Raw genomic sequence first — 67,955 nt, 5'->3', positions numbered from 1 at the left:
TATTTGCAGATGTAACAAGTATGCTGAAAGGACACGTGCCCAAGGAATGCCTGCCCTGGTTTCAAACCACGCGGCATCGCCTCGCGATGCTGGTCCACGCACGGGGTCACATGAGCACAGTGAAGTGTTTGGGGATTCCCAGTCTTCTCAGTGTTATCCAAAGTTTGTTATGATCCACACAGCAGAACGCCGTTGCATAGTCCATGAAAAACAAGTAGAGCTCTTTCTGGGACTCTGCTTTCAGTCAACAGCCACCTGGCGTCAGCAATGATATCCCTAGGTCTGTGGCCTCTTCGGAATCTTGCTTGGATGCCTGGCTGCTCCCTGTTGATATACTGTTGCAACCATTCACATTGTCTTCGGCAAAATATGACTTGCATGTGGTATTCATGACATTGTCCACAGTCTGCTGGGCCGCTTCTCTTGAGCAGGCACAAATAAGGATCTCCTCCAAATGTCCCGACAGGTGAGTGAGCGCTTCCAGGGCTTCAGCAGCTTTTTGATACATTCTGACTGGTCTTCTCTTCTGTTAGTTCCCGGAGTCTTGTTTTTCACCACTGCCTCCCGTGCAGTTTAGACTGTTTCCGTTAGTACCATCGGCTCTCGATCCTGGGCTGCCTCTTGAAGTGGTTGCATCTCAACCAGTTCTTTGTGGTAGACTGACCCTTGTATCCTTTCCATTTTCTTTTGAAGCTTTCCTGAATAAGTTAATATCATTAGCTTTCGTGGTTGGTTCACACAGTTGAATGACTGGCAGAGGAAACCAGCCTCTAACAACCGAAGGGTCTAACAATTGTATACTAATACAAAGCTCATAGTAAAGCCATAGAAGGTAGGAGAGAGAATAAAATAAAGGAGCCAGACACATTTTACCGTAGCATGCTCACCTCAGCCCCTCTCGGTGGTCCTTGTGGAGGTGAGAGGAGAGAGTGTCTTTACTATCTTGGGATATTTATAGGTAACCATAAGACATATTCAGTAGTTACATACATCCCAAGGTGGGTGCTAACTACAGTAAGGGCCTGAGCTCACAGGTGAGGAAATACCTGCATTGGGGGAAGGTATGGGGGGGCTGGGTGGCACAGCGGGAAGATATAGCAACAGGATGGCTGCTTCTATAGGGAGATAAAGTCAACCACGTGCTCACTCTAAAGCAGCATCACTGTTGGGGAGAATCTGTGGGAATGCTATTTAAAGCGGGATAAGGTCCCTGGACTTTAACTTAACCAAGTGGTGGCTTTCCTACCATGGAACACTGGCTTTCTGGAGTCCCTCTGCTATAAGTTAGGGGATATAGTCCTAGTCATATTTCCCTCAGTGTTAACTTCCCACAAATGATAGTTGTATTGGCTGGATTGTCTTATATGGGTCTATATATCATCGCAGACAGCATTGTGTGCCAAGATAGATCTGGAAATGTTCTTTTGGATGATGAATGTAATGCCATCCCTCTTGAATGCGTCATGACTCGTATAAGAGGCCATCTGATTGTCTGATTTGATGGAGCCCAAACCAGTCCATTCCAGCTCACTTCACGCATCCCCAGTTCATTGTTGATGGCTTCCAACTTTCCTAGATTCATACTCCATACATTCCACACTCCAATTATTCATTGGTGTTTGCAGCTCTTTCTTCTTGTTTTGGGTCATGCCCCCCCCGCCCTGAAAGCCTTACGCAGGACCCATCAGGGTGTCACTGCTCTCCACGAGGTTTTCAGCTACGAATCTCTCAGAAGTGGACAGCCTAGTCTTGCTCTAGAGTCTGTTCTCGGTGTGGACGCTCCACTGAAACCTGTTCACCGTGGAAGACCATGTGGTATTTGACGATTGGTGACAGAGCTTACAGCACAACCACATCCAAGCTACCCCAGGAAAGCTGGCAGACAAGGGGTGGCTTCATTTATATAGAACACTTTTTTTTCTAACTATTTTCTTAATCCACAAATGAAGTCAGGGTGTCTGCTTTTTAAAAAGGCAATAAACTATGAATGTCTGCATCCCCTTTAGGGATGGAACAACCCTTTCACAGGTGTCGCCTGATTCATCACAGTAGCAAAATGACAGTGATGAAGTAGCAATGAAAATAATTTTATGGTTGGGGGGTCACTACAACCATCACAGCAGCAAAAAATCATGTTATGGTGGGGGGGGTCACCCCCACATGAGGAACTACATGAAAGGGTGGCAGCATGAGGAAGGTTGAGGACCGCTGCTCTCAGTGATGAAGAGCCTGATTCCCATGTCTCCACAGGGGCGTTTGCATGCTTAACTAAAATGGAGAGGATGCCTTCAGGCAGGTTTTAACCGGCTGCTTAAAGGATGTCACCAAGAGCCTGGTATCTTTTTGCTGCCTCTCTCTGCCTTCGGCTGCCAACCTCTTCCTCCGCATGGTGACCACTAGAGCATGCTACCTGTCTTCCATTCAAGAAGAGAACACTCATCCCTGCTGGCTGCTCGAAGTATTGGCTGGCATTGTCCAGGACCAAAGCGCATGGTCTCCCAGGACTGGCTAGTGCAGGCATACAAAGGCCTAGCTCCCTCTGTTAACTATGCACTGACGCTGGAGGGTGGTGCCAGCTCCAGGGCTCCCAATGGTACCATCTGGGGGGATCCTCTTCTTCACTGCGGCTTCACTGACTTCCTTATAGGCATTGTCTCCTGGGGGCAACCTAGATAGGCAGCCCTAAAGGGCCTTGGCTAACTTTAAAAAGCAAAATAAAACTCTGTTAACTGTTAGTTGTGTGGAGGCTTATGGAACAAATCCATTTTCCATCCACCAATGCCAACCTTCCGTCTCATGTCAAGGACTGCAGGACCCACATGCAGCGCCACACATCCCACCCCGCCTTGACATTCCCATGTCCATTCCTGCTCCTTTCCTAGCCCTCTTGCCTCCAGCACTTTGGCCTTTGGCAAAGGTTAACCCAGGTTGGGGGTGGCTGGCTACTCTATGGAGTATGTGTTTTCTAGTGTTGCTGTTGGCCTTACAGACCTGTCTGTTGTTGGGGTGAAACACACAAGCCTCCCCTGATGGATGGAGGTAGCTGCATGAGGGACACTGGTCAAAACCAAACTCGGTCTCTCCCATGGAAAACAAGAATTCTACCACTGACCCACCAACACCCTCATCTTTAGCTGAAACCAGGCCTGATTATTTCTGAAGATAACTCATCTGTCTCTTAGTGGCCAGCATGGTCATTGCTGAGATGTGCCCTTGGAATTCATCAGAAACTGTGTCAGTGACCTCAGGTCTCCACGTGTGACTTCTTACTATAAATTCAAAAGCCTAACTCACTGCCACTGAGTCAATTCCGACTCATAGTGAGCTTATAAGCAAGATATAAATGACCCCTACTTCTGCCAGGGTGTGCAATGGTCCTTAGGAGGACATCTAAAACTGTACCTCACTGACTTTATGTTATTATATTATCATCTTCATCACCATCATCATCATTTCATAATATTGTTGTTGAGGCTAAACACAGCAGATCATACACAATTCAACAACGTTCACACAAACAATTCAGCAACATGGATAAAATACTTCCTTTTTTAAACTTTTTAAAGAGCTTCTTATTGTGAATTCGGTGAAGGCGGATACAACCATTTCTGTTGAATATTTTCCCCACCATCCAAACCTCATGATGCAACCATGGGCCACGGCACATCAGCCTGAGGACCAGCTGCCAATTTGGAAATGGGTCCCTGAAGTTGGCAGCTGCCGTCAGTTGAAATTACGAAACTAAATCATGCAAAGGGGAATACTGCTTACCCAGAAGCGGAGATTTATTTTACTGTCTCGTATTTAAACAGAGTAACCGGCCTCCCAATGAATTGTCTGTTTCACAAAAGAGAATGTAACAAACACAGTCTAGAAATCCCTCGTTTTTAACCAAAAGGACTAGACATACTGTTTGGATTCTCAGGACATCTGTTTCTCCCACCTCCTCTTCATGGGCATTCTAGAAGGCTGCTCTGAATGGACACAGAGGTCTGTCAGCCCCTGACCTCGCTCTCAGTAACACCTGTGGGTACACTGGGGTCACTTGATCACCAATGCCCAGACCATAAGAGCTCTTGTACTGGCCTGCACCACATCCAGGTGTTCACCCATCCCATCACTGCAGGGCCTCCCTGTGCCCACGGCCCAGCCTCCCAGCGTCAGCCATGCCCCCTGTGGGGGAATGGACTGTGTCTGATCCTGGTGCTATGCAGGGATTGAGATGTCTCCCTATGTCACATGGTCACACGGCCTCTGCTCATGACCCTGTGCCCTCAGGTCATGACAGCTGACTGTCTGGGGGGACTAACAGATGGGAAATCGAGGGAGGCTCCCAGAGCTCCACGCCACCCTTTACCAGCTGACTACATTCCAAGGGGCACGGGGCCACCTCAAGCCTCCTATCACCCTCTGGTTTCTGGCCCTGCATCCCTCCCCACCGGGTGCGACACCAGCTCCTTGGCTGGGCCAGGCAACACTCTCTGTTCTCCTTTCTCACCTCCTCCTCCTCCCAGACTTGCCTTCCTTCTTAGCATCGCGACACCAGAACGTCATTTTCATTCACCCTTGTAACCTTGTGTTAGTCTGGGAACTTGAGAGAAACAAATCCACAGAAACTCATGTATGAGAGAGTTTTATATAAAGGGTACGTGCACATCAAGAAAACACCCCAACCCACTGATGCCCAAGCCCACAAGTTCAACATCAACCCATATATCTGACACTAATCCACAAAGTCCTCTTCCATCTCAACACACACACACACACACACACACACACATACACTATGATGCCAACTGCAGGAGGAAAGCCAAGTCAGTGAATATATAAGCATCTCAGAGCTTGTCTGTCAATTCTGACTCCAGGCGACCCCGTGTGGGTCGGAGCAGAATTGCGCTCCAGGGGGTCTGCAGTGGTGGGCTTCCCAGGAGACTAGGGTCCAGTGGAGGGCTTGGATTGTGCTGCAAGTGGCTGAACACTTAGCTGCAAGGTGCGAGGGTGGAGGTTCTAGCTGCCCAGGGTCCCTCTGAAGACAGGGCCAGAGAACAGCTGTCGCAAAACAGCCCTGGAAAACCCTGCAGACCCCAGTCCCACTCCAACCCACCAGGTCACCAAGAGGTGGGCCCGGCTTGATGGTCACTGGTGAGGTTCTGTGGCAGTCACATAATCTGACGTCAACTTGCGAAGGGGGTGGAGTCGAGCTGGCCAATCAGGTTGCAGCTTGATGACCTCATTTGGAGGCACCACGGAGATAAATAGCTCGCTGGAGGCCAGCTACACACAGACTCTCTGTTTCCTCTTCCTGCTGACAGGACACCTGGAGAAACATAGAGCCCTGGGGCTAGAGGAGCCACATGGAGACCGCTGTGAGAGCCGAGATGTTTCCACCGCCGCCACTGGATCCACAAGACTTTCCATCACTGGCTTGTGATCTTCCTGCCTTTGGCGTCACTGCATGTGTTGTGTGAGTCTGAAGAGGAATTTATAGATTGGTGTTGGACATATGGGCTAGTAACGGCCTTATGGACTTGTCTGGACTGGGCTGGGATGCTTTCTCAATAGACAATTGCTCTTTGATATAAAGCTCTCTCTTGCACACGAGTCTCCTTGGATTCGTTTCTCTGGTCTACCTGGACTAACACAGGTTCCAATTACCAAAGCCCTTCGGGAAATCTGACAGAGAAAGAATGCTTCCGGCTCTGGATAACTCGGGACCCACCCACCAGGGCCTCGGAGAGTATGACCCCTTGGCCACCTGCTGCGGGGAGAGGACAGTGCTTCCCTCCTTGGGATGCCCTCAGGATGAGCTTTGGTCACTGTCATGGTCACCTCATTTCCGCCCTCCCCCACCTCTACCCTCACTTGTTGGTAGGTCAAACACGTGCCCCGCCCACTCTGCACCCGAGTCCTGGGACTGACAGTCCAGCATCTGAGCCTGGAGACTCTCCTCTTCTGGTCTCTCAGCTCCATGGCCACCAAGCCACCTCTGACCCACGGCACACCTGTGGGGGTCAGGGTGTAATTAATTGCTCTCCGAGGCTGCCGGTGGCTGCCTCTGTGGAGTGGGCAGGCCTTTATCCCCCCCGAGGAGCTCTGGGACGGATTCTCTGGCCTTTAGTTCCTATCTAACGTCACTGCAGAAAGTCTAGCCACCCAGGCTCTCTGTTACCTCAGCCGTTTTGTGATCCCCATGCTCCGGTCAGGATGGGAATCAGGTTGGTGGTTCATTTGTGCTAGCTAGCGGCTGTCCCCGAGGTCGACTGTAAACCCTGGGAGAGTAGAACTTTGTCTCACTCAGCTTAGAATGGGGCCTGGCGTGTCGTCCGAGTTCAGGGAGAACCACTGGCTGTGGGCTGTGCAGTATCCTCCCGGCTTGAGACAGGGCAGCAAGCCCTCTCTGAGCCTTCCAGGCTCTGTCCTATTTGGTTTACATGGAAAAGGGTAATCCGAATCCTAAAATTCAAGCGTGTTATATTCAGGAAACAAACAAGCTCTTGGTTCTAATGTTGGGAAACTTCTTTCTGTTGATACCAAAAGTTAGCCGAGCAGACCAACACTCCTTTCTGAAAGAGAAAGCCTTCCCTCTGTGCCGGTTCAATACGATGAGAAGGAACTTGACCGAGGTCCGGCTACGCACAGCACGCACCCATTAGCGTTTGGAGCAGGCCACGTGGTCTCCTGGCACAAGGTAAGCGTAACTCAAGGGTCCTCGCCAGGAAGGACAGGTGGGAACTTGCTGGTCATCTGTGTGATTCATGTCCCTTCCTGGCATTAGGCCAGAAACAGACAGAGCCTTGGTGCAAATGGTAATCCAAGTGTCCACCATCACAATGACTGCCAGGACACGGTGACCTTCCCACCCCCCGACACTGCGCAGCCTTCCAGCAAGCCCAGCCTCCTCCCCCCAAATAACCACACACACCACACACCCCCGCCTTACCTCTTTGGCCTGCACAGAAGCCTGGGAGCCTCTACAAGCTAGGAATGGCTTTCTAACTATTTCGGCCTCCCTATGATAACTTTTTTAATATGGAAAGCAAACAAAAGATGACTCAAAGTAGTCCTAGAACACGGAGAGGAGCTTTGAAAATCAGACTGGGATAAGGAAACGCCCAAGCTTAACCCATCTGTGAGCGGGTGTGGGGGGAGGTGGGCCAACAGTGAAGGTGAGGAGCACCACCTGCCGAGGGTGGGCGAGGACCAAGGAAAGATTCAGGTGGGGAAGGAAGGAGGGCACAGGGGGCAGGGCGGGGTTGGGGGGGGGGCTTGTTGTGCTGCTAGTTGTCATGGTGACTCTGCTGTGTGGAGTAGAACTGCTCCGCAGAGTTCTAAGGCTGAGACTTTTCAGAAGCAGGTGGCCTGGCACCCTGGGTGGCTTCGAACCCCCGACCTTTTGACTGGTAATCAGATGCTTCACTTTTGGGCCCACCAAGGACTCCTAAGAGGACCCTAACCTTGTTTCCAAGAAGAAATCCCATTGGTTGGACAGAGGCTGGGGGAGAATGGCAGGGACCGTTTTATAGGTGACCCAGGCCTTTGTCCCCTTGACCTGACACAGTTTCCTGCAGAAACTTCTGTCTGCAGGGCCCTGAACCACAGAAACATGTGTTACAGCAATTAGGAGAAGAAGAAGAAATCCTCACTGTCATGGAGTTGATTCCGACTCACAGTGACCCTACAGGACAGGGTAGAACTGCCCCTGTGGGTGTCAGAGACTGTCACTCTTTCAGGGAGTAGAAAGCCTCATCTCTCTCCCAAGGAGCAGCTGGTGGTTTTAAACTGCTGACCTTTTGGTTCGCAGATTTTCAGCCCAATGTGTTACACTACAATGTGTAACCAGGCTGGAGACGGCTTTGACTAGAAAACTCTGGAGCAATGTGGGATCGTTTTCAAATTCCCGGGTGGACGTAACCATAAGACTGGGGTGGGAGTTCTCAGACGCTGGTCCAGGATATTGCGATCCCAGCGGGACCCAGGGGGATAGGGATGGTGAGAGGACAATACCCCCTAAACTTTCCTCCTACCTCTGCAAACCTGCCACTGCCTGAATACCCCCATTGCCCTCTGGCTGGGCATACCTGGCACACCGGAGCACAGCCGCGAGCCGCCCTGAGATTTACCTGGTCCAGCCAGTGGGGCCATGAAGCAGAAGCGTGACACCTTCCTGCCAGCAAGCCCTCCAAACTCCCTGATAAGTACCTTGCCATTGTGGGGTCTCCTGGAGGCATGGAAAATAGTAACACTCCAGTTTGGATTTTGTCTCCCCCCGCACCCCCACCCCGTTCTCAAAGTTCATCGGAGGAAGTGGCACCGAAACTCTCAGCCCCACTGGGGCTTAGTCCCCTGCCCAGGACGGCATGGGGTCTGAAATGACCTCTTCCCTCTAAGCCTGAATGACCCCAAGGCTCCAACTGCTGCTTCCATGGGCTGAGCCGGGCATCAGGGGCAGCGGCGCGCACGGGCTGAGGGAGCGCTCTGCCTTGGGGGAGCCTGCCGGGCCCCAGGCCGGCCCCTAAGTCGTTCTCGGGTGGGCACCCGAGTGCCGGGCCTCCACTGGAGAGGTGGCCTTGGCTCCGCGGACAAGGGGGCGCCCCTCTGGCCATCAGGGCCCAGCTCTGCGGGACCCAAAGGGCAGGCCTGGCACGTCCCTGGACCCCGCCACCTGGAGTCGCACCAAGGGCACACGGGCGGGGCCCACTCAGCCGGAAGGTCCACCCTGGACGACAGGGCACCCAGAGGGGCCGCTCGGGAACCAGCCCCGACGACAGGCCGGCCTCGGTGGGAGGAGCCGCCTTGAACCCCCGACGCCGCCGTCCGACGCTGGCCGCCAGGGGGCGCCGCGGGGCGAAACCGACGAGAACCGGAAGGAAGTGGCGCGCGTCCCTCCCACGGCGGGATCCGAACCGGCAGACTTCCGGCGGCCGGGCGGCGCGCGGGTCTCGGAGGAAGGGCGGCGCTGGCTCCGCAGTCGCGCTGAATGCCAGCTCAGATTCTGAGCACCCGCGGGTGACAGAGCCCGCACAACCCTCCGTGGAATGCCGTCTGATTCCAGGGATGAGAGGTGCCTTGGGCTGCGGGTCGGGACTCGTTTCCGCCCCCCCCCCCCCAGCGCAGGGAGGGCCAGGCTGCCTGCGGGGCTGGCCGGGGGTCCTGGATGGCGCGCAAAGCCCAGCTCCCTGCCGCCCAGTTCCTTCTGACTCGTGGCGACCCTGCAAGACCGAGCCGACTGCCCCGTGGGTTTGCGGGGCTCTAGCTGGAACCGCGCGGCTCCAGGACCCCCGGCGGTCTCTCCCCATGCCCCCTCCCCAGTCATAGTATGGGAATCGCGAGTGCAAGCCCTCCCAGGATTGCAGGGGGCTGGCTCTGAAAGCGAAAGTGCTCATTAAAAAGAATGAGACAGGTGAGAAGCAGAGAGTAGCCCAGGGACAGGAAGCCACAATAGCTAAACTTTAAAAGAGTAGCATGAGAAGAAAGAGCCTCAGGAGCGCAGGGGCTGTAACCTGGGAATGCTAAGAAGTCTGGAGCAAAGAGCAGCCAAGGTAGGCATCAAAGAAAGGAGAGAACTGTTTTTCTCTGCTGTAAAGAGAATTGTTGGAAACTGAGGGGATATTCAGAGTTCCAAGTAAAAATGAATACAGAGAGCACCACATTTAGTCTATGCTTAGACTTAATATAACAATATAATATATATAATATTGCTTTAAATCTAAGCATATAAAATTATATAATTTTTCCCTGGAAATAATCTCTCCACAACCTTTGAGGACGTGGAAGGGTGCTGAAAGTCTGAAAAGTATCTTTTATTGTTGTTATTCTTACATCCTTCGTTTGACTGTCTTGTATTTATTTTCTTTTAATTGAAACTGTCTTAGAGACATGCGAGAGAAAAGTAGCAAAGAGCCTAAATTTTGAGATGCTCTGAGATTCCTCACGACATCCAGAGCATTTTATTTTTTTACTTCACCCCACTGTTAAAACTACACTTTGAGACCCACTTAGAATATTTTTAAAATAACAATAACCGACAGCATAAAGGCTATAGAAAGAAAACAAGTCTCTCTCTACTTCAGATCGTCGAACATTTATGATGTAATCATTAACATTCTTATGTTTCCCATTCTTGCCTCTACTGTCCTGCGGATTTGAAAGTGCAGGCACAGGCCAGTACATCGAATACGTGGTGGCCTGCAGTTTGGAAAAACACTGATCTAGAAAAATCTAAGGAAAAGCTATGTTGGTGTTTATGCATGAAGGCATCCAAAAGAGCTTCTCGGATGTGGAAGTTATTTTAAGACCATTCCTCTGTAGCACTCGTCTGGAATAAATCCCTGGAAGACATGCGCTAGGACACTGGAGCAGAGGGAAGGGCATCTGAAGCAGAAACTCAAGAGTGAGAAGAATCCCAGCTTGAAGCACCCTCTTAGACGTTCAAGGGCAGGAGAACCTTCATGTTTCTCCCTGCTACTACCTTTTGGCAATCTCCTGGAAGTAGCTATTAAAATAAATATGTGCAGACCCACTACACTTTTAGAAGCCTGTCTTACAAAAATGCACACCGGCATATAATGATGCATTGTATAAACCAAGATGATTTTGCAGCCGTATTTGTTGTGGCAGAATAACACTAATTATTTCCTTAATGTCTAATAATCAGTAGATGACTTTGGTACATTTATACTAATACACATCATACACGTATTCTTAACACTTTAGTGATCAAAGTAACTCAGACCCACTGCCATTGAGTTGATGCTGACTCGTGGTGACCCACTAGGATAGGGTAGCACTCTCTAGCTCTTTCAAGGAGTAGAAAGCCTCATATGTTTCCTGAGGAGTGGCTGGTGGTTTTGAACTGCTGATCTTGCAGTTAACAGCCCAGTGTATAACCAACTAAGCCACCAGGGATACACACACACACACATTATTGTTAGGTGGCACTAGTTGATCCTATGTACAAAAGAATGAAACATTGCTTCATAACATGTTCAAAGTATGCAAGATGGAAGTTTTTGGTTTTACTTTTTTAAAAATCATTTGATTAGAGGCTCGTACAACTCATCACAATCCATACATACATCCATTGTGTCAAGCACATTTGTACCTTTGTTGCCATTATCCTTCTCAAAACATTTGCTTTCTGCTTGAGCCCTTAGTATCAGCTCCTCATTTTCCCCCTCCCTCTCCACCCCCCCATGAACCCTTGATCATTTATAAATTATTATTTTGTTATGTTTTACACTGACACCTCCCTTCACCCACTTTTCTGTTGTCCGTCCCCCAGAGAGGAGATTATATGTAGATCCTTGTAATCGGTTTCCCCTTTCTACCCCACCTTCCTTCTACCCTCCTGGTATTGCCACTCTTACCACTGGTCCTGAGGGGTTCATCTGTCTTGGATTCCCTGTGTTCCCAGTTCCTATCTGTACCAGTGTACATCCTCTGGTCTAGCCAAATTTGTATGGTAGAATTGGGATCATGATAGTTGGGGTGCGGGTGGGGAGGAAGCATTAAAGAACTAGAAGAAAGTTGTATGTTTCATCGTTGCTACACTGCACACTCACTGGTTCATCTCTTCTGTAAGGGGATGTCCAGTTGCCTACAGATGGGCTTTCGGTACCCATTCCGCACTCCCCCTCATTCACAATGACATGATTTTTTGTTCTTTGATACCTGATCCCTTTGACACCTCATGATCACACAGGCTGGTGTGCTTCTTCCATGTGGGCTTTGTTGCTTCCCTGCTAGATGGCCACTTGTTTATCTTCAAGTCTTTAAGACCACAAATGTTACATCTTTTGATAGCCGGACACCATCAGCTTTCTTCACCACATTTGCTTATGCACCACTTTGTCTTCAGTGATCATGTCGGGAAGGTGAGACTCATGGAAAGCCAGTTGAATAGAACAAAGTATTCTTGCATTGAGGGAGCACTTGAGTGAAGGCCCAATGTCCAAGATGAAACCTTACCATCCTATTTCTTAAGGAGCATTCTGGCTGTACTTCTTCCAAGACAGGTATGTTTTTCACCTGGATGTACATGGTATATACAATATTCTTCATCAAAACTAAAAGGTAAATGAATTGGTCCTTCTTAGTCTATGTAATTCGTTGTTTAGCTTTTTCATGCATATGAGATGATTGAAAACAATAAGGCTTGGATCCGGCTGCTTTATGGGAGCAGACAGCTTCATCTTTCTCCTGAGGAGCAGCTGGTGGGTTTGAACTGTGATGCTTACCCAACAGCACCACTAGGGCCTGTGTAGGGTGAGTGGGTGGGGGTGTCGTGGGTAACCAGCTGGCTCAATGGTTTCAAGCCATCTCTTGCTCTCAGAGAGAAGAATGAGGCTGTCTGCTCCCGTAAAGTTTAACAGCTTCAGAAATCCACAGGGCCGGTTCTACTCAGTCCTATGAGTCAATGAGTCAGAATCGTCTCCATGGCAACGAATCTATCTATCTTGAAGAAAGTCCATGACAAAACAGTGGTTTACCAAAGCAAGTCGCTGATTCATTCCTGCACGATCCTGTGTCTGCAGAAGAGAGGGCGGTCCCTTGTAAGGGTTTCCACCTGCATGTATCTGTGTGGACAGGACTGTGGGAGGAAGCTGCACACTGTCCAGGCTGCCCAACTTAAAGGGCAGGAACAGCAGAGAAAGGGGGGATCGAATTGTTTTACGTGTTACATCTGTCTAACTTTGGAACTCTTCTATTAAAAATGATGTTGTCGGTTGGTAATGGGAGTAGTGCTATCATGTGGGTAGGGGAATGGTCAGGGAAGGGGAATGGTGAGAAAAGGGGAACCCATCACAAGATTGGATATATAGCCTCCCTCCCCTGCTCCCCTCAGCCCCATGAAGGGGACGAATAACAGAAATGTGAGTGAAGGGACACAATGGACAGTGTAAGATACAAAATAGCAATAACTATATAATTGATCAAGGATACAGGAGGGGGGAAGGGTGGGGGAGGGAGGGAGAAAAGAGCTTATATCAAGGGCTCAAGCAGAAAATGTCTTGGAAATGATGAAGGCAACATATATACAAATATACTTAATATAACTGATGTATGGGATGTTATCAGAGCTGTAAGAGCCCCCAATAAAAATGATGGGGGAGAAAAAAACCTAATACAGCAGAGTAAGCCGAGGTTGGAACTAAAAAAACAAATGCTGTTGTGAGAAAATATCTACAACTAGGAGCAGGGAGGGCGGGGGGAACTGAGGAGCTGATAGCAAGGGCTCAAGTAGAAAGCAGATGTTTTGAGAATGATGATGGCAACAAATGCACAAATGTGCTTGACACAATGGATGGACGGATGGATTGTGATAAGAATTGTACGAGTATTAAATCATTCAATAAAATGATTTTTTAATATCTACAACAAAAATTGTCATTTTAACGATTTTTCCACGGACAATTCAGTGACATGAATTGCATTCACCTTGTTGCGTACACATCAGTACTGTACTTTTCCAAAAGTTCATCCTCACCCCAAGTAGAAACCCAGGACCCCATAAGCAGTAACTCCCCATTCTCCAGAACTCCCAGTCCACGGTGACCACAAACAAACACGTTAGTCTCCGTGCACCGACTAGTCTAAGGAGCTTGGGGGCACAGTGCTTACTCGTCGGGCTGCGAACCTCAAGGTCGACAGTTTGAAGGCTCTGGAGGGAGAAAGCCGTGGCTCTCCGCTCCCGTAAAGAGTTGCAGAATGGGAAACCCACAGGGGCAGCTCTCCCTCTGAAGTGACTCAAGGGTCTTCCACAGACATGCAGCCGTACAATAGCTGTCCTTTGTGTCTGCCTAGTTTGACTCACTGGAACGCAGTGAACAGGCTGACCTGACGGGCTGGAACATAGCAACAAGCACGAAGGCGGTGCAGGGTCGGCGACACTTCATACGTGAGACCACCGTGAGGCAGCGCTGGCTTGGTAGCGACCACCACCAACAAACACAGCCCACGTTCTCCAGGTTCATATCCGGGGGAGCGTGCATCAGAGCCGTGTTTCTCTTTGTGGCTCAATACTGGTCCACCGCACACAGCCGCCGCCGTAGCTAGCCATCCTCCTGTGGACGGACACGTGTGCCATCGTGCTAGTCTTCCTGCTGATGGGCACAGGCGTCGTTCCCACTGTTGGGCCGTTGTGGAGAAGGCTGCAATCAGCCCCCTGATGTCCCAGGATCTGTGTGGGTCCTGATCTTCTATTCTTTGGGGCACAGACGTGGGAGTGCCAGTGCTGGGTTACTTGGTAGCTCTAAGCTTAACTTTCTGAGGTGCCCCTGCGCAGGGCTCCACAGCCTTTGCTGGAGAGGTGTTGAACTCAGAACGTGGCATGCCGTGGTGTCGCCTCCCTCTCTCTGTTGCATTGTTCCTTCCCTTCTTCCAGCCCTCCTCTCCCTCCTCTTTGTGCAGTAAGCTTTCTGAAGATTTCTGAAGGCACTCTTGGTGGTGCCGTGGTTTAAGTGTTTGGCTGCTGTCCAAAAAGGCTGGCTGTCTCCTCAGCCATTCCACAAGAGGAAGATACGTCAGGTGACACCTGTAGACATCTACAGGCTTAGAAATCTCCCTGGACATGAAAGAGAAGTCCCCTCTGTCCTGTAGGGTTGCCATGCCTTGGAATCAACGAATGGTGACTTTGGTTTGGTCTGGGGGGCGGGGAGGGGCTGCCTATCCACAATAGTCCACTGTAACCTTTCTATTGGCTCTGGTTGGTTGCCCCCCCATCCCCTTTCCTTCCCCTCAGTCTCATTTCATGAGCAAGGTGGCCTGACTCCAGTCCCAGAGCCTCCCTTCCACAAGGAACAGTTTTGTTCCCATCAGTCACCCTATGGGCCTTTAGCGTTGACTTTACTCATCACCTGCTTTTCCGTTCATTCTCTCTCTTGTCCAACGAGACGTTTACCCTTTTATTTAATTTATGGATAACATAACATAGCAAAGATGGGAATTCCAGAACACCGAGTTGTGCTCAGCCAGAACCTGTACACAGAACAAGACGCAATTCAAAGAGGGCAAGGGGAGAGAGAGTGCATGGGTTCAATCAGAAAAGGTGGGGGTCAGGGCTGTATCCTTATTCAACCAATATGTTGAGCAAACCATCAGAAAAGATGAATTATCTGAAGAAGAATGTGGCATCAGGATTGGAAGAAGCGTCTGTCGCAAACTGTGATGTGCAGCTGACCCAGTCCTGCTGGCTGGAGATGAAGAGGACAGACCCACTTACTGCTGAAGATCAAAGGCGGCAGCCGAGAGGATGGATTCCCACCCAAGGTAAAGAAGGCCCAAATTCTCCCAGCTGGGCTGATCAGCAGCATCAAGAGAAGCAGGAAAAGGTTGCCACTGCCAGGGGTTTCGGGGTACTCAGAGCCCCAGCCCACACCCATGGCAGCAGCAGGCAAACAACATCTTGTATTGAGCCAATATGCTGCAAGAGACCAGCCTAACTGCTAATCAGCAGTGATGTCACCGGAGGACTAAGGTGTGTCCGATCCAAGCCATAAAAGATGGACAATGAATAAGGAAGACCGAAGAGGAATCGATGCCTTTGACCTGTGGTGGTAGAGAAGGATATTGGATCAGTAAGGGACTTCCAGAAGGACAGACAAATCTGTACTGGAAACAGTACAGCCACAGTGGTCCCCGAAAGAGAGATGGTGAGACTGTTTCTTACATACTCTGAAGAGGAACATCATGCTCGGTAGAGCAGAGCCAGCAGCAGAGAGATGGGTCGTCCACACCTGGTTGCAACAAGGGTGCCAACATGGCAGCGATTGTTGCGATGGTGCAGGGCCAGGGCGGGTGCTATTTGTTGTGCGAGGGGTTCGTATGGGTGGAAACAGACGTGATGACACCTGAGGAGCCATGCTGGTCTAGGGGTTACATGTTGGGTTGCCGTCCCAATGGTTGGCGGTTTGAAGCCACCACGAGCAGCTCCAAGGGAGAGAGACTGGGCTTCCTACTCCGGTAAACAGTTACCTACTCAGGTAAACAGTTACCATCTCAGAAACCTGCAGGAGGTTACGATGAGTCAGCGTTGGCTCCATGACAGTGAGTTTGTTTTTTGTTTTAACACCACCAACAACATAATGCCTTAGCAGTGTCTTTTAACAATGTTCTCTCTCATACTGTGTCTTGGAACACGTCTGAATTATAAATCAAAATCCACTCTGTGGCAACGGGGCTGGGCTTTTTAGTGACCCATATGAGGAACATGCATTTGTTCCAGCTGAAGGACCCATCGGCAGCATTTCCCTGCTGGGGGTAGTAGCAGCTCGCTCACTCACTCACACTCGCTCGCTCACTCACACTCACTTGCTCACTCACACTCGCTCGCTCACTCAAAGTGCAGTCGAGTTGATTCCTACTCTTAGCAGCCATATAGGATCGAGTACAATGGCCCCTGGGGGTGTCCAAGACCGTAAATCTTTACAGGAGTAGAAAGCCGTATCTTTCTCCTGCGGAGAGCTGATGGTTTTGAACTGCTGGCCATCGCGGAGTATCAGGCAGCCATTGACAAGAATGAATGAGATCTACATCGGCTTGGGAATTTCTTATTCGTTTTTTATATTTTGAGAAATATCTGTTTTATTAGAGAAGTCGGATCACACACGGTCCAAGACCATTCCCTTAGTAAACCAAATATCACCAGATATGAAAGACTGGTCTTCAAACATCACAGCCAATGATGCCTCGCCTGCCTATGATCTCGCCATTATAAAATCACAGCCACACTTCAGTGACCACTAAACCACTGAGCAGAGCTTCCCTGCTGGATTGCGTAGCCCCTTCCCCCCGCCTCTCAAGAACAGAGCTGGACAGTGCAGTCCCTGCCTCCAGCATTCCAAGTTTATCTCTCTGGGCCAGATCTGTACAGCCCCTTCCCTCAGTGTCCCAGGATGATTGACTCACAGACCACATCCTGACTCAGACCCTGCGACTGCAGCACCAGAAGGCTTCCTTCCCCTCATCAGCACATATGTCCTTGGCTCAAGCCCTATAGATGTCCCACTGCCTCACTGTCAGTCTCGACTTCCCTGACCTAACTCGTTGGGTCTCGGAACCCGTCCAGGGTCTCGAGATGCCCCTGTCCCTTTCTCTGCTCTCCCTTCCCTCCTGGAAATTCTTTCCCTGCCTCAATACACTCTTTCTCAACTTCACATTCCCGTCTCCATCCCCAACCTCTCATCTTGGTGCCGAAACCCGGAAGGAGTAAGAGGTGTCTTAAAGCAGCCCTGCCCACCCTTGAGTGAGTGTGGCTCCCCTCTCTCCTCATCCCCCCTTCTCTTGAATCATGACCTCTCAGCTGCCATCTGCCACGTCTACAAGCGAGTACCTAGCAGTCATTGCACCTTCAGACTGGACTAGAGTGCAGGGTGTGTCTGAGCTTTTTCTACCTGTTTGTGTGTTTCGTGCTGGCAGTTCTATGGGGCCTGCTCTCAGACCTTATCTAAAATCTGCTCCCTCCTGAACGAAGGCCTCCAACTGGACCACCCTTCATTCAGCTGGCCACAAAGCCAGGCCCCCACCCCTCCCTAGCCTACTGCGGTGTCTTTCACTGTCACTGACCCAAGGTCCCTGTCTGCTGGTTAAAGCCACAGGCCTGCACAAGGGAACCTTCCTGTTCCGGGGAATCTAGGACTCTCCCACTGGCCCCTAGCTCTGACTGGGATGCCTCTCAGGGTTACCGGGCCACCTCCTGACTGATGGGTGTGGACAGGGACCAGGAGACATCCTTCTCTGACCGTACCCCTTGCAGTTTAAGACAACATGGAAAGCTCGCTCTCTAGGCCTCCCAGGGACAGTCCTTTGGGATGCCTCCTGACCGATCTCACTGAACTGGGCCTGGCTCTGGATAGTCTCCCTAAGCATCCGGTCTTTTTTCTGTAACCAAGTGTGGCCACAATCCCAATTGGACAATGTGTCGCACTGGCCAGGACTTTGATTCCAACATTCTCTGCGACCTCGACAATTTTTGTCACCGGACTCAAGGATGGTCTGAGGTCCCGTATGCTCAGGCCCTTTTCTCTCTTCGCTCCCGTCCCTCTCTCCTGCCTGTCACCCTGCTCAAGTGCTCTCAACCAAACACTCTCTGAATCAGGCCCCTGACAGTGCTCCCCTCGTCTTTCTCTGAGCCCCCTGACTCCTTGTCTGCACCTCCCGTAAGGCCTCCTCCATATCTGGGTGCCCCTCATCACCACCTCCATCTGCTCTCAGAGGCAGCACCCGCAGCCTCCCAAACCCCACAGTCACCTGTTACCTTACTCAGGCTTACGACCTCACTTAACATGATATTTAAACTCAAAAGCTGAGGGTGGCCCTCAATCCCCCATCCGTGACCTGGTAAATATGGCATTTAAAGTTTCTAACGCCCGAGAAGAACACACTGAAGCAGCTTACGAATCCCGGGCCCGCCAGAAGGCGGCGAGCTGGCAAGCGCAAGCATTGGTTGCTGCCCTGGGGCTGGCTGGAGAGAGGGTCTCAGAAGACTTCAGGAAGCAGCAACTTCAACAGTGACTGACCACCCACCCCCAGGACCTTGCTTCAAAGGCAACCAGGAAGCACACTGGGCTAAGCATTGCCCACATCCTGGCCCACTAAGCCTTGCCCATCGTGAAGTCAGCAGGGCCACTGGAGAAGTGACTGCCGTCGGTTCCTAGCCACCCTCCAGACCTTGAACCACCACTAACACTGCTTGACCTGGCCACCGACGAAGAAGCCCCTCACTCAGCAACCTCAGTGACACTCCCCACACATACACACCATGCCCAGGGTAGCGGTTGGTGCTGTGGGTAAGCCGGTTTCCTTTTGGTGAGCGCGGTATAGCTGTCTTTTCAGTCCTCCCCTCCTTCTCGGACCCAATTTCCCCTTCCCTGGGCTCATTTATGGGAATTGATGGTCGTCCCTTCAAGCCTTTAGTCACCCCACCTTTAATGACGCCTTGTTTTACCATCCCCCTTAACCCAGCTTGTCAGCATTCTTTTGACCTGCAGCCTCTCCTAAAACAGCTCTAAACCAGACACAACGGACTCCTTTAACTTCTCTTGCCCCCAAGACACACTTATCTCATTCCGCTGCTATCTGTTTAAGCCTGTGCCCCACCCCACCACTCAGAGTTTAACTCTAAGTAAACACTAAATCATAAAGAACCTCCAATCCCTGGCTTTGACTCACACTGAGTCCTGTCTTTACCCTTTCCCAACCGTCTACGAAAAATCCACCTTATGTTTATTGAAAACCCTAACATAACACCACACCAGACTCCCTCTCTAACCCTAGCAACTCTCTGGCCTCAGCTCTTGGACTCGCCAGAACTAGCAGTCACTCCTGCCCGCAAATGATTGAAGACCTAACACTACCTCGACCTAAACTTTTCAATCAGCCCTATCCTGATCCAGATCTACCTTTGCTTGTTGGTAACAGTTCTGTCGTAGACACCCAGGGACAGCGACGGGCCGCCTATGCTGTAGTTTCACTTGATCAGGTCTGGGAAGCTGCACGTCTCCCAGACGGAACCAGAAAGCAGAACTCATTGTTCTCACTCGAGCACCCCACTTCACTAAAGAGGATTCCTAACAACCAAAGTGTCCCCCATCAAAAACAATAAGTAAATAGCCGTCCCCGCCAACCAAGCCGAAGATCTGATCCATCAAGTCCATCATTCCCCGCATACAGGGCCCCGCGGTCTTCTTCAGCTCCTACAGCCTATGCTTTGGTCTCAGTTCACACAAGTGTCATTCGCACTGGACATTAAGTGGCCCTTACGTAGCCCGTACAGGCCTCGGGCCTCTAGACAAGTTACAAAGATGAATGGAATTATAAAAGATCATCTGTGTAAACTAAGTCTAAAACTATACCAGTCATAAATAGACCTGCTACCATCAGTGGCAAACTACTTACCCTCTATCTCTCTCTTAAGAACTTTTCTCCGGACCACTGGGAGAGTAGGTCGATGACCAGCAGGCACCCAGACCAGAGGCTCCAGGGACTGTGACTTGGAGGCTCAGAGAAGCAGCACCAGGACTATGGGGTGCCCTCTCCTCATATGGCCCGAGACTACAGGACTGTGAGACCAAGCGACAAGACAAGTGAGCTGGCTTCCTGGTTCACAGGGGCAGAAGCCAGGGGACCCAGTGGCTGAGAGCCTGCGGTCCAGAGACTTGGTGGCTGGTTGAGGAGCGTGTTGCTGTGGGCCAATGCCTGTATCCTTGCTGTTTCGTGATCCTGACTTGTGCTGGCTTATGGACTCCCTAAACGGTGAGTGCTGTCTGTGAGTTCTGGGTGGCCATTGCAATGACTGATCGAGCCCAGCAGAGATGCAGAGTGGCGTGGCAGGAAGGGATGGAGCGTGAAGGCCTGTCTGACCCCTGCCTTGTGGTGATGGGGAAGTCTGAGGCGGTCTGCTGTGGCCACTTGCACACCATGAGCTGCAAAGATAGAGATGCGAATGTAACAAGTCGATGTTTTAGATCTGATGACCTCCCCAACCCCAGCAAAACCTGTGTGTGGGAACTTTTCATATGGGACCAAACTGACACGAGCCACTTGAAAGATGAGCTGGGATCTTGAGGAGGTGTGAGTTAATGCTAATAGGGGAGGGGCCCTGGGGTGGGAGTGGGGGTGGTGGTGAGATCTCTCTTAATACTCTTTCTGATAGCAGCAGAGGGGAACCGCCTTTTCGGATTTCTGAGGTTGAATATCTTTAAGGGAGCAGAGAGCCTCATCTTTCTCGGAGCGACACGTGGGCTTGAATAACTGATCTTGTGGTAGCAGCCCCACGTGAACCGCCTGGCAGCACTGGGGATGGAGAGCAGTGGGATTTTGGTAACCTTCCTCGATTCACACCACCGCAAGGGATTCCCACTGTGTCCTCTGCAAGACTCTGCAAGCTTTGGGACCAAAACGACGTCTGAGCTGGCAAGACCTACAGGGCGGATGCGGAAAGGTTCTCCAAGATTCTTATAGGACACGGGACAGCCCTGTTGCCCTTGAAGGATGTGTAGGTGCCTGGGGTGAACAAATAACTCCGTATTAACTTTCCTGCCCTTTTTCGCATCAGTGCCATTTGTTTTGCTTTATGACTTCTTTATAATAGCACCCCATGTCTTTGGAGAAAAGCTATCAAGGTTAGCTCCTGAGAATTCACACCTCCCCCCCCCCCCCACCTCTGGTGGCATAGTGGATACAGGTTGGGCTACTAACCTCAAGGTCGGCAGTTCAAGCCATCAGCCACTCCTTGGGAGAGAGATGGGGCTTTCTAACCCCCACAAACCATTGCGGTAGTGGAAACTCACCGGGGCAGCTCTGCCCACTCCTACAGACTCGCTATGAGTCGGCATGGACTTGCGGGCAGGGAGAGAGAGTCTCTGAAAAACAGACGCAGTCACCTTAACCTTCTGAGCTGACCTTTCAGCCTGGACTTGAACTCACCCAGCAGAGCCCCTCAGAAGCCACAGTTTGGACTGCACTTTTTTTTTTTAAGTCCCCCTAAGGAGACTGAAGTCAGTGTATGGCTGAGAGAACTTGCTTGCAGCCTCTCCCTGATCACAGAGACGTGTTTAAACACGTTTTGTTTGGGGGATAAGCCTGTGCATGTATGCATATATGAACTGGAATCTGAGTAGCAGTACTTTTTGGTTTATCGCTGTAGTCACAGCAGTAAGATCAAATGAATTAACAGAAGCTGTGTGCGTGTGCGTTCATTGTGGAGAGGGAAGAGAGAAAGGCGGACAGGTTCCTAAGAGTGGTGGGGAGGGGGGATTCGTTTTACTTTTTAAAAATCATTTTATTGAGGGCTCACACAGCTCTTTTCAAAATACAGCCCTCCATCCATTGTGTCAAGCACATTTGTATATTTGTTGCCATCATCATTTTCAAAACATTTTATTTCTACTTGAGCCCTTGGTATCAGCTCATTTTTTTCTCCTCCCTCCCTCCTGAACCCTTGATAATTGGTTATTATTTTTTCATGTCTTACACTGACCAATGTCTCCCTTCACCCACTTTTCTGTTGTCCGTCCCCCAGGGAGGGGGTTATAGGTAAATCATTGGGATTGGTTTCCCCTTTCTCCCCCTACCTTCCCCTTACCCTCCTGGTATCACTCCTCCCATTATTGGTCCTGAGGGGTTTATCTGTCTTGGATTCCCTGTGTTTCCAGCTCTTATCTGTACCCATGTACATGCTCTGGTCTAGCTGGATTTATAAGGTAGAATTGGGGGTCATGATAGTGTGTGTGTGTATTGGGGGTGGGGGGAACATTAAAGAACTAGAGGAAAATTGTATGTTTCATCAGTGCTATACTGCACCCTGACTGGCTCATCTCTTCCTTGTGAGCCTTCTGTAAGGGGATGTCCAACTGTCTACAGATGGGCTTTGGGTCTCCTCTCTGCACTCCTCCTCATTCACATTGATAATGACTTTTTGTTCTGGGTCTTTGATGCCTGATCCCTGATGGAAGGGGGATCCTCAAACCTAGGATTCTGTATTTCATAGGCATGTGCAGATGTGGTAGCATGCATGCAACATCACTCAACGTGCACACAAAAAGAAGAGGCAGAGAGGCCACCCCTCTGTTCCCCCGAACATTAGGGAGGATCATCTCAGGGGGATGGGGTTGCAGGAAACTTTGGCTTCCTTATATTTTTTCTATGCCTTAAATGTTATATATTCAGCATGCATTATTTATATAGTCAATGAAAAATAAAGCTATTTTCATTGAGGGGTGGGGGAAGAGTCTTGGCAAGTAGAGGTCTCTAGGGGACCTGAATTAATGAGCAGGCAAGATCGATATTAATTAACATATCAATTGCTGGCATGTCAGCTGATGTTTTCCCAAATCCTTGAAGTGTAGGTTCTCTTCAGTAGCCAGACTGTCCTAGGACATTGTTTATCATCCTCCCATTTAACAAACTCAGAGTGATCACAAATGCCTGCGGACGACGATTTAATGAGGTTTCATCCAAGTGCCAGCTAATGACCGGCTCTCCCACACTTGATCACAGCTTAAAATCTCAGCACCCTGAGAATCACAGCAACGTCTACAGCCCAGCAGACGTCTCCAACTTTTTTGGTTTCTTTTTACCATTTTTCTTTGAGCTTTCATCGGAAATCCTCTGTCTTGGTTTTACTGTTTTGAGTTCTTCTTTCTCGTGGGTGTTTGTTTCACCCACTGCGCATGCTCCAGGTGTTCAGACTTGTCTAAAGCCGGCCTGAGCCAGGGGGTGGATTTAACTCATAGGGAGAACTCACATAACACACTGCCCCATGGGGTTCTACGTCTGGTGGCGAAGTGGTTATGGGTTGGGCTGTGGTCTGCAAGGTCAAGGTCGGCAGTTTGAAACCACCAGCCGCCCTGCGCGAGAAAGACTGGGCTTTCTCCTCCCACCCAGAGTTACGGTCTGGGAAGCTCACAGCGGCAGCTCTTTCTACCCCTGTCCCATAGGGCCACTGTGGGTCGGCATCGACTGCAGGCCAGTGAGCTTGGCGTGGTGTTTTCATCTCTGTGGAGGGAGATTGCCAGGTCTTTCCATCGCGGGGCCCCTGGGTGGGTTTGAACCACCAAGCTCCCAGTTGGCAGAGTGGTCCCCGGGCCAGCAAGAGCAGCATCAGGATCGTCAATACCTGGGAACTCGTGGACCATTCTAACTCTCAGACCTCCTTTCCCGGTTATCCGAGCATCAGCCCTGGGGCCAGGTAAGCCCGGACCCGGAGGGTGTTCGGGAGGGAGAGGGGAGGAGCGAATGCTCCGGAGGCGCAGACGCCCGCCTCGGGGGTTAAACTTTGCCCGTGGGTGGGGGTCCCCCCACCCGGCACGAGGGCAGGCTCCGGCGCGCCGGGGCGCTCGCATTCCCAGTGCGCGCTGGGCCAGCGCTGAGCTGCGCGGGCCGGGTCAGCGCGACCCTGGGCGGCGAGCGAGAGGTCGGGCGGCAGCCGTGTCCGCGCGCTGGGACTAAGGGTCTGTGGTCCCCGAGGAGGTGGAAGCGGGGCGCCGACAGAGGCCCGCAGGACTCGGCCCCGCACCCTGCCTGCGCCGGGCGCCTGCAGACAGCGCCCAGGCCCCGCCCAGGCCCGGCCCCGCCCACCCGCCCGGCCCCGCCTCCAGCCCCGCCCCCGCCCCGCCCTGGCGCGCGCCCCGCCCGCCTGCCCCGGCCGAGAGGCGAGGGCGCCGGCTCGGCCCCGCGCCCGTGCGCGCGCACGCGGCCGGGTTGCAGGGCTGGGCGCGCGCCCGGCGTCCCGGGCAGGAAGATGGTGGCGAGCGCGCGGGTGCAGAAGCTGGTGCGGCGCTACAAGCTGGCGATCGCCACGGCGTTGGCCATCCTGCTGCTGCAGGGCCTGGTGGTGTGGAGCTTCAGCGGCCTGGAGGAGGACGAGCCGGGCGAGGTGCGCCGCCGGCCGGCCGGGCGGGCGGGCAGGCCGGGCGCGGGGGCGCGCGGGGTCCTGGGGGTGCTGCGGGCGGTCGGGGCCGCGGAAGTGGGGCAGGGGCCGCGTGCGTGCGGGGCGCGGGCTGCCGCCCACCCTGGGCCTCCGGGCCCTGGCGCCCCCGCTTCGGGCGGGCCCGGGGCTTGTCCGCAGGAGCCGTGCATGACCTGGAGGCCCGGGCCGCGGGCGGGCGGGAGCAGCGGGTCGCAGGGGGGTCTCCGGCCCCGGGGGCGCTGAAGGTCAGGAGCGGGCCGGGAGTCCGCGCTGCGCCCGAGTCTGCTCAGGGTGGGGAGCCCCGGGCCAAACTTTGCGAAGTTGGGAGGGGGCGGGGGTGTGCGCCGTGGGCGGAGGAGCAGCGGCCGGGGGGAAAGTGGAGCCCTGGGGGAGGTGGAACTCGGGCCGGGGCAAAGTTCTACGTGTCGGGACCCGAGGGAGCAAGTGGTGCCTCTGAGGGAGAGGGCTGGGGCGCCCGCGAAGCGTGACTTCCTCCCTCCCCTGCAGGGGTCCGAGAGAGTCGGTGGTTCTAGAGATTTGCTGAGCAGGGTGGCTGGCCTCGGGACATTAGAGAATTGGGGTGGGGGGGTGCTCTGGCTCCTAGAGACGGGAACAGAGGCGGCTGGCTTAGCAGGGTCCCAGACCCAGCATCCTGGGTTGAAGGGGGCACCCCCATTTGGCTCTGCCCCGCAAACCCAGGGAGGGTCTCCCTCACTCTGGCCTGGGTGGTTTCAGCTGGAGGCCCAGACTGCCCTGGGCCGTGTGTGATCAGGAAGGGCCTTGGGCCATGCAAAAACCACACCATGCATTCCACAGGGCCTTGGGACGGTCAGGATCTGCCCAGAGGCCGTCTTGCCTGTCCTCTGAGCTTCTCTGCCTGGCAGGGTGAAGGCAGAACTCCCGAAAGCTCAACTCCCCTCCCCGCGCCTGTCTGGGGCAGGGGGAAGCTGGGATGGGGAGACAGCTTGGCTTTTGGTGGGGCAGGCTAGGGTGTGGAGGGGAGGCTGGCCCTGACATCAGAGGGGTGGGCTGCTTCTGTGAGAACCGGGCTCAGGGGAAGAAGATTGTTTGGGCAGATGAGATAGAGTGGCTTGGTGGGCACTCGGGAGCCTTCTGGCCCTGGACTTGCTGGGAGCAGAGGCCGGGCCGCTCTGGGAGGGCATGCCACTACCAGGTTTCTCAGACACAATTGAACCTCTAGCTTCGTCAGGTTGAGTGACTGTCCAGCCTCCGGTGGAGAACTCAGGCTGAAGGTGGCAGGGGAGCCCCCGGACTGCAGTGAGGGAGAGCCCTGGTTAGCAGGACTTGGAGTGGCCAGGCAGCTTAAGGCCCATGCTCAGGAAAGTGGGTGCAAATGTTGCCCTGCCCTCTTCCCCCAGCCCATCCCAGTTGCTGCTCCTAATAGCGGGGAGACCACTGGCGAATGGCTTGGCCTCTCTGTTCCCAGGGCCCCCTTACATAGATGAGGAAAAGACTCGCCCTTCTCCCTGGGCGCCTATGCAGACGCCTCTGAAGCGCATGCCTACCGTGTGTGGGTCTTGGCACCTTCTAGGCCCTCGGAAGTGGCATCTGTCACTCTCGTTTACTGCCATCATGGCCCAGTGGGGCTGGGCAGTGCTTCACTCATTGAACAAACATTTATTAAATCCTGCTCCGAATGAAGCCCGGTGCTAATACTGGGGAGACCAACAAACAGAATGGATCTGTCCCCTGCTTTCCTGGGGGTGAGTCTACAGGGAGAGGCTAGTCATGAAAAACACAAACTCACTGCCATCAAGTTGATTCTGACTCAACTGCCCCTGTGGGTATCGGAGATGCAAGTCTTTATGTAAGCAGAAAGCCTCCTCTTTCTCCTGCAGAGCAGCTGGCGGGCTCAAACTGCTGACCTGGCGGTTAGCAGCCCAGTCTCTCACCCACTATGTTTCCAGGGCATCCTGATAATGAAAAGGAAACAGGAATATGTGATTACACATTGAGGTGGGGGCTGCCCTGCTGGAAGGACAGGGTAAGGGGATGTCCATCAAGTGGCCAGGGCAGGCTTCTTGAAGGGCATGGCCGGTGAGCCGGTGGAGCCAGCCAGCCTGGGGAAGAGGCGGGCCTAGAGTCCCAGCAAAAGGCACTGAGCACGGGCTTAGCTGAGCCCTTTGAGGAGGGGGCAGGAAAGTGTGATGGACATGGTTAGCTGGGTAGTGCAGGGCCCATCCCATACTGGCGCTCAAGGAGCCTTGGTAATGGGCTCTGCTACTCTAGGGAAGGCAGTGGAGGGTTTATCAGCGGCCCAGTCAGCTGTGCAGGGCTGAAGTGCACGCCCAGGGCAACCATTGGCATCCAGTTGGCAAAGCTTCCCTGAGCATCGTCTCACCGCTTGCTTTAATTGCCGTCTGAGGAGGCCAGAGAAGGGGAGCTGTAGGAAGCATGTCTGGGTTCCGTCTTGTCTTCGTGGCTCCAAGGATGCCCTGGAGGAGCTGGAGAGCCAGGACTTGTCATGTGTCCTCGTTGGTCCTCAGAGGCAAGTTCCCCCCCTCAGGAAGCAGAGGGAACCCTGACCTTACAGACTGCTGGGCAGCAAACAGCCTACTGTTCTCTGGGCAGGGTGGGGTTGGCTGCCCGTCGTGGCCTCCCCACTGCTGCCTCCTGGTCCCCCAGCCTCCTCTGGGATTGTCCTTCTCAGGGTCAGCCAGCTCCCTGCTGCAGTGCAGGGCCCCAACACGCCGCCTCCTCCCACATCCTGTCCCCCACCGTGGCCGGCCTGGCTCTGTGCCCTGTGCCCTGCCCTCCTGACCAGCTTTCTGGCCTCCATCCCAGAAAGCCCACAGCCCCTCTCTCATCTCTGTTCTTCTGACGTGGGACTGTCTTTCTCTGCCTGCTGTCTGGCTGGCTCAGACGTCGCCAGGGGGTAGAAATGCAGCCCAGTGGGGACTCTATTGACTTTCCCGGGGGAGGGGTACCTAGCGCAGGGTACCCTTCCCAGTGGGAATAGAATGGGGTCTGCTTTCCATGCAGACCCTCTCTCTTAATGAGGTCTCTTCTCAGATGAGAGTGGAGACCCCAGCTCTTTTGGGTTCCTTTTGAGAAGTCTGTCTGGGTGCTTACCAGTGTTTAGAGGAGAGGCCTGGGGTCCAAAGTGGCTGTGGGCCTGACAGTGTGAGGTTCATGACATGCTTGGAGAGGGAAGGGGGGCGCTTGGACGCCAGGGGAAAGCTGAACCCAGTCTAATGGCGCCTGTGATGTCTGAGGGCCCTGACCCCCTTTCCTGACTTCTCATTGGACTCCTTCCTACTCCTCATTCCATGGGCACAAGGAGATCACATTCACCGAGTGATGAGCTTATGCCAGGAGCTTCAGCCATCCATTCATTCATCCTTCCCATGAATGCTTACTGTCTGCGTCTCCAGGTACACTTCCAGGCTCGGGGAATGCATCCTCATGGAGCTCACATTCTCACAGCGAGAGACATACTGCCACACCAGTAGTCATGCTAGGATGTTGCTATGGGAAATGAAGCTGGAGACGAGGGAGGGTGGGCTGTGATTCCGAATTTAGGGGTCAGAGGGGGCTTTCCAGAGAAGAGACCATTTGAACAGAGGATTGAAGGCGCTGTGGGAGGAAGGGCCTTCCAGGCACAGGGACAGGAAGTGCAGAGGCCCAAGTCTGGAGCGGGCCAGGGGGGATGTGGGACACTGGGAAAGCCACTGAGAGTGGGGTAAGGTGAGCAGGAGTGAGTTAGGAGGGCAGGGGAGGGGTGTGCTGGGGTGGGGAGAGGGGGCAGCTGGACACAGCTTTGCATGCCAGGACATGGACTTTGCGCTCAGGTGGGAAGCCATGGGTGATTTGGAGCAGGGGCGTGGGGAGATGGGGAGGGGAGTGTTCACGGGAAGGGAGATGACAGCGGAAGGACCAGGGCTGTGCTGGTGGAGCAGGTAGTGCATTCTGAGGGTGCATCTGCAGGACTTCCTGATTGAGGTTGTTAGTTTATTGTGCCAACCTGGCCGATAAACACGTGAGGTTAATTGAAGGGCAGAGGGTCTCTTGCTTTGTGATGGTCGGGCCAGGGTGCAGCTGCCTTAGCAGTTCCCTGCTTCAGCTGGCAAGGCTGACTTCCTGGGAGACATCCCTGAGGAGACGCCACATGGACCTGCCCCGATGCAGCCCTGGGTGCTGGAGCAGCCCTGTGGAGACCTCTGCCAGCACTGAGATGTTTACACATTCACTGACTCGGCTTTCCTCCTGCAGTCGGTGTCATTGTGTGTGTTTTGTGAGATGGAGGAGGACTTTGTGGATTGGTGTCGGACACGTGGGTTAATGTTGGACTTGTGGGCTTGGGCAGCACTGGTTTGGGATGTTTTCTTGATGTGCACTTAACCCTTATCTAAAACTCTTATCTAAAACTCTTATACATGAGTTTCTGCGGATTTGTTTCTCTAGAGTACCAGCCTAGCACACTGATGGATGTGGAGCGCGAGGGCAAGAAGTGAGCCAAAGATAACACCCAGAGGTTTCCAGGGTGGAGGGGGCCTTGACTGAGAGGGGAAGGAGCTGGTTTGAGGACGAGCAGGTTCCTTTGGGGGTTATTTCCGGGTGATCCCACTCCCAAAGGAGCGAGATGAGCCAGTCAAGGAAGCAGACCTGGGACCCAAGTTTGGCACTGAAAGGCAGGGAGCAAACCCAAGCTCACTTGCCACCCTGTCCAACGCCACTCCTCCGAAAGGCCAGTGGGGGGAGCTCGAAGCCACGGAAATGCATGAGATTCCCTACAGCCCCAAGAAGAGCAGGGCTGTGAAGGGCCCAAGGGTGGACCTCGCTTAGACCCAGCCTGAGTTTGTTCTGGGTGCCAGGGTCTCTTGCTTGACCCTGGCTTTTCCAGTATTGATGGAGGTCTCTTCTTGCCTGCTCGTTGTGGCATGTTTGTCTTTGTCACGGTTGCTTTAGTCTTACCACTTCATGTTTGCTTATTGTTTCTGTTGGATTTCAGTTTATGAAGCACAGAGGTGGCGATGCGTCGAGATAATAAAGTGATGCAAAGATTTGTGGGGGGGATGGGATGGGATGGGGGGACTTTCAGGAGGAAACGGTGAAGGCGGGACGGGGAGCACTAGAACTGAATGTGATTACACAGCTCGTTTTAAAGGTGATCCCGTCATGGGGAAATGTATTGTGGTAATGATTGTACAGTTTTTCTTGACATGATTTAATTGTATGGATGTGGATTATGTGCCATTAAAACAGGGGGGGGGGAACACCGGGGGGGGCTGGTGTTGGACCACATTAGGCTGGCAAAGTTCAGTCTTGTTAAGATCCCATCTCCCAGGGGTGCTTATCAGGTAGGAACCCTCTAGGCTCCAGAAAGTGTCTCAGTAGCGGCCTCTTGAGGCATGACCAAATTGTCCTGTTCCATACAGCGGGAGAGGTTGTATCCCTGCAGAAGAGGGATGGCATTCCTTAATACGCAGTGGATGACTTACTGCCTTTCTAGCTATTGATAAGATAGGCTGGCTTACTGAACTGTATCCCAAGTTTGTCTTGATCCTGAATTGTAACTTCACTTATAGCTTAATAAACCCCATAGTCATGAGGAGGGGGAAATCTTCCAAGGACTGATGAGAGAGGTTCTTGAGACGGGAGAAAGCCAAGGGGGTGTGGTTTCCAGACAGCCAAGTGCAGAAGTGCCACAGCCTGCCGCGCCGCTGAACAGCTACACCGGAGAGGACGGTGGGCAGAGAAGTGCAGTGGGAGGCTCAGACAGCTCTTTCTAGCGGCCTTATCTCCTTCTCCGTAATGCTCATCCTTCCCTACTGCGTGTTGCAGCATGTTGCTCTGATAGGGAAAGCCGTTGGTAGTCACTGGTCAGGGACCCTGGTGACTCCACATTCTGTGGCCTGCTGCATTCACAGAGAGCCCCATGTCCTCCTTGTGTGGCAGGTCTGCTGTGGGGCACAGAGCAGACGGAGCTGTCTCTGCCTGCCCTTGAATGCAAGTGGACCTGATGGGGCCACCACTCCTCCCGGGGACCCACGGTCCGTACACACGAGGGGGCCTTGGGGCTGGCGCTGTCTTGGTCTCGTTTCCTGTTGCCGGCTGTATCCCACAGCGCAGCACCACCTCTCCCGGTTCTCCCCGGTGTTTCCTCCTCCCCCGACCCTTCTAAGCTCTGCCCCTGGGTGAGTAATGCTCTGTTGGCCTCCTGAGTGCAGGCCTCCCCAGGGTCTGGCTGGAAGCTGACTTGTGGGCTGAGAGTTGGACCTTGTGTTCCCATTTGGTCTGCGAATGATCAGGTCAGCAGTTCGAAAACACCAGCCACTCTGTGGAAGAAGGGCGGGCTTTTGACTCCCACAAAGAGCTGCTGTCTCAGGAAACGCAGGTGGTTCTGCCCAGCCCCGGAGGGTGGCCAAGAGTCGGCACCCACTGGATGGCAGTGAGTGAGCCACAGGCGTTAGAGCGGGACCTCAAAGGATGGGTGCCCCTATGTCAGGGAGGGGAGGGGTGGGGGTGGGACTAACTTTTATATCTGCTGAAAAAGAAAGCGGTATCTGAGCCAAAGCAAGAAAAGACACGTCTTGTGACCTGAGCAGTTAGGGGGACGTGGAGATGGGGTGGCACCTTGCAGGGCTGGCTCCTTGGGTCAGAGGCTTCCCAGCAGAAGCACTATCCGTGTGTGCAGGTCCTGGGGAGCAGCTTCTCAGTGTGAGGACCAGGATGGAGCTCCCGAAGAGGAGGAGGGGCAGTGACTACCCAGTGACCTTCTGTCTGTCTGTCTGTTCCAGAAAGGCAGGCAGAGGAAGCCACGGCCACTCGACCCCGGCGAGGGCTCCAAGGACACAGACAGCTCGGCGGGGCGGCGGGGCAGTGCAGGCCGCAGGCATGGACGCTGGCGGGGCCGTGCCGAGAACCCGGGCGTCCCAGTGGCCAAGGTGGTGCGGGCAGTAACCAGCCGGCACAGGGCCAGCCGGCGGGTACCCCCTGCCCCACCCCCAGAGGCCCCGGGCCGTCAAAACCTGAGCGGGGCGGCAGCCGGGGAGGCGCTGGTGGGCGCGGCTGGCTTCCCACCCCACGGAGACACGGGGAGCGTGGAGGGCGCACCCCAGCCCACAGATAACAGCTTCACCCCCAAGTGTGAGATTGTGGGCAAGGACGCGCTGTCTGCCCTGGCCCGGGCCAGCACCAAACAGTGCCAGCAGGAGATCGCCAACGTAGTGTGCCTGCACCAGGCCGGGAGCCTCATGCCCAAGGCTGTGCCCCGGCACTGCCCGCTGGCCGGTGAGGGAAGGGGCGCCCTGGGCCTTGGGTGGGGGTACGTGGTAGGGGTTCCCATCCCCATTCTCACCAGAGAATGCCGGCTCTCCCTGCAATGGGAAGCAGGCACTCCGTCCACTGAGCACCCCGTGACCGGCTCTCCTCCCAGGGAAGCTGAGCCCCGGCATCCAGTGGGACGAGATCCGGGCCCAGCAGCCTGTGGAAGGCCCCCCGGTGCGCATCGCCTACGTGCTGGTGGTCCACGGGCGAGCTGTCCGCCAGCTGAAACGGCTCCTCAAGGCCGTGTACCACGAGCAGCACTTCTTTTACATCCACGTGGACAAGGTACCGCCCGAGGGAGGCTGGGCACTGGTCTGGGAGCCCGGAGTGGGGGAGCAGCCGGCACCAGGTCTCCAGCTGGGGCCCAGGCCCCGCTGCTGAGAGGCCCCTCCCCTCCAGCGCTCCAACTACCTGCACCGGGAGGTGGTGGAGCTGGCGCGGCAGTATGGCAACGTGCGGGTGACGCCCTGGCGCATGGTCACCATTTGGGGCGGGGCCAGCCTGCTGAGGATGTACCTGCGGAGCATGCGGGACCTGCTGGAGGAGCCTGGCTGGGCCTGGGACTTCTTCATCAACCTCAGTGCCACCGACTACCCGACCAGGTCAGGGCCCTGATGGACACCTGTGGTCCGCCCGGGCCATGCTGGCCTCACGGCCGGTGCCACATTGTACGGGAAGGCCGGTGTGTGCTGCTGGGTGCCACTGCTCCAGTTCCCGCTCCTCCACCCCTCGGACAGAGTAGGACAGCCTTCAGGGTGTCCTCGGCTGCAACCCTTCCAGAAGCATCCCTTCCTCAGGCCACCTTCCCAGTCATCAGCCGAGCACAGCAAGGGGAGGAGGACAAATAGGGTGATCTTCCTTGGGGCCTCAGGTGCCCAGATCCTCCTGCCCCCCAGAGCATCCCCTGGATGCGGGGCGTGTGGCCAGAAGGGGTGGGGCAAAGGGAAAGAGACTAATGAAGGGCGTCTGTTGTGGACGTGGCCGGGTCCTTCCTGCTCACACTGCCCCACCGGTCCCTCTGCAGGACCAATGAGGAGCTGGTGGCCTTCCTGTCCAAGAACAGGGACAAGAATTTCCTCAAGTCGCATGGTCGGGACAACTCTAGGTGAGGGAAGATGGGAGCGGGAGAGGCCTTGGGCGTAGGGTTCTGTCTGACCCTGCCTGTCTGGGAGAACTCGGCTGCCCCCAGCCTGGGGCTCTAGACCCTCCACGCTGATGTGGGGTGCAGGAGAGAGGGTTCCTGGCAGGTGAGAAAACTTGGACCTCCCGTGGCGGGACATCATCCGGGGCTTGCGTGCCACGCGCAGGTTCATCAAGAAGCAGGGCCTGGACCGGCTCTTCCACGAGTGTGACTCCCACATGTGGCGCCTGGGTGAGCGGCAGATCCCAGAGGGCATCGTGGTGGATGGCGGTTCCGACTGGTTCGTGTTGACACGCAGCTTCGTGGAGTACGTGGTGTACACGGACGATCCGCTGGTGGCCCAGCTCCGCCAGTTCTACACGTACACCCTGCTCCCCGCAGAGGTGGGGGAGCCCGGTTGGCCCCCAGGCCAGGGACAGGGGAAGGGCCGTGTGCCGAGGAGCCCCTGCTTACCTTTGCCCTCCCCGCCAGTCCTTCTTCCACACGGTGCTGGAGAACAGCCCTGCCTGCGAAAGCCTCGTGGACAATAACCTGCGCGTCACCAACTGGAACCGCAAGCTGGGCTGTAAGTGCCAGTACAAGCACATCGTGGACTGGTGCGGCTGCTCGCCCAACGACTTCAAGCCCTCCGACTTCCTGCGGCTACAGGTGCCTGCCCGGCCAGCTCCTCCCGACTTCCCTGGGAGCTCCCCGACAGGTGTTCCTGGGCTGGGCCGGCAGAGCCCAAGGGGCTTCAACAGAGCAGCCCATAGCCCTGGGTGACGGAAAAGTCCCGGTGGGCTGCCCAGCCCTGGGAGGGAAGCCTGGGAGCTGGACCGCCCTGCTGACCAGGCCATCTGACCTCCAGGCCCCGTCACTCTTCTTGCTTTTGCTTTGTCCACTCCAGCAAGTCGCCAGGCCCACGTTCTTCGCCCGGAAGTTTGAGTCGACCGTGAACCAGGAGGTCCTGGAGATCCTGGATTCTCACCTGTACGGCAACTACCCACCAGGCACCCCAGCCATCAAGGCCTACTGGGAGAATACCTACGATGAGGCAGAGGGCCCCGGAGGTCTCAGCGACGTCCTGCTCACCGCCTACACGGCCTTCGCCCGCCTCGGCCTGGGCCATGTCGCCTCACTCTGCAGGTGAGACCTCCTGCTGAAACACCTCGGATGCAATGCAGGTCTGGGTGGCAGCCAAGCCGAAACGACAGGGCCTGCCCACAGGAGCGCCCCAAGTGAGACAGGGAGGATGGAACTGTAGGCAGATAGGTGCTGGGGCGGGGGGTGAGATTTGGGGTAGGACCTCCTCAGATCCCTTCCCTGGTTCTCCAGGTCAAGTCGGGTGTGCTGACGGCATCTCCCTCTCTCCCTGCTGGAACCTTCTTAGGTTTGAGTCCAAGGGCTTGCCGTCCAGCGTGCACCTGTATTTCTATGACGACCATTTCCAGGGCTACCTGGTGACGCAGACGGTACAGCCCTCGGCCCCGGGGCCGGCAGAGACTTTGGAGATGTGGTTGATGCCCCAGGGGCTGCTGAAGATGATGGGGCGCAGTGACCAGGCGAGCCGGCTCCAGAGTTTGGAGGTGGGATGGGTCCCTTTCATAGTTCCTGACCCCCAGTGAGACTTGGGGTCGTGGGAGAGGGACCGGGACCGGAGAGGAAACGCTAATGACTTGGCTGAGCCTGTGTGGCTCGGGGTTCCTAGTCACGGCAGCCTCAGGTCCCATGGGGAGGGCGTGGATCCCGACTAGAAAAGCCCAGCATGCTGCCCCTCGGGTAGGGGAGGGGTTGGCCCATGAGGCTGCTCTGAGGCTTCCTAGGGGGGGTGGTCTCAGGCAGGGCCCTAACCTCATCTCGCATCCTGGGCCCACCCCTGCAGAGCAGAGCAGCTCAGTGGGAAGAGCTCTGAGGGCTCTTCCAGTCTGACCCTCCGTTTTGCAGATGGGGAAAGTGAGGGGCAGGAAGGGCCAGTGGCTGGCCCAAGGCTGCACAGTGAGTTAGAGGTGGCACCAGGCAGGAGGACTTTGTCCAGCTGCCTCCCTCCCTTCCTCCAGGTTGGCACCGAGTGGGACCCCAAAGAGCGTGTGTTCCGGAACTTTGGGGGACTCATGGGGCCGCTGGACGAGCCTGTTGCCATGCAGCGCTGGGCCCGGGGCCCCAACCTCACAGCCACCGTGGTCTGGATTGACCCCAGCTATGTGGTGGCCACGTCCTACGACATCACGGTAGAGGCGGAGACTGAGGTCACACAGTACAAGCCCCCGCTGAGCCGGCCCCTGCGGCCTGGAGCCTGGACCGTCCGGCTGCTTCAGTTCTGGGAGCCCCTGGGCGAGACCCGCTTCCTCGTGCTGCCCTTGACCTTTAACCGCAAACTACCTCTCAGGAAAGGTACTGCTCCCCTTCCCTCTGAGGCCAGACAGGCAGGCCCAAGGGGGCGACAGACCCACCATTAGAGCGCCCCATTCTTGGGGAGTTTGGGGAGGGCTGGGGCCTGTGGCCATCTATCCCCTCTAGTCCCACGGCCCAGCTCTGGGGGGCAGACAGGCAAACGGCTGAGTCAGGCAGGCTTAGAGTGCCGGCCTTGGCAAATTACCTGACTTTCCTGAGCCCTGTCCTCACTGTCAAAACCGAAAACCACAACTGCCATCGAATCAGTGCTGATTCGTGGTGACCCCACAGGTAAGGGGACAACTCTACAGGAGTAGAAAGCCTCCTCCTTCACCCAGGAAGTGGCTGGTGGTTTCAGACTGCTGCCCTGTCATGTGTAAAGTGGGAGCAATATTACCATCAGCGGCGGTTCCTTGAGCACAAGGACCAAACCCGCTCAGACTAGTGCCCGTGGTGGAGTGGGGCCTGGGGCAGGGCTGTGGCACAGAGGCGCCCTCGTAGGCACTGCCTCTCACGCGGAAATTGACCAGGGCCTCTAGGTCACAGATGGGGTTGTCCACTCTGGCTGGCCGGCCCGTGTCGCGTGGCCGAGCGGCCTCTGAGCAGAGGTTCAGTTTGGCTGGGCAGGTCCCCACACAAGGCTCTACTACAGCCCCTGGGATGTGTTCACACTGGGACCCAGAAGGCACTCAGCATGTACCTATGTCCTCCTGCCCTGCCTCCTGAGAGCCTGTCAGGCTTGGGGATCTCAGAGGAGGAGGGGTATGGGGTTATGACTCAACTCCTGTCACCATGTGGGCACAGCTGCAGTGCCAGGGCCCAGGCAGGCCCCGGCCCCGGCTCACTGAGCTCAGTGGAGGAGCCAGCTGGGGCAGGCTGCAGGCAGTCTCTGCAACAGGCGGCAGCTGGCCTGAGCCTTGAGAATGGAGCTGGCTTTACAGGCGGAGGGGGAAATCTGAGCTGAGGCAGGCTGGGGAGAGGGGCAGGCAGGTCCCCACAGCTGGAGAACAGGAAGCTCCTGACAGCTGCGGGCATTCGGCAAGGGTTGAGAAGAGAGGCCTTCCTGGAAAGAAGCTACTTTTAGTGTCTTGAGCCCACCATTTTATCTCCCCCTAGAGCTGGGTGTTCAGGAATTAGTTGTGGTTTTACCAAATGGAGGCCCAGAAAGTTCTGTGGATGAGCCCTGGCTCACTCGGCAAGTTTCTGGAAGCCTTGATCCAGAGCTGAGGGGGTGGGGGGGCCTCTCCAGGCCTGACCCTGAGTATGCTCACTGGCTGCCGTGTGCCCCCAGATGACTCCAGCTGGCTGCATGCCGGGCCACCCCACAATGAGTACATGGAGCAGAGTTTCCAGGGCCTGAGCAGCATCCTGAACCTGCCTCAGCCAGAGCCTGTGGAGAAAGCCACCCGTCGGCTGGCCGAGCTCGCGGGCCCCGCCCTGGAGGCCTGGACAGAGGAGGAACTGAGCAGCTTCTGGTCGGTGGCAGGACTGTGTGCCGCCGGGCCCTCCACGTGCCCCTCCCTGGAGCCCTGCAGACTGACTAGCTGGAGCTCTCTGTCCCCCGACCCCAAATCAGAGCTGGGGCCCGTCAAAGCAGACGGACGACTCAGGTAGCAGGGCCCCAGCCAGTGCCCGGAGGACGCGGGATCACACCTTACCAACGACAACGGCAATGATCGAGGATGTTCCCTCCCACAGGCAGCACCCGTTCCAGCCGCAGTGTGTGCAGCAAGGAAGGTGGCTGCTTCTGCTGCTGGCACTGCTGGGCACGCGAGGACGGGGGAACGTGGGGAGAAGGGCCCCGGCAGTCCACACCAGACACAGCCTCACCCTCCCTGTTAGTATTTTTTTATTTAAAGCAGGGAATGGGCGGTGGGGGTCGCTGGAAAGACGTGCAATAGGGCTCCAGCAGCCAAGGAAGTGGCTCCGCAATCAGAGCCTGACGAGCCCATCTGCTGGTGCTCGCTCTCTGGGGTGCACCTTGGAGGCTGCAGGGACAAGTGATGCTGGGCCTGCAGAGAAGGACTCCGGTGGGGGAACAGCCCACCTGCAGCCAGGGGGCCTAGAGCAGGTGGGGCTGGCTCTAGGGTGCTCTGGTGTACGCTGGACATGGGCACTTGCCCAGGTGCCCCAGAACTGCAAGTGAGCCTGGGTCCCCAGCCCTGGGCAGCTGGGAGGCCACTGTTGGGCTCAGGATACCTGGAGTAGCATTGTGCCTGACGCTCAGTGTGAAGTCTGAAATATGCAACAGAAAAAATATATCTTTCTCTCAGCTCAGCCTCCATGCTCCCTCCTCGCTGCTGGGACACATCCCTGTGGGGCCTTCTAGAAGTCCTGGAGGCTGGGACTCTACAGGCCATCATATGGTGGCGGTCTCATGCCCGCGACTGAGACGTGCTCCAGAATTTGCTCAGAAGCTAAGGCCCAAGAGACCCTCGAATCCAGCTCCCCTTCTGAGAAGGGCCCAGAGGCGGAGCCGTCCCTGCCATCATCCCTCAGCACTGGCTCCCAGCGGCCCAGCCAGGCTCTCCTTGTAGGGGATTCTTGGCCCGCCCCGGCTCAGGCAATGTGCTCAGGACTGAAGCCCCAAGGGTCTTGGCCCTGTATGGGCAGGAAGCGGCAGGTTCCTGGCCACTGGGAGGAGCGGTTGTTGGAAAGGTGTGCCCAGACTCTGGATCCACCATGCACACCTTAAAGCAGGTGGGGGTAGGGGTGAAGATCTCCTGGGTCTCTAAAATCACCTTCTCAACCAGCCGTACCAGGCCGGTCCCCTCAGCTTGGGGAACAAAGGGCCCAGATCCAGCTCAGGCTGCTACATGGCCAGCTCTCCTGATTGCCAGGATAGCGGAGGACCAAACTTGCCGTGGGGTCCTGTCTGCTTGCCCGTGCCAGCTGGGGGCTGCCTTTTAAGCCTCTGTCTCCCCTGCCCCTCAGAGCCCTCTGGGGGCTGTAAATCTAGGCGTGAGCGTGGCACCAGGGTGGTGGAAGCCCCGCTGCAAACCCGATGGCGGCCCAGGTGGGTGTGGGTCAATAGGGACTTGCAGCTCGATCCCCAGGGAGACCAGATTGGGTTCTGGGACTACCGGCCGATGGCTGCTCTGGTTCCTGTCAGAGGAGAGCCCTGGTGGTACGGCGGGCAAAGGGCCGAAGTTCAAACCCACATAGCCGCTGCTCCACAGGCAGACAACACTTGGCCACCTGCTGCCTCAGGAAATGGACCCCAGGCTGTGAGCTGTCCTCGGTGGCCCACGTTGGATGAAGGGGTGGCTCAGGTCCTGCAGGGCTTTAAATATAGCTCTCTACAATCAATTCTTAGGGCCAGAACAAAATGCATCTCGGGGTTCAGCACCTGAGCCCGTTTAGACACGACCTAAGGGGCGGGGTCACCAGCCAACCTGTGGCCAGACCAGCCCACAGTCAAACTGGGAGACGAGCCCAACACCTCCACGTGAATACTTATTTTGATTTTGGGTGCACTGTGTGCTGGTCACCCCCCCACCTTCCCGCTGGCAAGCATTACACCAGGCCTGGGTGGTCACTGCTGCCCCCTGCTGGACCATCTAGTCCATACCCATCAGCCTGGGTCACCATCATGACAGGGTCTGGTTTAATGGCTTGATAGGCAGCCCCTTGGGCTTCTCAACCAGTTGACTGACACCCTGCTGCTTGGCCCCCAAAGCCACCTCATTGGCAGAGAAGCCTGCTGGACACCTGGCAGACCCAGAGGACCCCTGGCCCATCTTCCAGGTTCAAGGCCTTTCTCTGCCTGGTCCCAGCAGTGCCCTTGTCCCCTCTGCTTACAGAGGAGCTGGGGCTTTGGGCAGCTTTGACACCCTCCCCTGGCTGGACCCCTGGGTCAGGATCAGGATCCAAAGTGGCTGGCAGGGTCCAGAGTGGAGGTGGGGGCATTGCACCATTCTTTCAGCAGGAAGACGGCAGGGCAGGGCAGCTTTTGTGTTTTGTGGCCTGCAATTTCCAGGACAGCTGCAAGCCACCTGCTGTACTGTTGAAGGAGGGTGAGCCAAGAGCCATCAGAGGTCGGCCCACTGGCTCCAGGAATCCACGTCCCCGGGCCGATGGGAAGTGGAGGTAGACAGCGAGGCTTGGGGGGGACCTGGTCAAGTTGGAGCTCTGGTGTGTGTGAGGCTCTGCAAAGCCGCGCCTGGTCCCACAAAGCCCTGGCCAGGGAAGTTAATGGCAGGACCCTCAGGTGGCTGTCCAAAGAGCCATGGCTTGACTGAGCCAGACAGGGACAAGGCTGAGAGCGGCTCCCACCCCCTGCCTGCCTGAAGCTGCCCTCCAGGGTCAATTCTTAGGATGGGCTGTGGCCTATGGCTGCACCCCAAGACCAATGCCCTTACTTGGCACCCCCTTGCCACTGTGTGCGCAGACGTTACCATGGACAACAGCCTCAGAGGCACAGCGGCAGCCCCTGGTGAGTACCACTGTGGAGTCCCAGCATTGGGCAGAGACCCTCTGCCCCTCCCCAGTCTCACAGGGTCACCTAGAGCAGGGAACCCACACTGCCAGTGAGCCGGTGCTGACTCAGCAACCCTTAGGACAGGAGAACTGCTCCTCTGGGTTTCCAAGACTAACTCTCGAGGGGAGTAAAGGCCTCCTCATTCTCCCTGCTCCCCAAGCCTCTGGGACGAGTGTGGTGTGACCCAGGAGACTGCTCCGGGCTGCCACTCCATGGAGCCCCCGTTAATATGGAAGCACCCTAACATACAATCCTGCCACCAAGAAGCAACTGTCCTCTAAACGGAGCCTCGGGACTCACTACTCCCCACCCCCTGGTCTTCCTGGTCTTCCTGCCTCAGCCTCCTCGGGGTCGCGGCTGCAGTGTGCGAAGTGCACACCCCCTGACGCTACCATCCAGCAGACACCATTGATGAGGAGCTGCTCAGACAATGGTCTTTTCCCAGCTCTCCAAGCCACTGACAGGCAACCCCCGCCCCCTTTTGGAAGAGGCAGGTGACAGGGATTGGGCATCAGATGGCATCTTGGGTACAGCAAGTGAACACAGCACTGGGGTGGGGGTGGAGGGGCAGGACCAGGAAAGCCTGCTCAGAGCAAGCTAGGGGCATCACTAAGGCCTGAGGTCTCTGCAGCCAAGTGTATTTTCTAGATGCTGGGGTGGGAGATAGGCTTGAGAGTCTACCTTCTCTTTTCATGGTCCCTAGGATGCCCCCGCCCTCTGAGGTCCACCCAGTGGGGCAAGAGCACCAGGGGATACAGGTGAGGAGACCTGGAGGTAGTGGGAAAGGTGTGTGCAGAGATCCTGAGGCAGGGAGGCTTCTGCTGCAGTGCCCTTCTGGCTCTTTCACTCTGAAGCCCAGTTTCTGGGGGTCCTGGGGAATGGGGAGCTTACAATGCATGCTGGCCTGAGCCCACTCTAGTTTCCCCAGAGCTTCTGGGAAGCTACATTCATGTGGCTGTTTATAGTTTGAGACACATCAAGAGCTATAGAGAATGTAGGGGTGGAGGTCTCAAGGATCCACCATATGGCCATCTTTGGGGCCCAGCTTTCTGTGGCAGTGGCTCCAGGAGAGCAGGACTGCCCCTCCCTTTACGGACCTCCTCCTCCCAGTCCAGCCCAGGCTCAGCCCTGGGCAAGCGGTGCAGGAGAGGGAAGCAGCTTGACACCCACTAACACATGTCCTCATCTTCCTTTCATTGGAGGTGGGGGTGGTGCCAAAGCAGCTCCCCCTCCACAGAACGTCCCCTCCTTTCTGCAGGTGGTGAGCCCACATCCTGCTCCCGCTCCCTTGCCCAGGAGCCAAGAGCACAAAGCAGATTAGTACGGTGAGTCCGTCCAGGTGTGCCCGAACTGCACAGACTCCTAACTCCAACTACTTTTATTTCTGGCCCAGCTTATGTCTCCCAAAGGGGGTTCCAGTTGCATGTCCTGCAGTCACCACCAAGCAGACTGTCTCCATGGGAGGCCTCGTCATCACCCACACTGCTTCTGGTACTGTTTCTGGGGACCTGGGATCCAGTCTCTGTTCAGCATCCTCCTAACCAGGAGCTCAGAGCATAGCTACCAGCTTGAAGGTGCCCTCAGGCTTGGTGGGAAGCACATGGACAAAAGTCTTGTAGAGCACAGCACCCTTGGGCAGCCTGGTGACCAGATCCATGGCTTCTGCATTGTTGGGGCTGGGCACATAGACCTCCTTTGTGTAGTGGACTATCCCATCTTCTAGGGCATACAGGCACTTCTTCTTCCCCAGCCCGACCTGCAACATACAGACCAGTCAGTTGGGGGGCCAGCTAGGTGGTCACTCCCAAGGCTTCTGGCCAGACTTCTCACAAGAACCCAAGCTCTGGGGGCCAGGGTGCATTCTGAAAGCTCCAGCTGACAGGCACGGCCGGGCCTTTGTTTCTCTACTGAGTCCACGACAGAGAAGGGAACACACCACTTCAACAGGCTCTCGGTGGCTGCTCAGTCCCAGCCCAGGTGGCACAGGTGGCAGGCATGTGGGATAGACCCCAATCCATGCCCAGGAAGACGTCCCAACCACCGCCTCTGGGAACCTGTTTCTCTCCCCACTGGAGCTGTCCTACCGAACCCTACTCTGGATGTCTCTTGATCGCCGTTGTGACTGTAAGGCGCAGACTCCACGCAGAGTGCAGACCAAAGCGATGTGACTCATACACATGCCAACACCTGCTGACTCGGTGCAAGCACTCATGTACATGGAGTCATGTGATCTTCACACGGGGACACTGCTACTTCTAGCCCAACTGCACTATGCTTCAGATCTTCCACCGCCAACATGGAGAGATTACTTCCAAGGTCATTTCGGGGTTAAGCAAGTTAAAAGCCACAAAGAGCTTAGCAGACTGTCCAACTCAAAACATGTCACCTGCATTGTTACTGTTACTTCAGCAAGTCCAGGAAGCAAGCATCCAATACCTCACCTTCCAAAACCTGAACCTACCTTTACCACACACCCACACACTTAACATCCCCAAACAGAGGCTAATACCAGCCTTTCTGTGCTTACTAACACAACAACTACAAGGGGGTGGGAGGCAGATTGACTACAAAGGACACAATCAACATTTCAAATCATGTGAAGGACAGAGTTCTGGAAGTCTTCTCAAAGTATTCCCAACTGACTGAAATGAAAACCCCTGCCTAGTGTATGCTGCATTATATCTTATTAAATCCAAGTTGTCTTTTAAACAATCTAATAATGAATTTATGCAAAAGAAGACTTTAGAAATAAGAAAACAAACTAATTGAAATTTTCTTATGATTCTAAAAAATACCCCAAAAATTTACCTGAAGCCATTAGGCATCTCCTCCTAGAACTGAGTTCCACAAGAGAACAAAGAAAGCCAGTCCCCCTAATGCTACACCTGCTCCCCAGTGAGTCTGGCTCGGCCACCAGCAACAATCCCTCCTGAAGAGGAGGCTCGGAATGAAATGAGGTGATGCAGACGGTGAACGATAATGCTTGGCATTTGGTAAGAGCCTGATGCTGTCCTCAGGTGCAGAGAAGGGGTCTGAGTAAAACAAGGGGACCACAGAGCAACTCACGTGGGCTCCCGGGTGCCAACGGAACTTGCGCTGAGTCCCCAGGATGTTGCCAGTGTGAACGTAGTGCCCTGGAAGAGAAGAACACAGAGGGATTGACTCAAGTCCCTCCATTCCAGCAGCCCAATACACTACCAAGAATCGTGGTATTCTCGCCTTCCTTGCTCCAGCGCTGCCTACAACCCTGGTCAGAAACAATGGTCGCAGAGTCCTTACAAGCAGCCTGGTCCCCCACCCCTCTGCTCCTGTCACATAGCCTGGGTTCACATTTGTCTGCTCCTCTGCTTGGCCCCAACTCCCCAAATTCCCTGGTGAGATGGGCGGTGTACAGAGCAACACACCCGATGTTTTCTCTACTCTCCTGAGCAACAGCACCAGGGGAAGCAGGGAAGGTGTGGCTGAGACACACAGCTGAGGAGGGTTCTCACCTTCCATTTTCTTGATGCCAAAGTGTTTGCCGGGTGACTTTCCGCCAAGGTTTTTGGAGCTGCCACCTGTCTTCTTGGATGCATACCTGACAGCGAGAGGGGGCGCCTGGAGGGGGCTCAACAGGCCTGTGACGGCAGAGGGAGAACAGAAGCACACTTCAGATACAGACTCCCGGCCCAGATGGTCTTTCTTGGCCTCAATGGCCCATTTGCTGTGAGGTGGTAAGGGACATGTAAGGGGAAGCAGACAAGCCACAAGTGTGTTGACTTTCAGGGAGTGTTCAGACGTCATTGGCCTTCTCCAAGGGGACAGCTCGTTCCTTATGTTGTCTGTGGTGTAACCACTAGGTGAGGTGGGAGGTAGTGGGGAGATCGTGGAAGGTGGTAGGGAAACAAATGTGGAAAAATAACCAAAATAAACACCATGTACCCCCAATCCTGACAGACTCAGCCCTTCAGGGAGGAAACACAAAAACAGCAGGAGTCAGCAAAGAACACCACAGAACAGCCTGCTCCAGCCACACTCCCCACTGTGACCTCCTGGTCAGGCCACAGAGCCCAGCAACAGGACACCCAGACAGACGTTCTGACTCTGGCTTCAGTCATGAGAGCACCTTTTTGAGCTACCTGCCATCCACTGCACACCAACACTCCAGACACTTGGAAACAAAAACATGGCCTTGCCCACAGGCTCTTGGCCATTTCAGAAGACTGGATCCTTCCTTCTCCAAGTCCATCAAGCAGAAGTCCAACGGAGAAGACCACACAGCCCACCTCGGCTAATATCACCTCTTCACAGTCGGGCTGAAGTGTTCGGTGGCACTGATTTTAAAAAGGGAAAGGAACAAAATGCCACGCTGCCCAAGATGGCTCCCCTTTGTTGTATGACACGGCCAGGCCTAGTGGGTTTTGCCTTCATTTCTCCAGACACAACACAGTTAATCAGGGCAAGAGACTAGGTGGGGCCAAGGAACCGGGACTTAAACCAGGAAAACCAAAGTCACTGTCATCGAGTCTGCTTCCGATCAATGGTCTTTTCAGGCAGAGCAGAACTGCCCCTTTGGGTGTTGAGGCTGTACGTCTTTACGGGGGCAGAGAGTCTCAAATCCCTACGGTGGAGCCTTGGCCACTGGGTGTGGACTGTTGACCTCGAGGTTGACAACCCAACATGTGACCCACTGCATCACTAAGGCGACTTGCACTGGAACCTACTTACCCTAAAAGCCCTGAAAAAAAATTTTTTTTAAAGCAACAAGAACAAAAACCTTGTTCACTCACTCAATTACACTCAGGAGCAGGGCTTTATGATTTACCTGTCCTATTTAATTCACCAACTGACTGCCCCTCCTCGTCCTCAAAGTAAATGGGTAGAAACAGAGTTGTGATTCCGTGCCTTTGCTCACCTCCATGTCCAGTTCACTAGCAAGCTCTGTTGCTTCTACCTCTCACCCTATCTACCCCTATCCCTCCAAGTTCACTGCCACCTCTTCCATGCTGTGCTAAGTCATCTCTCACTGAAGCTCCTCTAGGTTTTCTACTTCGTTTCCTCATTTCCGCTCCTGTGCGCTTTAAGTAGACACAGCGCAAGATTGGCTTCTCCGAAGGGAAAGCCGGGTTACGGCACTCTTGGACTTCAGGCTACGAAGACCCGGGTCAGAGCTTAGTGTCTAGGTGGCCGCCTCAAGGAGCTTCCTGGACCACCCAATTACAACCACCACCTCCACACGCCGTCCCCCAGTCTCCATCTCTTGTCAGCTTGTCCATGTACTGCATTGGCCGGCCCATCCCCTAGCCTCATCGCGGGGGTTGGGACGTGATCTTCGGTTCTGTTGGGATCCTCCGCGAGGACCGCGGTGGGCGGCCCAAAGGAAACCTCAGCCTGTGGAGTAAACGCATCTTTGTTGCCTGAGTCTACGTCACGGATGAAGGACCCGCACTGACAGTCCGTGCAGCTGTCCCCCCGAAGCCGGTACCCGACCGTGTCCGTGTCACGTGCGCGGCGACCGCTGCCCGACTCGTGCCCTCCCCGCGCACCCCGCGCGCCCGCACGATGGTTCCCGCCCCGCCGCCGGCTCGGGCTCGGGCTCCCTCCGCCCCCACAGCGTCCCTCACCGGCCGCCCGCGCCCTCAGCGCCAGCACCGCCGACGCCATGTTCGCTCGACACCAACTTCCGGTCTCGGCGCCTTCCGCTTCCGCCGCCGGGAGAACTGCTTCCGGGTCCCGAGTCGCGCTTGAAAAGGAGGCGCGAGGAGCGGCAGGTGAGCATTTCCTGCCCCCGCGCGGAACGAGCCCGTGCCCACGCGCTGCCGCAAACGCCGAGGGGCCTGAGGCCCGGCGTTTGCAGAGCGTGTCGCCTGCCTTACGGAGTTGTCCAAACTCAGAGCCCACCCTCACTGCCGGCGACCCCGCGGCGACCTGCCTCTCGGGCTTGCTGAGCCTCTTCACCCGCGGAGCGGCCGCGGTGGGTGCGGACTGCGGACCGTGTGGCCGGCAGCTCTGTCCTGCGTGCCAGATCCTACACCTAGCGCTGTACAGGCTTCTTTCCTGAGTTACGAGCCTGTAGTTTGGGGGGGGGTGTCTGTGTTTTCCCGCGAATATTTTACTGTAGTTCGGGTGGCACTTTCCCGAGCAACTTCGTTTTGTAGACGGCTCCTTTCCAGGGCTTCGTTTCCTATTCGGCAGCGTGGACACGGCTTGAGTCCCCTCCACGTCACAGCGCGCTCTCCCCTTCCTTCCCGGGCCCCTGCCTGCCTTCTGGACGTAGTTTCGGGTCAGTGCTGCCCATTTGGTCTGGCCTGCTTGGTTGGTGTGAGGAGCACGCCCCTCACGGAGGTGTTGTTCACTTTGCGGCCTGTCTGCCCTTGAGGTCAGTGGGTTCCGTCCTCTGGGAGTGGGTTCTGTCCCACATTTGAAGAGCGTTCCCAGGGCTCCGTCCCAGGTTTGAAGAGCATTCCCAGGGTTCCGGTCCCTATGGGACTGGCCAGTCTGGTCTTTTGGATGATTTGGGATTTGCGCTGCATAGTCCCCACACTCCGGCCAGGACCTACTGTGAACTTGATCAGAGTACCTGGTAGTGGTTTCCGGGCACCCTCTAGTTCTGGTCTCAGCCTATCCCGAGCTGTGGTTTAGGCGGTCCTCTGGACTAAATGTTTCCTTGAACATTGGGTTTTCTTTCCTCCACATGAGAAGAGACCAACAGTCTGGTAGTTGGCAGCTGAGAGACCTGTAAGCCCTCAGGAGAGAGCATTATTGTGCCTGTTTTACTGAGGAACCAGGCCCACCGAGGTGACGTGGCTACCTCAGCGTCACATGGACAGTTAGTAAACGTCTGTGTCAACAGTGACCCTTGGAGGTTGTCGTGGCTGTCAAGTTGATTCCGACTCGGCCGCCCTGTAGGACAGAGGAGACGTGCCGTACCCAGTTCCCCTGCAGGCAGTCTCCCGCATCTGGTGGGCTCAAACCACAGGCGCTTAACCATTGCCCTGCTAAGGCTCCTGACTCTTACATGTGGCCCAGCAATTCTACTCCGAGGTGTAGACCCAAGAAAACATGTCCGTATACGAACTTGTACGCAAGTGCTCCTAGCAACATGACTCGTGACAGCAATGACGTACTCATAGGGCTGAAACTTGAATGGACACTGAGAACATCACGCTAAGTGAAAGCAGCTCGTCCCCAAAGGTGGCATGCTGTGTGATTCGACTCTTGGGCTCTGCCTGGAAGGTGGTTCCCAGGCTGGCAGGAGGGGGGAGTGGGGAGCAAGTGCCGAGGAGTTTCTTGGTGGGTGATGAAAATGTCTTGGCACTACGTGGTGGTGTTTACACAGCCTGTGATGACACGAAGACCTTGGACCTTGACATTTGATGGCGTGGAATTGGATCTCAATGAGAAAGAAGGGGGTGACGCGCGAAGGGTTTGTCATAGCACCTCACTGGAAGGGACCTGAGGAGGATTCCTGTCACACTGAGGTGTCTGAGCGGTCCACTGAACCTGGCCGGCTACTCCCATGAGGATCACGGCCCCCGAAACTCGATGAGGAGTTCTAATCGGGCATTTAGGGTCATTATGAATGAGAAACAGCTCCGTGGCACCCAACAAGTCTGTTGGACCACGGACATGACTGGCCAGAGTCCCAGATGGACAGCATCTGGCCATGTCCTGTTTCTCCATGTTTCAGATGTTCCTGTAAAGCAGGGCCTTAGACCATGTTACCACACTGGATTGAATGCTGCCTCTGTCTCCCCCCTCCCCCCTTTTTTTCCTGTCAGGTCATTAATGTGATAGCACAGCCTAATGGCGCTAAGGGAATCGTCGTGCTTGCTGGATTCCAGCGAGAGTGATTCTGAGACCTTGCCGGTGTTCTCCTTCCTGAAGAAGGGGCTGTCGTCCACAAAGAGAAGTCAGCTTCCAAGCGAGGAGGAGGTTGTGGTGATTAATGCCTCAGATTCTGAGACCTCCTGCCTTCTGTCACCACCTGTCCCAGACACCCTGGGAACTGTCGCCGCCCAAACAAAGCCAGCCGGGTTGCTGAGCAGCGGAAGCGAGAATGAAGAGGAACTCCTGCCCCTGGCCGAGAGGCTGAAGTGTAAGTTCCTGACCCACAGGCAGCTGCACCCTGGAGACTCTGGTTCCTCATTTACCAACATCTTGGATTGCCAAGGAAGTGAAGGAGCGCCACGCAACTGGAAGACGCAGCCCTTCCCAAAACTCCCCACTGCTGTTCTCCCTGGCACCTCAGAGAGGACCGCCCCTGGTGACAGTCCATGCCACCAATCTCCCTGCCCTGGCCAAGGCAACAGCCTGACAATCACAAGAACACCTTCTGAAGACCCCCCGCCTCAGAAGAGAGCCAAGCGCAGTCAGAAGGCCCCGGGGAGAGGCTGGCCGGGGTGCCGGCAGCGGCAGGGCCCAGTGAGCCAGAGGGAGAGCACGCTGAGGCCACCAGAGGGAAAGAAAAAGGCAGGACCTGCGAGCCAGCGGCCGGAGGAGCGCCTGAAGCAGCTTGCTGCCGTCTTGGATCCAGGTCCTCTGTCCCTCTTCTTGCCCCGCCCCACAGAGCTCTGTGCTTTCTGGGCCACCCACTGACGGCCCTTCTCCCATCTGTTCAGTGCTTCTACAGATGGAAGGTGGGGGCCAGCTCCTGGGGGCCCTGCAGTCCATGGAGTGCCGCTGCCTGATCGAGGCACAGGCTGTGCCTCGCAGCCTCACTTGGAGACGGGCCGCGGGACTGTCTGAGGTAGGGCTTCTTGGCCATCCTCTCTCCTCGCCTGAGGGTGGGCACAGGGTATCTCAAGGAGGGTTTAATAAGGGACGGTCTCCTAAGGCGGGTTGGACAGGGCACAAGGAGGGTACGGCAAGGGATGGTGCAGGGGGCAGCACATGGCTCACTGGTGACTGGGCGGTGCTGCCCCCTGCATGGCAGGGTGTTTAGTAGTGTCCGTGGTTTCTGCTCACTAGATGCCAATAGCACCACTACCCCCCGGGTGGGACAGTCAGAAATGTGACCAGCTGGTTGGTCAGCACTGCATAATGACTGGATGCAGAGTCCTCAGCCCCTAAGAGAAGTCTTGACCTCCCTTAGAGTGTCACAGTCCCTAGGCCTTCCCATTGGGAGGGAATTCCCTGATGTCACTCTCCTTCCTGGGACTCCTCGCTCGCCACACCCACCTGGGAGGACTTAGGGTGCCCTCCCCCAGGTCAGCGCCTCAGGGCACGGGAAGGTGGAAAGTGGGCCTGTGGCCCCAGGGAAGAGTGCACCCAAAACTTCAAAAACCAAAGTGACTCACCAAGTTGATTTTGACTCCTGGACCCCTACAAGGCAGAACAGAAGTGCCCCGTGGGTTTCCAAGACTCGCGCGAGCAGAAAACCTCCTCCTCCTCCCAACTGGGGAGGAGGTTTCCAACTGCTGACTTGAGTGGCAGCCCAGCCCATAACTCACTGCCCCTGGGCTCCTTGGCCATCTACATAGGGCCCCCGTTTTCTAGCCAGGCTCTAGGGTGGGGCAAGCCTGCATTTCAAGCCCAGTTGATCATTGCTCTGGTGGCAAGTCGTTTTCTCCCCACCTGCACACACCACCCCCCAAACCTGAAGACTTGTTTCCCTCACTTTGGGGCTTGGGTTTCCTGCCTTTCTCACACCCCGTGTAAGTAGAGGGTACCCACAGACCTTTATTTTCACAGCTACGCCCCTAGTGCTCCCGCCTCAGGGCTCAGCAGGTAGGGTCCCCAGGTCAGAGAAGCCAAGCTAGAGACGGAGTCGGGCTCAGGATCAGGATCGGTGCTCCCTAACTGTGCTTCTCTCCGCTGCACTCGCCGTATCCAGCCTCTGCTTCCAGGGACCCCGTCAGATGAGCTGCAGAAAGCACTGCTCCCCCACTACCTCATCGTGCCCACTGTCGTACAGTGAGTGGATGGTGCCCTGTCCACTGATGAGAGAAAGGGACCCTTTGTTACAAAAGGCCGCTCACAGGCTCTACCTTCAAAGCCAGGCTCACGTATTTGCTCCAAATCCTGCAACAGTTGCTTCTTAAAATGCCCAAACTGGCAGGGACTTCTCAGTCATGGCCCATGTGCTTCCTTCCCTCCCTCCCTCCTGACTGCTTCGAGCTGAGGTTCTCAGGGCTCAGCATTTGAGGGCAGGGTGGAGCAGGACCCAGGACGGTCTCTTGCCACGGTGACTTCATTCTAGAAGGAAAAGAGAACAGGTGACCTGTGGTCACATTCGCTGGTCGTGGCCATCTGCTGACTAGCCTCTGCCCTGTCCGGGTCTTCGGCAGGATGGCGAAGAGGAGTGGGTGGAGGAGCCCATGGTCCTGGTGCTGCTCCTGGCCGAGGCGGTTGCATCCCTGATCAACAACGGAAAGCAGGTGGGAAGGCCCAGGGGTCGGGAGGGGCTGAGCCTGGAACCCGGGGCTGACTCCTCCCAGGCGCTAAGACAGTGCCTGTCCTTCTCGCAGGGAAGCCTGGGTGGCACCGACAGAGGGACAGAAACCCTTCGGAGCGTTGTAACAGACATCACCAGAAAGACGGTGGGGAAGGCGCTGTCCCTGGTGATCATAGACCAAGAGAACTGCTTCAGGTGCAGGTTTGCCCTCGAGGTGGTAGGGTCACGGGGCATCTGCTCCCTAGGATAGCCTCCCTCGGAGGCTCTGGCCCAGTCTCCTCACCCCTCTTTTCCATGCGGCAAGCATGGGGCTGGCTACCCTCGGGCTCTGATCTCCTGCCCTGCTGCAGTGCTCCAAATCCTCCCAGGAGAGGGAAGCAGGGCCGAAGGAGCCGAGATCAGGCCAAACCAAAACAGCAGCAGAGAGCAGAGGCTGGCTCAGGGCCCAGGCCCCTGGTGACCCGGGTCGACTTGGAAGAGGTAAGAACTTCCTGTTGCCCAAATCCAGCAGGGCACCCACTGGTCATCTGACCAGACGGACTGCTGGAGAATGAAAGGCCCGTTAAACACTAGGGGCCCCAATGTGGCTTGCCAGTTTTCAGTGAGAGAGCTTGAAAGAACCCCCTGCCCTTTGCTCCCTCCCTGCTCTGGGCCTCTAGGCGCTGGTGGATCTGCAGCTGCACACGGAAGCCCAGGTTCAGGTCCTGCAGAGCTGGGGCGCGCTGGCCGACTTTACATGCGCGTTCACGAAGGCTGTGGCGGAGGCACCCGTCAAGTGAGTGCAGGATTAAATCTAGCCTCTGGTGGGGGTGGGGCTGGGCCTTCCCCTACAGGTTGGTTCTTGAAGGACTTAAAGCCAAGCCATGAGCATTGAAGTGGTCCATTAGCTGTAAGTTTACGTTCTGCAGGTCGGTACTGAGTTATTTAGCCATGCTATCAGAACATGAGAGATTACAATGTAATAAGCCCTAGCCAAACAAATATTGAGCTTGCTTAGCTCGAAGGTGGTTCATAATAGAAAATAAGGATAATCCGGTGTGGGCCCCTGGCTGAGGGACCAGGCTTGACAAGTTCAATTTGTCTGAGCTTCTAGCAAGTTCTTGTGGGAGCGGGCTTTCTCGTACCTGCTTCCCTAAGGAAACACCCCAGAAGTGTTTTTAAGGGTGAGTGACCCCTAGCTGCCCAGCTGTGTGCTGTGTGCAGGAAGCTCCGAGATCAGACGGGCTTCTCCTTCTGCCTGGAGAGTGACTGGGCTGGAGGAGTCAAAGTGGACAGCTCTGGTAGGGGCCTTGCCCAGGTCTGGAGGCGACAGATTCAGCAGCTGAACCGAGTCAGCCTGGAAATGGCCAGCGCCATCGTGAATGCCTTCTCCTCCCCCCGGCTCCTGGCTCAGGTATGTTCTAGGGGCCGTTTCACGGACAGCATGACAGGCCCCGGGATACCACGCTGGGCACCATGGGTGGCTCTGCTGAGTTCAGGGCTTAGTGCTGGTCTGGGGAGGGAGGGCAGCTGCCCGCTCAGGATGAGGCATGGCTTGGGGTGGTGTGGCATGAAGCTTACTCTTTTCAGGCTTACCAACGGTGTCTCTCGGAGCAAGAACGCCAGAATTTGCTGGCAGACATACAGGTTCGACGTGGGGTGGGTGTGACGTCCACCTCTCGTCGTGTGGGACCTGAGCTGTCCAGGCGCATCTATCTGCAAATGACAACTCTGCAGCCGAGCCTCTCCCTAGACAGTGCAGACTGACAGCAGCCCTCGGCACAAGAGCCCAAAGCTGGAATGTTGTTCCCACCTACCAGGAACCAGGATTGCAGTACAGATTGGAAGCGCCACCCGGGGCCCTGTTCTCCATCCTAAAAAAGTCCCTCCTGAGTCTGTCACTTACCTTTACTCACCTGTCAGAGACGAGCCACCCCTACCCATGTACCAGCCAGCCCCACAGCACAGAGCACCACATACAGACCACCCAGACACACATTTTATTGTAGAAATTCCAAGGAAGTTCACCATCCCACCTAGATGTAATGAACTGACGCCTGTGGGTTGGCTTGCCCACGCTAGGTGACCCTCAGCCCTCCACTCACCATCTTGCTGCCGCCACCAGTCAGGGAGGAGGAGGAGCGCTATGCTGACTTCTGACTCCCCAGGGGGCGGTGGCTTCAATAAAGCATATGTACAATGGCTCTTCAGCCTGGAGGAAGACTAAAGGATGTGTCTGATTCTCGTCAGGTGTGACCTACGCAGCAGAGCCGCCCTTGGGGGAGAAAAGAACACCAGTTCTAGTGTTGGGACTCGGGTAGCAGCCCTATCCAAGTGGGCTGCTGAGGCTAAGAAGCTGCACTCGGATCTGGAGTTTGCAGGGACTGGGCACCAGACACTTGTTTCCTATCCCTTCCACCAGCTGTTGTGGAAAGAAAAAAAGATGAGGTGCTGGAGGTCCGGGAGCAAGAGAGCATTTCCTCAGGCTGGGAGCCTGACCAAGGCTGCCATGCAGGGGCCGGTCCCCGGCCCAGATGCTGCGTTCATGTCCCTGTGAGCCTGTGCAGAGTGCGGGCTGCCTGAGGTATTTTGTCACACCAACCACTGGCAGACATGTCCAACCACGGGGCTGCGCAAGGTCCCCTCCTTGCTCACTGGCAGTTGGGAGGGAAGCGGGGGAGTTAATGCTCTCAGCTGAGGGCAGGGGACAGGTGAAGACCGTGCTCCATAGGAGCGGCCCAGGGCCTGGCGGTCACACTTCTAGGGGAAGCTTACTGTAAAAAGTTGGTGGGAAAATGATGTCTCTTCAGATTCCAACTTCCCATGAACTTTTTGAAGCCTCCTCCTCCCTATTTGAGTCGTGGATCTGCATCATGACAGACTAGACGTTAGTTGAGTTTTTTTCTCAGATTAAAAAAAAAAAAGGCAAAAATGATGGCAAGACAGACTGGTGCAAGCAACCAGTCAGTCCGGCCTCTGATTAGCTAAGACTGGGCACGTCCGCGTCCCTGCCAGCGAGGGCCACATCCTCGCACTGCAGGGTCTGCCTGCAGGTCCTTTTCACAGCCTGGGATTTGGTGAGGTCACCAGATGTCTAAGGAATGCCAGGCCTGGGAGAAGTTGGACACACGCCTCCCCGGGTTCAGGTCCCCCACGCTGCCACCTGACCTGCCCAGGCTACATGGAGGGGGCAGGCTGAAAGGTGTGTGACATACAAAAGTGAAAATGTAGTGCCAGCTGACCACGGAGTAGAAGCCACCTTGCCTTGTCTCTTAACTAGAAAAGGCCAGGTTCCTCCCCCCCGCATCTCCCTTTAGTCATGCAGGCCTCGGTTTTCCTTGTGCCAACAGGGTCCCCTGACTGAGGAACAAGTCCGACAAAGGAGGCTTCCAGTACCAGGCGGCAGCCCCGTGGTGATGGCAGGGCGTTCTGATGCTACAGTGAGGTGGTGTCCTGCAAAACCCAATTCCATAGGGATGTGAGCTCCACAGCGGGGCGGCAGGGGGTGGTGTGGAGGGCACGCTCACTGCTGGGAATCGGTCTGGAGGACCCACTGGAGGATCTCATGGCTGCGCAGACCCCGGAGCGCGTTGTCGTAGACGGCGTTCACGCGGGTGCACAGTGGCTGCCGCTGCAGCTCGGTCACCCGACAGGCCACCAGCCCGCCGGCCACACAGAACAGCAGCAGGAGCAGCAGCAGCTTCAGCACGGCCCAGGAGCGAGTGTGCTTCCGGGGCGGCGGCTTGCGGGGGCGGGAGCCAGACTTGGACTCTGGAGGGACGGCAGCAGCAGCACAGAAAGGCTGTGAGTCGGGGGAGACCCAAGTTCCACCCACACACACCCCCTGCACTAACTAGCCACCCTCTCCCCTAACAGAACGCCCAGGCCCTGAACAAACCGCTCAGACCTTACAAATATCATCACCCAGAGGCTGAAGCACACCTCCCCTGGGGAGGAGGAGCAGGAGGATGGGTGTGTTGGTGTCTGTCTCTCTTGGGCTCAGAGCCCCCAGGCCTGAGTGCATCCATAACCCCAGCGGGTCTCAAGAATGGCCTATCCAGACCCATTGGGCTGCTGGTTTGGAGGAATGGGTTTGAATATAAATGACCGTTGTCTCTCAGTGTCCAAGGAGGGGCCCCCTTCTGTAAAATGGCTGAGGGTTTGCCTGGACAACCACCCCAGTGGCCTGTACCGAACTTCACTTCCCCTCTTGCCTCTGAGGGGCTGCGCTGAGGACTTGATCGCTGTGGGGGGCGAGGGGATTCTTGATTTGCCATGAACCCATACATGTGGAAGACTGATGATGCATTTTAAATGGTGGGGGGCTGGGGGTAGTTTGCAAAAGTTAACAAGCTTGACTGCCCACAAAACCAAGAACTGCGTGGTCCTTGTCCCCTAAGTTGTTCTCAGGTAAGCCTCCCACTGACCTCGCCCACATTTTAACACAGGGAAGGAGGTAGCAGGTGGAGGGCCAGGTGAGCAGGGTCAGGCCCCGCTCTCAGGTGGGGGAGCTCCTGCCTCTGGCGTTCTGCAGACCCAGATGGCTACCCGGACTCTCTGACGTGACTAAAATGTTTGTTTCCGTGAGACTCCCTAAAGGCAGTCAAGTGACCCCTCTGGTGTGCGAACAGACACCGTTCCAGCTCAGGAGGCCCCCACCCTGCATGCAGTGCGGCCACCCTGCGGCCGTTCTAGAGACTGCAGGGGCAGCGGCATTGTACAGGTGAGCTGGCAGCATGCACTGCCTCAGTGGCATCAGAACCTGAACCCTGGTAGCAGTGGACACCCTGCTCTGAGTCCCACGCACACCAGGGTGTGGCTTTGGGGGGACAGACCAGCCAGCTACTTGATCAAACTCTCAGGCCTCAGTCTCCCCGCCAGCCCCCTGCTGCCCTGGGCTCCTGCTGGGACCAGAAGGCTTACTCTGGGCCTGATTGTTCTCCTTCTTGGGTTTCTTCTCCTGCTCCTTCTTGGAGGCCTTGAGGGCATCATACTCCTTCCTCCGCCGCTCCTTCTCCTCCGCCTTCTCCCGCTTCCGCAGCTCCCGCTCCTTCTCCTCCTTCGCACGCTGCTTCGCCTCCCGCTTCTTCTCCGCCTCTGCACACAGCATACCAGAACTACCGCTGGAGCCTTCTCTGCACTCCCCACCCAGTACCGCGGGCCACCCAAGTATGACACAGAAAGAGGGTGTCCTCTGCCTCTCAGGGAGCAGCCCAGCCCACCCCCCACTGCCGTGAGGCTGCACAAAACTGCCCCATCGGGCTTCCACTGTAAAGTGCAGGCAGCCCCCTTGTCTTCCCAGAAGCAGTGCTTGAACCACTGTCCAGGAACGGGCCTGCCCCGGGACGCAGTCGGCTCTCTCCAAGCTTGCTGACTGGATGCTGACGGGCTCCAGGGGTCCACAGGGATGGGTCTCAGCTGGGGCTGGGTCTGCTGCTCCCCGGAACTAGAGCCGAACCAGGAGGGCCAACGGTCCTCAGAACTCAGTATGATGGGAAGAAGCAATGGCGGTTACGTCTACCTCCTCCCTCCTCCCTCCTCCCTCCTGCCCACGCTTCAGAAAGGGGCGCGGCCTGTGGAGGGACATGTGCTCTCTTGGCCCGGCCCGAGAGAAGCGAGCTTCCGCTGGAGAAGGGAGGCCAAGCTCGTCAGAGTCCGTGCTACATTTCAGCCCTGATGCCCGCAGCACTCGCGTGTGCTTACGCGCCCCACCCAGCCCATCTGCACCTCTCAAAGGACAGATTTCCTAATCAGCTATGTGAAAGTTGGAAATAGGGCTTTCCAAGCCAGGACTCTCCGACTAGTCAGATGTCCTCTGAGGATGGAAGGCCCTCTGAGCCGGGAGCTGGCAGAACAGCAGCACCAGCAGGACGAGCTTTCCACTGCCGCTCCAGCACGAACAAGCTCCTCGTGCCAGGTGGGTGCTGGGAGTGCCAAAGACACGACAGGTGACCACGGGCACCAGAGGCACCACACAGCAGCTGGGGTCACGTGCACTGGACGTCCATGGCGCAGGCGTTCTGACCCCAGGGACTGTCCAGGGAGGACTGTCCAGGGAGGGGCTAGGCTGATTAAGGAGCACCTACCGTATGCTCTACGTGTCTGAGGTCCGGTGGAGGAGAGTTAAGCAGTTACCAAGTCCCTGGACTTAGTGGGGAGACCAACTAATGGAGATGGTGGTAGTGAATGTCCCAGAGGAAAGACAGGATGGGACTGAGGGGGGCAGCTAGGTCACTTGACTTTGGCTCACCTAGTAACCTGGGGCTAACCTAAGGTAACAATTGAGGAGAGATGGGGGGGGGCGGTCATAAAAAGCCAGGCCCTGCTGGCTTACGTGTTGAGCTGCAAACAGGAAGGTCAACAGATCAACACCCACCGCAGGAGCGGTTCCACTCTGCCCTATGGGGTCACTATGAGCTGATGACTTGATGGGTGGGGGACACAAAGATTTCAGGAGGAAAGAAAGCTTGGAAGCAGAGGCCCTACAGCAAGAATGTCCTTGGAGAGCGCCTCTGGCTGAAGGCAGCAGCAGGCTCTCCCCTTTCAAGGAGTAAGACCAGAGGAGCAGCAGGCCCAGCTCAGTGGGGCCTGGTCTGCCAACAACACCAAGCGTCACTTTCCCCCCACATTCCATTAGTGTAAGCAAACAGTGGCATGGCTCGGGTGGATGCAGAGGGCAAGTCCGGAGACAGCTGAGCACGGAGTAAGGCCTAGTTACAGTGACCACACTGACTGACAGGAGATGGACACAGAGAACCTGACCCCAGTTTTCATCACCAGTACGGGCCGTGATGTCCTATTTGATGGACACTGGGTTTAGGGGTCTGTTCTGGCCATATTCCATGCAGGCGCCGAGCAGTTCTGGGGAGCCCTGGTGGCCCACTTGCGGCTAACCACCACTGTTCCACAGGAGAAAGATGTGGGCGCCCACCCCAGTGAGATCACAGCCTCAAACCTGTCCTCCAAGGGTCAAAACCCACCCATGGCTTTGTGAACTTCCCCGGCAGTGAGCACAGCAGCTGCTTGAGCAGGAGCAGGGGTGCGGGCAGCGAGCCCTGACAGGAGGGCCGTCTCCCAGCTGCTGAAGCACCGGCCTGCTGAGGGGAGGTCTGTTGGGATGTGCAGACCAGCACTAGCCACCTACCTCGTTCCACTTCCAGTCGCCGCTGCTTCTCGCGCTCCTGATCGGCCTGCACAGTCTTCATGTGCTGCAGCACCTGCGAGGGAGGAGGCGTGTCGTCAGTGCCCGACTGACAGCTACTGTTTGAGGATGTGAGGTCAGCATGTTACCCTCGGCGGTGCTGTGCACGCTGTCACCAATGAGAAGAGGCACGTCACCAATGAGAAGAGGCACGTGCGCGCACGCACGCACACACACCACTGGCAGGTTGTACATGTGGCTTTGCGGCTTCCTGTAACTGAGTGGGGGGTCTGGGCCCCGAGAGCAGTCTGGAACCCATGGAGCTAATCCCCTGTCCACGCCCGAGTTGCTGGGCCAACACTGCCGGCTGGCAGCGCTCTGCTCACCCCTCAGCAGCTCCCAGGACAGGCAGAGGCATGTCCTCAGAGGGGCTTTTAGACCCCGCTTCCCGTCTCAAGCATGAGGAGTCCTGCTGGCATGGTGGGTTACATATTGAGCTGCTAGCCTCAAGGTCAGCTGTTCAAAACCATCAGCTGCCCCTCGGGAGATGGGGGAGGCCTTCTGCTCCCATGACTTACAGCCCCCGAAGCCCCCCAAGGGCAGTTCCACGCTACACTGTAAGGTCTCTGTGAGTTAGCCTTAACCTGATGGTAATGGGTTTTGTCTCTGTCTATAGACTGGAACTGCTGTAAAGGGCTGTGTTTAGGTACCTCAAGCTGCCAGCACGGACCCTAGCTAACCAGAAGCCCAAGTCCATGCTTGATGAGTGACTGGACAGGTCCCACTTCCACAAGAATACCGAGCCTCTTAGGTGGAAAGGAGAGGCACAAAGACCCGAGGGCCAGGCTGCTGAGCCCCAGATTGGACCTTGCCACACTCACTACCGTCTGCTGCTCTTAGCTGCAGCAGGGACATCAAGCCAGCAGAGGGAGAGATGGGGAAGGGAGGAGCCGTTTGGTGCAAACACTGCACACATGTCCCCTGAGCCCCGGTTGGCTCGTCAAGGACAGTCTCTAGAGCAGCCCCCAGATCCTCACCGGGGCCACGCCACAAGACGGTCTACCTATGCTTGGTCTCTTTCCGGGTATGGACAGGGCCCAGCCCAGGCTTGAAGCCCGGCAGAACCCTGCCTCTGCCACGAGTGTGACCTTGGCCAGTGATCTGACCTTTCTGAGCCGATTTCCTCACCTGGGAAAGGGAGATTAGATGTGCTGCTGTGGAAATTAAACAACCCAACTCTTACATAATCCTCGGCACTGTGTGCCTTTGACCAATGAGGGCAAGCGGGAGCGACACCAAGTGCCGACAGCAAAGGCCACTGCACGCGGCAACCTGTAGGACGACGTGTGTCCTCGAATGCCCTTGGTACTTTTTGAAAGCTGCAGCCATGCCAACACCCCCTGGGCCAAAGGCCCCGGAACAAGCCTGCAAAAGCAGCCCCTCAGGAGAGCCTGGCTTGCTGCCACAAGGAGCTCTGTCCCGAGGAACCTTTGCCTGCCCTGGGCCTGCTGGCGCCTCTGCAGGGAGGCAGCGCCACCCCACGTCCCTGCCTCCCTCTCCATCAAGACTGAATTCGCACATCACTCAGTTGGTCTCAGAGAGCTGGGAGCTTTAGGAGATGGCCCTCTTACTGAAAACACAGGCAGTTCTGAGAGGGGAGAAAGAGCCTGATCTAGACCATGTGCTCTCGGTGCCATTTGGATCTGCCCAGCCCAGCCCACAGCACCAGGCGTGCCCCGTGATGAATGTGGCTCAATGGAAAAGGGCTTTCCAGAGGGGAGCAGGTACACGGAATGCGCCTTGCCGTGAGAGCAGAGCTGGGGAGACCTACCGTCCTTCCCTCCCAGTGAACTGGAGGCCCCCTCCTGCCGAGGACGGGCAGGGCGGCAGCCCCGGCTCTGGGGCTTTGGTGTCAGGCCCCGTGGCCACATCCAGAAGCAGTGGTGTCAGGAAGGTGAGTGCAACAAGACGTGTGCGAGGACAACGGCCTCATCAGCTGTCTCTGCCGTGCAAAACCCAGCCACCAGCCCTTTCCTGCGTGCAGCTCAACGCATTATCTGCTGCAGGCATGCACGGCAGGGAGTGCTCCTCTTCAAACGTGGAGGCCAGAGGAAGGGTAGCTGAAGGTGACCGTGTTTCATCTACAGAACGGACACCTAGACCTTCACGACCCACCCTTATGTCCCACTCTCCGTCACAGCTAAACGGTCTCAGCCACGCGGACCAAAAAGCCTCCACTCCTGAGTCAGCCCAGAGACCCATCACGAACACACATCACATTCACTCTAGCACCTAAGGTCTTTTTTGTCCAGCAGAGCCACCACCTCATCTGACGCACAGCTGAAGTGGCTGCCATCTGTCCCAGTGTCGGAAGTCAGGGTGAGAGGTGGGTACAGCAATGTTCTTAATGGCCAAGTGGCCAGGGGCAGTGTTTGTCTCCATGCCGCCTCCTGCAGTCAACCCCAGCTCTAGCCAGGCGTGTCTGTTTGAAACCACAAATAGATAAACGTGACCAGGTCTATTGCCGTACTTCCTCCGGTAACTAGTGCTGAAGTGCCCCAGCGCCGAGCCTCTTGTCCCGTTAAGACAACAGTCAGCGGAGCGGGGACGCTGTGCTGGGAATTGTGAGGCAGACGCCTAACAACAGGCTCACTGCGTACATTCTTCACCAACACGTAGCTCGTTACAGGAGCCCAGGGAGAGGCAAGCCCCTGGGGAGGGTACGAAGGAGACCCCAGGGGTGTTCACCCTTACCTTGTTTGCACACTGCTTACACTGCTTCTCATCCAGGCAGTCCCCTGCCACCTTGGCCAGGGCAGGGTCCAGGGGGTTATCCTTCAGGTCCAGCCACTTCAGGCTCTAGAGAGACGGCACAGAGGCTGGCAGGGTGGAACGAGACGAGGGAGGACACCTGCTCCCAGCTGCAGAGACTGGCCACATGGGGCCCAGCCCAAAGGTATAATTTCTGCAGCCTTTCTCCCGGCCACGCCCATCAGCCCAAGCCCTCCGCCACACCTGGTGCTCCACCTGGCCGTGAACCATTGGTTGCCGGGTCGTTACCTTGAGCTGAGCAAAGCTGACAGGCAGGGTGACCAGCCTGTTGTTGAGCAGGTCCAGGTGCTGGAGGTTCACCAGCCGGCCGAAGTCCCTGGGCAGCTGCTGCAGCTTGTTCTTACTCAGATCCAGCTTCACTAGGTGTGTGAGGCCACAGAACTCCGACTAGAACCCATAGAGAGAACACCTGAGCCTCAGGCCGCAGACTTGGGTGGAACAGTCTAGAAGCCTCCATGGCAGAGGCACCTGTGTGCATGTACATCCTCACGCTGCCTCTTTCCAGACCAGTGAGTCCACCTTGAACAAATGGCTTCACATAGCAAGCAACCATGGCTGGCAGCGGGCTTCAGGGGGGCTTTGCATGGGCAAGGGCCTCTCACTCACCTCCACACATCTACTGGAGGCAGCAGGCACCCACTCTGACCTCCCACAACACCCCAGCTTCAAAGGAGTCAAGACATGAGGGTCCATGTACCTAGGGACCAGGTGGTACCTAGTTGGCCTCTGTTAGTCACAGCACCAACACAGATGCCCAGTGAATATCTCTGACTGGATGGATGGGTTGATGGATACACAAGGCCTCCCACCCATATCCTGACGCTTCTTTGACACGGACCAAACCCCTCCTCCAACCCCATCACTAAACCTTTGCAAAGTTCCCATGTGTAAGTGCTGGCCCAGCCTCCGGTAATGAGGCCCTGCTCAGGCTCTCGGGGGCCTACCAACACCAGCATGTCTGCACTGCCGACTGAGGGGAGGCACAGACAAGGGACAAATGCAGAGCGAGATGTGCAAGTGGGGGTGAAGAAGGACCACCTGGCCAGGTGAATGGCAAGCAGGAGGCTGGAAACTGCTCCTCTCTCTAACTAGATACAAAACACTCCCTGGAAGAAGAGGGACTTCAGGTATTCCGAGACTGTTAGGAACAGCACTGATGAGCTGTGGGGAGGGGCCATCCATGGGAGGGAGGCCCAGGAGAATGCTGCCAAGGGAAGGGCTAATGAGCCCAGAAAGCAGCTGCTACCTTCTGAGACTGTGGAGCTGGGCAGGAAGCTCCCGGAGAGCACACTGGGAAACAAGGTGGCCAGAGTGTCAGGGGAAAGGCCACAGGACCAGCCCAGCTGTGGAGGGTGCCGCTGCCAGCCAGGAGAGGGGGAGGGCTGAATGAGTCCCGTGCCTACTCCAAACTCAAGTCCACTGCCACTGAGCTGATTCCAACTCACAGGGCAGAAATGCCCCTGTGGGTTTCAGAGACTGTCACTCTTTATGGGAGTAGAAAGCCTCATCTTTCTCCCGTGGAGCAGCTGGTGGTTTCAAACTGCTGACCTTGTGGTTGGCTAGCAGCCCAACTTGTAACCCACTGTGCCGCCACCAGGGCTCCTACACAGGCACAGCAACAGGTGAGTTGCAAGCTGCTGTACAAGGAAGGCTGAAAGTGTCCAGAGACTAAAGCAGCAAATCTCAAAAGTCATTCAAGTCCTGGCTTGGGAGGATAATGACCGGGTAGTCCCATAACCACCTCCCCAAGGCCCTCTCATGTCCTGATCCTCTTCCAAAGATGCACAAAGAGCTTGTTCGGAAATAGCTTTCTCCCTGGGATGCAAAGCATGGGGCCAAATGGTGTCTAGTCCTTTCTGTGCAAAGGAATAAAATGAGGCAGAAAAGGGATGGCCCCAGTTGTGACTGTCTCAGCCAGCGTCCCGCTGACCAGCGTTCCCTGTGGCCCCCACCCCCCACCGAGACCCGCTCCCCCCCACATCTCCCTGTGGATTTCGCGTCAACTTCTCCCAGAGTGCCGACCCCAATCAGGCAAAAGCACCACCGGGGCTGCAGCAGGGGCCCCAGCTGGTGGCTCATCTTACCGGGAGAACAGTGAGCTTGTTGCAGGACAGGTCCAGAACAGTGGCCTTGGGGAGCGCAGCCTAGGGAAGGTGGTGAGAAAAAACAAGAGGTCAAACTAACCCGGACTGATTCAGCAACATCTGCAAAGGAGTACACTCCTGAGAAGGTCCCCATATTCAGACAGGCTTTTGATTTTTCAAAGGTCCTAAAGTACTGTCATCGTTCCTGGGGGGCGGGAGAAGGGGGACAGGGAGCTGTCAACAGTGACGTTCGTAGGAGGCAGAGCACCCGAGACACCTGGGAAAGGAGGTGGCCTCAGAACCCTCCCGTGGCACTCGGAATGCTTTCCCTTCGTGGTTGATGTTAGCCTGCATGGGTGGGCAGCCTCCTTACTAGGCTTCAAGGTAGGGGCCACATCCCCTAGTTCTGGGTCCTCCTCGGGGCGGGACCTCCACATGTGTGCTGGCTGAACCGTGAAGGCCTTCTGCCCCCTCCCTTTCCCCAGGACGGGCTGGGGCAGCTCAACACAATGGGCCCTTCTCTGTAGGGCCACTGCTTCACTGCCCAACCTGAACTGTCAAAGGCCAGGCCGACACGAGGCTGGCCTTCCTGGGGTGGAAAGGGGCGCAAGCTTTTCAGTGAATGACCCTGGGCTCAATCAGCACTTTTCCAAGGGTCAGAAGGCAAAAGAACAAGGTTTGATCCTTTAAGAAAGAAAAAACAAAGGCACAAAGTGTTGCCTTGGGGAAGGCACCGTGAAGTCAGCTCTGGGCCAGCCATCATCTTCAATCCTTGCTGCCGAGATGGGAAACACTGTCTGCGATGTCCCAGAGAGGATACCGCCCAGGCATAAAGGTCAGAGCCTGCCAAGGGCACTCAGCCATCAAGCAACACCCCTGGAGTTGCATCTGGGAATCCCTTTCTCGCTAACACGGAGCAGCACCGCCCGGTGGAGGGGAGGCTGAGCCAAGTGCACCAGACAAATGTGTCAGTCACAGGCGAGGCTGGGGGACCCGGGCTCGGGCGGCACGTGGGCATCTCACCAAATGTATACTCCCCCCAAGGGCTTGGGGGGGCCTAAGCTTCCCAGGGGTGGGGTGAAGAGGTGCGAGGCGGCGACGCGCGGGATTCCCGCCAGTTTCAGCAGTTTGGATGAGGCCGTGCCAACCCAGCAGCGGGATTTGTATTCTTCCAAGGGCTTGGGGGCTTCCTAGAAAAGGCCAGTCCCGGGCCACACCCAAGTCCACCCGGGGCCTGCGTGCTGGGCAGAGTCATTCATTCACTTGATCTTGGATTCTTTCTCGGAGAAGTCCGGCCACCGCTCCAGCAGCGCCTACTTTGGGCCAGCCACGGAACTGAGCGCGGGGAGTGGGGCGGGGAGGGGAGGGGAGAGTTGGGAGGTCCCCAAATGGGAGTGCATTCGCGCCTGGTGCGCACAGAGTGACACGTGTACATCCCGGGTAGAAGCTCGCGCACGGGCGCGGCCTCCCAGGGGCTCAGGCCCCCGCTGCTGGCTTTGGGGGGCAGGGGGAGAGGAGAAGGGGAGGACGAAGGCAGGGGAAGGGACCGGCCCACCGTGGGCCAGCGCGGGCGCGGGGTGGGCGCCCGGAACTCGCGGCGCTGTACTCACCAGCTCCTTGACGGGGACCTCATTGAGGTTGCCGAGGCTCAGGTCTAGCTCGTTGCCGTCCAGCTTGTCGCGGAGACTCCCGCCCTTGTTACCGGCCTTGGTCATTGTGACGCCGGCTGCGCGGGCCCCGGCTCAGAGGCTCGGAGGGAGAGGCTGAGACGCCGATCGGCTGCTCCGTGGACTCGCTCCCAAGCGGCAACGCCTGCGACCGCCGCCGCCGCCGCCGGTGCGAGACCGCTGCCGCCCGTCCACCCGCCGGCCTCACAGCGAGTCCCGCGCCCAGCTCCCACCGGTGCAGCCGCGACGACTACCACTTCCGTGTCCACGTCACCTTCCGCGACCAACGAGACGAGCTGGGCCAGAGCGGCCCGAGCAGCGCGGCAGCGCCCTCTGGCGCTCGGGACCGCGCACTGCAGGTCTCGGCCACCGCCCGCGCGCGTGCTGGACTCCCTCCGGGGCCGGCCAGCAAAGCCCGCGCAGGGCTGTGGGCTTCGTCCTGCGGGGAGCGAGGCAATGAAAGGACATGGGACTAGACGCCCAAGGATATGGGTGCGCAACTTAAACTGGCCTCATCAGGTTACCCCCACGTCCTACCTGGATGGCTTCTAAAATTGTACCCCCTCTTACCATCCCCATAGCGGACTTGCACGGTCCCCGGGTGTAAGCAGAAGTACCCTACAGAGCTTTCCAGGCAAAGAGTGCTTAACCACTGCGCCATCGGGGCTCCTTCCTTACCTCCATCGCGACCCTCTGTGGAATTTTGGAGGCTGGGCAATATTTCTGGGAGCAGGCAGCCTGATCCTGGTCTCAGTGGGTTTGAACCGCCAGCCTTGTAGTTAGCAGGCCAATGCTCACCCGACAGACAGCACTGACAAGGCAGGACACCTTCTTCTGACTAAATATGTCGCTGCCCCACCCCAATCACCATCATCTAGAAAACGTCCATCTGTGAATTTCTCTTCACTCTTCCCCACTGGCTCAGCCACTGTGCCAAGCTCCAGCTGTTAACTCCAACCTAGGGTACTCTAAACCAGCAGTTCTCAACCTGTGGGTCGCGACCCCTTTGGGGTCGAACGGCCCTTTCACAGGGGTCGCCTGATTCATCACAGTAGCAAAATGATAGTGATGAAGCAGCAATTAAACTAATGTTATGGTTGGGGGTCACCACCACATGAGGAACTGCATGTAAGTTAAGGGTCACAGCATGAGGAAGGTTGAGAACCACTGCTGTAAACAGTAATGAGCCCCCTCCCCTCCACCCAACTGCCAGGATGATCTAAATATCTGACCAGGCCACTGCTCTGCTTAGGCTCTCCAGCTCCAAAATTAAAAGGAAAAGAAGGGGGGTGGGTAGGGCAGAGTTGTACAGCCCTATAGAAAGCAGCATGGTGCTTCCTTAAATGCAAATACCATATGATCCAGCAGTCTCACTACTCTGTATAGATCCCCAAGAAATAAAGAACAAAACTGGAATAGTTAGTGTGGAAACTAGAGTCCAGGCCCTCAACAAGCTAAACCGTGAGCTGCAAAACACCAGATTCAGAACAGACGGATCCTCTTCCTGGTGGAACCCTTCTCTGTACTCCTTCCTAGCCCCCATATTAGGACCCATAATTTTAGTTATAATTTTGCTTTTAATTGCTCCTTGTCTCATTCAGCTCCTGCAAGTCGACTCCGCGAAATCACCCGTATAAAAGTTCACCAGATGATGCTACAGCAATACCAACCTCTCCACTCTGTGCCAAGCCGGAACTCCCAGTACTCTGCCTGAAAAGCTGCTCCCTTTGGTCTTCATCCACTACCCTCAGGAAGCAGTTACAGAAATAGATTAATGTCTTCCCTTTTCCCCTATAGGGCACAGTCTGGAATGTCCGGCCTTGGCACAACAGACTCCATTTTGAGTCCTGCACCTCAATATTAGCTCTCAAAACTGACCCCTAACCAACCTCCCCTCCCCAGCTCAACCCCAAATTCCTGGAGCCAGCTCGTCCCGGAGCCCGAATATTTTCTGAAAATATGTACACTCCACTCTACTCGTCCCTGACATATAGGTAAGATTAACGACCTCTTCCCTGCTGAAGCCCCTGTGTGTGCAGATCCTCCCCAGCTTTGATCCTTCCCAGCTGTGCCTGCCAGCAGCGGGCATAAAAACGCTGCCAGGATTTCTTCGCGGCGCGGCTTCAATAGCTCAATACCCTGAGTTGCTGAACCCGCCCGCAAGCTTCTCAATAAAGCCTGCTTCTAAAACTCCGTTAATTGGGTCTTTGATTCTGTTTTCGCGTCCAAATAAACCTTATAGTTAGGTGCACACCCATGGTTAACACAGTGCTATCCACAATAGCACGGCATTGGCAATAACACTGGAAATTAAATACTACAATACATCCCTCAAAAATTATGGAATTGTCAGATACCTCATAACAGGGATGAATCTGGAAGACATTATGCTCAGCAAAGTTGGTGCATCTCATAGCAACAAATACTGTATGAAACTACTATGGAAACCAGACCATCAAGAGAAATGATTTTCACTCCAGGAACAGCCCACTAAGATCGTGAGGAGGCAGTGGGGGGGTGGGGAGGGAAGCATTGGGGAGGGTGGGGGGTTCCAGTTCCCTCTAGGACAGTAGTTCTCCACCTTCCTAAAGCCGAGACCCTTTCATGCAGTTCCTCGTGTGTGGTGACCCCCAACCATAACATTATTTTCGTTGCTACTTCATAACTGTCATTTTGCTACTGCTATGAATTGTAACAGGATGTATTTTCATTGTTACAAATTGAACATAATTAAAGCATAGTGATTCATCACAAAAACTATTTGTCATTATATATGGTGAAATATTTATTTCTAATGACAAATAAGTGTAATTTTGTCTTGAAGCAGGGTGTGGCATGGGTAACAGTCTTCATGCCGGGTACTTGTAGGTGGACGTATCTGCATGTGGGCGGACCCGCCGGAGACGGACAGAGGAGCGGTGTCTCGGTTCCTAAAACCATCGGAAATATGTGTTTTCTGATGGTCTCAGGGGACCCCTGGGAAAATATCATTCGATGCCCCCAAAGGGGTCGCACCCCACAGGCTGAGAACCACGGCTCTAGGCTATGAACCACTCTCCACCCTGGGCAGGGTCAGGCCTGCTTCTGCCGCCTCCCCACAGGCCTGTGCTCTGACAGACTGATGTCCACACCGTCCCCTCCTAGGTTGCCCTGGCTTCCTCCCACAGCTCCCTGCTTGCCGAACTCTAACCCTTGAGGAACCCTCTTTAGACCACTGGGGAACCGAACCATGGCTGAGTCAGATGACTGTATCAGGGCCCTTTGTGGCCAATGACGATAGTGCCCTGTGCTAGAGTTCAGCCTGTGGCACTTCAATGACTGGGCATTTGTCCTGGCTCGGCCAGTTGCTAGCTCTGAAACTTTCAGCAAAGTCACCACCGTGCCTCAGTTTCTTCATCTGTGGCTATATGAGACATTGGGTGAGAATGATAGGTAGCTTAAAAAGTTTGGGGAGAACTGAGGAGAACCTGAACACCGACTGCAGTAACTAGCACTTAGTAAGTACCCAGGAAATCCCAGCTGTCATGCACGATGCACCTGGTTGTACTTCTTGCTGGGTCTGCCCTCTGCTCTGAACTGTGCCTTTCTTGAAGGTAAAGACCTGTCTTCATCATCTCTGCATCCCCAGCACCTAAGTGTCTGTGCCAAAGTGGCACCTTCGGAAAATGACTGTCGAATGAATAAGAGAGTTCCCGTTCCAAACCTCAGTCTGCTCAGCTTTAAAATGGGTTGTGGAAGTGTATTAGGGGAACAGACACAGACAAAAATGAAGGCCGTGCAGTGGGCTACTCCTTTCACAGACCTTCACCTGTGATTCCACCCCACCCCCATGCCCACCCCTGCAGGTGCCTACCCATTGTGCCTCCTGGGAAATAGAAAAAGGCAGTTGGACAGTACACCCACTCCTCAATTATCGACATGGTTAGGATCCAAAAACCAGGTCATTCTGGGAAGACGGAGGACGATCACACTAGATCACAAAAGGGAGGCTGACCAACTATATCACTACATAACTGCCAAATTACGTCATTACGCAACTGCCAGACCACTGAGAAGCATGGCCCAGGCAATTTGACATGTGACCTTCACCATCATCCCTAGTGCTTCTCTCACCCAGCGCCTGAGCATTAGTCAAGTGCACAAAATGCTCGGTAGATTATTTTAAATTAGGGCCGTCAGTGCACACGGTC

At 55.7% G+C, this 67,955-nt stretch overlaps 4 protein-coding genes across 5 annotated transcripts; 2 read left to right on the top strand and 2 right to left on the bottom strand.

Moving 5' to 3' along the window:
* The first annotated feature begins 24,180 nt into the window (after positions 1 to 24,180).
* Positions 24,181 to 37,484, top strand: XYLT2 (xylosyltransferase 2). The gene is made up of 11 exons (XM_075561631.1): positions 24,181 to 24,373; positions 31,168 to 31,660; positions 31,806 to 31,981; positions 32,096 to 32,298; positions 32,721 to 32,801; positions 33,004 to 33,220; positions 33,309 to 33,485; positions 33,724 to 33,962; positions 34,207 to 34,402; positions 34,874 to 35,207; positions 36,499 to 37,484. Exons 1-11 carry the CDS (start codon positions 24,239 to 24,241, stop codon positions 36,819 to 36,821), a joined length of 2,574 nt encoding a protein of 857 aa, XP_075417746.1. The 5' UTR covers positions 24,181 to 24,238; the 3' UTR covers positions 36,822 to 37,484.
* Positions 37,485 to 41,050: 3,566 nt separating this feature from the next.
* MRPL27 (mitochondrial ribosomal protein L27) lies at positions 41,051 to 45,357 on the bottom strand. Of its 2 annotated transcripts, none has more exons than XM_075561634.1 (4): positions 45,291 to 45,357; positions 43,179 to 43,304; positions 42,754 to 42,821; positions 41,051 to 41,443 (listed from the first exon to the last, which is right to left on the bottom strand). In XM_075561634.1, the coding sequence occupies exons 1-4, from the start codon at positions 45,328 to 45,330 to the stop codon at positions 41,237 to 41,239; spliced, it is 441 nt and encodes a 146-aa protein (XP_075417749.1). In that variant the 5' UTR covers positions 45,331 to 45,357; the 3' UTR covers positions 41,051 to 41,236. The 2 variants fall into 2 exon arrangements, with proteins under 2 accessions (XP_075417749.1, XP_075417748.1); XM_075561633.1 differs by lacking the exon at positions 45,291 to 45,357 and adding an exon at positions 44,897 to 45,024.
* Positions 45,358 to 45,463: 106 nt separating this feature from the next.
* EME1 (essential meiotic structure-specific endonuclease 1) lies at positions 45,464 to 52,982 on the top strand. The gene is made up of 9 exons (XM_075561629.1): positions 45,464 to 45,640; positions 47,448 to 48,202; positions 48,288 to 48,415; positions 49,956 to 50,045; positions 50,136 to 50,257; positions 50,413 to 50,542; positions 50,722 to 50,837; positions 51,266 to 51,455; positions 51,632 to 52,982. Exons 2-9 carry the CDS (start codon positions 47,473 to 47,475, stop codon positions 51,806 to 51,808), a joined length of 1,683 nt encoding a protein of 560 aa, XP_075417744.1. The 5' UTR covers positions 45,464 to 45,640; positions 47,448 to 47,472; the 3' UTR covers positions 51,809 to 52,982.
* Positions 52,019 to 64,032, bottom strand: LRRC59 (leucine rich repeat containing 59). The gene is made up of 7 exons (XM_075561630.1): positions 63,709 to 64,032; positions 62,099 to 62,158; positions 60,243 to 60,401; positions 59,937 to 60,041; positions 57,186 to 57,258; positions 54,965 to 55,138; positions 52,019 to 53,812 (listed from the first exon to the last, which is right to left on the bottom strand). The coding sequence occupies exons 1-7, from the start codon at positions 63,811 to 63,813 to the stop codon at positions 53,565 to 53,567; spliced, it is 924 nt and encodes a 307-aa protein (XP_075417745.1). The 5' UTR covers positions 63,814 to 64,032; the 3' UTR covers positions 52,019 to 53,564.
* Between the last annotated feature and the right edge of the window lie 3,923 nt (positions 64,033 to 67,955).

This window comes from Tenrec ecaudatus, chromosome 10 (genome assembly GCF_050624435.1).
Source record: "Tenrec ecaudatus isolate mTenEca1 chromosome 10, mTenEca1.hap1, whole genome shotgun sequence".
NCBI lineage: Eukaryota > Metazoa > Chordata > Mammalia > Afrosoricida > Tenrecidae > Tenrec > Tenrec ecaudatus.
This window is presented reverse-complemented; position numbering and strand designations above follow the sequence as displayed.

What these genes read in the sequence shown, in the direction of transcription:
- EME1 (XM_075561629.1), top strand. Translation starts at nt 47,473, where the DNA reads ATGGCGCTAAGGGAATCGTCGTGCTTGCTGGATTCCAGCGAGAGTGAT. An exon ending in GGGCCGCGGGACTGTCTGAG is followed by an intron (nt 48,416 to 49,955) that starts GTAGGGCTTCTT and finishes GGTCTTCGGCAG; the next exon opens with GATGGCGAAGAGGAGTGGGT. An exon ending in CCCGGGTCGACTTGGAAGAG is followed by an intron (nt 50,543 to 50,721) that starts GTAAGAACTTCC and finishes CTGGGCCTCTAG; the next exon opens with GCGCTGGTGGATCTGCAGCT.
- LRRC59 (XM_075561630.1), bottom strand. Translation starts at nt 63,813, where the DNA reads ATGACCAAGGCCGGTAACAAGGGCGGGAGTCTCCGCGACAAGCTGGAC. An exon ending in GTAAGCAGTGTGCAAACAAG is followed by an intron (nt 57,259 to 59,936) that starts GTAAGGGTGAAC and finishes CCTCCCTCGCAG; the next exon opens with GTGCTGCAGCACATGAAGAC. An exon ending in GCGACTGGAAGTGGAACGAG is followed by an intron (nt 55,139 to 57,185) that starts GTAGGTGGCTAG and finishes TGCTGTGTGCAG; the next exon opens with AGGCGGAGAAGAAGCGGGAG.
- XYLT2 (XM_075561631.1), top strand. Translation starts at nt 24,239, where the DNA reads ATGGTGGCGAGCGCGCGGGTGCAGAAGCTGGTGCGGCGCTACAAGCTG. An exon ending in CCGGCACTGCCCGCTGGCCG is followed by an intron (nt 31,661 to 31,805) that starts GTGAGGGAAGGG and finishes CTCTCCTCCCAG; the next exon opens with GGAAGCTGAGCCCCGGCATC. An exon ending in TTTACATCCACGTGGACAAG is followed by an intron (nt 31,982 to 32,095) that starts GTACCGCCCGAG and finishes CCTCCCCTCCAG; the next exon opens with CGCTCCAACTACCTGCACCG.
- MRPL27 (XM_075561633.1), bottom strand. Translation starts at nt 44,963, where the DNA reads ATGGGCCGGCCAATGCAGTACATGGACAAGCTGACAAGAGATGGAGAC. An exon ending in CTGGGGGACGGCGTGTGGAG is followed by an intron (nt 43,305 to 44,896) that starts GTGGTGGTTGTA and finishes CTGCCGTCACAG; the next exon opens with GCCTGTTGAGCCCCCTCCAG. An exon ending in GTTGGCACCCGGGAGCCCAC is followed by an intron (nt 41,444 to 42,753) that starts GTGAGTTGCTCT and finishes TGTATGTTGCAG; the next exon opens with GTCGGGCTGGGGAAGAAGAA.